The sequence below is a fragment of the Jaculus jaculus genome, chromosome 7 (genome assembly GCF_020740685.1).
Source record: "Jaculus jaculus isolate mJacJac1 chromosome 7, mJacJac1.mat.Y.cur, whole genome shotgun sequence".
NCBI classification, from domain to species: Eukaryota; Metazoa; Chordata; class Mammalia; order Rodentia; family Dipodidae; genus Jaculus; species Jaculus jaculus.
The window spans coordinates 125,774,191-125,844,193 of NC_059108.1; the positions used below are offsets into that span (position 1 = coordinate 125,774,191).

At 52.3% G+C, this 70,003-nt stretch overlaps 2 protein-coding genes and 1 pseudogene across 4 annotated transcripts; 1 reads left to right on the top strand and 2 right to left on the bottom strand.

Moving 5' to 3' along the window:
• The first annotated feature begins 455 nt into the window (after positions 1-455).
• On the top strand, positions 456-41,173 carry Asb2 (ankyrin repeat and SOCS box containing 2). Its single transcript, XM_045154766.1, has 10 exons — positions 456-685; positions 11,340-11,615; positions 20,048-20,155; positions 22,655-22,821; positions 23,548-23,703; positions 26,120-26,365; positions 29,385-29,556; positions 35,832-36,396; positions 37,937-38,090; positions 40,588-41,173. Exons 2-10 carry the CDS (start codon positions 11,410-11,412, stop codon positions 40,722-40,724), a joined length of 1,911 nt encoding a protein of 636 aa, XP_045010701.1. The 5' UTR covers positions 456-685; positions 11,340-11,409; the 3' UTR covers positions 40,725-41,173.
• A 3,115-nt stretch (positions 41,174-44,288) lies between these two features.
• Positions 44,289-46,426, bottom strand: Fam181a (family with sequence similarity 181 member A). 3 transcript variants are annotated; one of them, XM_004649314.2, is made up of 2 exons: positions 46,308-46,426; positions 44,289-45,599 (listed from the first exon to the last, which is right to left on the bottom strand). In XM_004649314.2, the coding sequence occupies exon 2, from the start codon at positions 45,514-45,516 to the stop codon at positions 44,638-44,640; it is 879 nt and encodes a 292-aa protein (XP_004649371.1). In that variant the 5' UTR covers positions 45,517-45,599; positions 46,308-46,426; the 3' UTR covers positions 44,289-44,637. The 3 variants fall into 3 exon arrangements, with proteins under 3 accessions (XP_004649371.1, XP_045011141.1, XP_045011139.1); XM_045155206.1 differs by lacking the exon at positions 46,308-46,426 and adding an exon at positions 46,129-46,199; XM_045155204.1 differs by lacking the exon at positions 46,308-46,426 and adding an exon at positions 45,944-45,947.
• A 7,940-nt stretch (positions 46,427-54,366) lies between these two features.
• LOC101600681 lies at positions 54,367-54,681 on the bottom strand (annotated as a pseudogene).
• Positions 54,682-70,003: the final 15,322 nt, after the last annotated feature.

The window sequence follows — 70,003 nt, forward strand, 5'->3', positions numbered from 1 at the left end:
AGCGCTTACTGATCTGTGCCCTGCCCTGTGGACCCCTGCCCCACCCCAAGGCATCTAGTGATGGACACCTGGTATCTCCGAATGGTAAGCTTGGCCACCTGCTCTGTGCTCAACTCTAAGCCTTGGTTTCCCCCTTCCCTTCCCTTCTCTTTCAGTTAGTCCATCCTCCTCTCTGCCTTCCCTTTTCTAGCCTTTCTTCTCAGCCTTCCCTTCTCTCTCTTTTCCAGTTCCGTGTCTCTCTGGGCTCCCTCCCTGTCTCTCTGCATCTCTCTCCTCTCTCACTCCCTCCTGGGTAGTCCTAGAAACATACCCATATATGGCCTCCATGTCAAGGATCACAAATGATGACATCACGTGAGGGCCGAAGCCCAAGATGCTCTGAAGCGAGAGCCTGTCTCCTGTGCCACCAGAGGAGTGGAAGGCGGGATCGCAGCTTCCTCAGGGCAATCTTCAAACAGGAAATCTGAGATTCACAACATCTTATAGCTTGGCTTGCCATCCCTGGTCATGTGGTGGGCCCGAAATAAACTCCCTGCTTCAAAGGAGAGCGTTGCAGAACTGCCTGGCACGGCAGCCAGCTCAGGGCCAGCACAGGAGGCAAACCCAGGGAGCATGTTCTGAATTCAGACACTGGAGAAAATCTTCTGTTACTCTGACCCGTGGCCCCTGCCGCAGAGCCACACAGGTAATGCATGCCTTTGACTTTTGTCAGGGAGACCCGACAAAGGATCACTGGGCGGGCTGGGGCTTGTGGTGTGGCGGCAGGACTCAGCAAGACTTCTTGGAGTTAAACTGCATTCGAGCCTCTCCCTTGGCTACTGTTCTCCTGAGCGCTGCAGCATGCTGGTGACTTTGAGTCTGGGGAGACAGAGAACCAGCATCCGGCATGCGCCTGTCCCTTCTTCCAGAGGACTCAGTATAACTGTGCTATGTGCTTCTAAGCATGGACACCTAAAAGGAGTGATGAATGATGTTATCATTGGCCCACAAGTGTTGGGTCAATGGCTGGGTCAGAAAGGTGACTTTTAGGTCAAGGAAATGATGGATGTTTCTGCATATACACATATGATATTGTGGGATGATGGAAACCCAGGAGCCATGGGCTCTGCCTGTCATTTCTGGAGGGTTGGAAGGTGGAATAGAATTCAAAAAGTTGCCTATGTGAGGTTTAACAAGGGGAATACAGAGATGCAAAGATAACTTTAACACACATGAGTGCATTCATAAACATGACGCATTTAGGAAAGTTGCCGCCTTTGAAGGGGCAAGAGGGGATGTCACTGGTGGGCAAGGGGTCTCCAGTTAGGGGGGCAGCTGGAACAAAGACAGTTTGGAAGAAGGGTGTGACTATTGGGCAAAGAATAATGGCAATGAGAAGTAGGGTGACATTGGGTGGGGAGGCCAAGGGGAAGATGGACCATATCTGAAAGTGGGTAGCTCAGGACAGGTGGGATGTGACTTCAGGCCACACCTTGGGAGGCCAGCGAAAGAGACAAGGATGATGAGGCCAGTGAAGGTGAGGGAGGCCAGGCAGATGATCACTACCTGCATCAGGGCAGAAGTTAAGCCCTTGTTTGGGGCAAATGAGTTTTCCTGCAAGCAAACACCCCCGCCCCCCGTTGTGAGATGGGGCTTGAGGGAGTTCAAAGAGGCTCAGGCAGATTGCAGGACCAGTTTGTAGACCCAGCTGGACCTCAGCCATCAGGGGGCCTGTTGCCACAGCACAGTGAGGCAGCCAGCAGCTGATGTCCCCATCACTTTCAAAACAGTGGGATGGGTGCCCACCATAGCCTGGGCACATAGTTCTCTTGGAGCTGGCAGCCATGCCCACTGGTATGTATCGTCCTTTCTGGAGCAAGCAGGCCAGATCTGTATTATCCTTATGGTAGCAATGGGGGCCCCGTCTTCCTCCCTGGGGAGGGGCCTGCAATGATCTTACAATAAAGCACAACACAGTTGATGCCAGCCGTGGTCCACCAAGAGCACCACGATGGGGGATTTCTCTCCCTGACCCCTATCAAGGCCACCACGACTTTGAGGTGACTGAGATTCCCATTTCCAGATTTGGAAACTGCCTTTGCCTGAGCTATGAGCAGCTATGAGATGTTGGAGTTAAGAAACAAATGCTGGCCTCCAGGTCTCAGCATTCACATTCACAGCCACAGCTATCAGCACCTTCGTGCACCTGGAAGAAATATCCCTGGCACCTTCAGGGCACCACAAGGTACTATGCACTGCTCATAGGCTAGACCCTGAAGGGAAGCACAGAAACATACCCCACTAGCCCAGAGACTTTCCTCTTCTGAGCTGCAGAGCCTCTGGCTACCTGGAGGGGGCGCTATCACCAGCGAGATTCCACCTCCAATTTTCTCTTTTCTTGGCCTCATGGTTTACAATAAATGATGCTTAGGACTATAGATGGAATATTTGAAGGGATTTGGGATTGAGAGGAATGTTTAGGGGAGGTGGAAGCAAAATAAAAGTAAGCAGATCCTGCCTGACCAGGCTGACCTGGAATTCACTATGTAGTCTCAGGGTGGCCTCGAACTCACAGTGATCCTCCTGCCTCTGCCTCCCGAGTGTGGGGATTTAAGATGTGTGCCACCATGCCAGGCCATTTTTTAAAATTTTTTTATTTATTTATTTGAGAGTGACAGACACAGAGAGAAAGACAGATAGAGGGGGAGAGAGAGAATGGGCGCGCCAGGGCTTCCAGCCTCTGCAAACGAACTCCAGACGCGTGCGCCCCCTTGTGCATCTGGCTAACGTGGGACCTGGGGAACCGAGCCTCGAACCGGGGTCCTTAGGCTTCACAGGCAAGCGCTTAACCGCTAAGCCATCTCTCCAGCCCCAGGCCATTTTTTTTTTTAAAAGGAGATATAGAAAAGTATAAAAGGGCAGAGGAAAAAGACAGGAAGAGCATATGGAACAACAACAACAAAAAGTTTAAAGACAGGAGAAGGAGAAAGAGGGACCCAGAGGGAGAGAGTGTGAAGAAAAGGCCTCGGGGGACCTGGCTTTAAAGGTTTCCAGGCAACCCTGCGTACTTGGTGGGGCTGGGAGAGGGGTCCTGCTTCTCCTGAGCCTCCCACGGAGCCCCTTTGTCCTGCCACCCACGACCACTGACTCACAGTGCCCATGGGGACGGACCAGGGTCCCGGCTGCTGCCACTGGGCTAAGGTGGTGGGGTGGGCTGGAGGGCATGCGCAGTTGGAGGCTCAGAGGTGGAGGAGCCGGCTCCGCCCACTCATCACACTCACCTCAGGCTGCTGGCACACACGGTGGAGCTGGCTGGCATTCCAAGAGCCCAGGCAGAAACTGTGTCAGGGGCCTGGAATCCTGGGTCCAGAGCTGTGTGCTGTGTGCTGTGTCTGGCCGTAGGGAGGACACGACCTGGGACACAGGCCAGTCCCTGCAGGGGCAGGAGGCAGGGGAGGGCCCCTCTACTCAGGCAGCTTGAGATGAAGGTGACCCATGGGCATGGAGGGACAACAGCTTGGGGAAGGGAAGGAGAAAGAGGAAAACCTGGCTTTGGTGTCGTTAGCAGCTGCTCCCATGCGCTGCCTCAGACTTCTGCCTTTAGATCTGTGTGGGACTGGCGCTCTGTCTTGGAACACAATATTTGCCACAAAAAAGCAGAAGATGGTTATTTTCTTCTTTCTTCCATCTCTCTTTCACCCTTTCTTACTCTGTTTTTTTTTTTTGATGGCTTCCTCAACGAACCTCCAAAATAAACTACCAAGACATGGTATTAGGGGTCCAGATTACTCAAGAGTGATTGTCCCAGGTGTGTGTCAGCAAAGAGAAGACAGGATGTTCTGCTCCAGATGGGGCCTCCATCTTCCCTTCTTTGCAATGGGCACAGGGCCTGGGGTGTGATATATGAGGGCAGAACCAACTGTGACCTGGGGCATCAAAGTGTCCTCTCTAGGCCTCAGTTTCCCCTCCACACAAAAGGAGAGGAACCCTGTGTGAATGATGTTGACTGCAGCCTGAATGAAGCCTTGAGCAGATCTCCTTGGTCACTTCCTGCAACCTCTGACCCAGAGTCAGAAGCCCCAAGGCTCTGACACCCCCAAATCAGGAGCATGACTGAGATTAGCACTGGCAGGAGTAGTTTAGGCTCATCGTGTCCAAACAGGGGGACGAAACTCCAGCTCTGGACCCCGCAGGTCTGTTAGCGCTGGTCCCTGATAAAGACCCCTGGGGCTATGACGGAGGAGGGTGAGGGATGGGGAAGGGGCACCTGGGGTCCTTACCCGAGGTGACTTGGGCTCCATCCCTCCCCTTCTTGGCCACAGTAGCAACCTGGACCCAGAGGGGTGAGGTTAGGGCCACAGAGTGAATGACCCCTTGCCACTTCCCTCGGCGTTCAGGGCCACAGGGTCTGTTGAAAAGAGGGACAGACAGATGTGCTCTCAGACCCTCTGCTCCTTACATTCTGGGGTCCCATCTACCCCATGGGAAGAGGGTACTGGGAGGGTCAAGGATCTGGACAGGATAGCAGTTGGACACAGTCAAGGACCCACAAGCACTAGCTTTGTTTGCCTATTTAGACTTTAGTGGGGCCAATTTCTCTAGTGTGTGTGTGTGTGTGTGATGTGGGTGAGCGCGCATGCCATCCTGCACGAACATGTGGGTCTCTTGTTGTTTGCTGCTGGGAAGGCCAATCTAGCTGGTCTCCAAGTTTTGGGATTCTCTACACTCCACCTGCCATCACAGGAGGCACGTTGGGATGACAGATATGTGTGTCACTGCACTTCCGACTCTTACGTGGGAGCTGGGGATCCAGATCCCAGTTGGCAGCTTGCAGAGCAAGTGCCTCTAACCATTGAGCAAACTCCTCTGCTCTGAATGAGGAGTTTAGACAGCGGGTAGAGCATCATTCAGAATGAACCTCCCTGTCTCAGGGGCCAAGGTACAACCCAAGTCAACTCCCCACTTCCTTCGATGTGAGGAGCCCAAGCAGAGGTTCTCAAGATTACCTCAGGTCCTGGGACATTTGGGAGAAATGACTAATAGATACGTAGTTGTACTTTGATATCTGCAGGGGTTGGGCTCCAGGACCCCATAGATACCAGAACCCAAGATTCTCAAATCCCTGATGGAATCTGGTATGTGCTTGCATAGCGCCTATGTCATCCCCCCAAGTGCCTTAATTCATCTCTAGATGACTTACAGCCCCGTATGTAGTCGCTACACTGTATTAGTTGGAGAATGGTGACAAGAAAAACGTCTGTACACATTCATGGCTACTTGTGCAATGTTTTCTGAATATATATATATATATATATTTATATATAATATAATATATATTATATTATGTTATATATTATATATATATATTTGAGAGAGAGAGAGAGAATGGGCACACCAATACCTCTAGCCACTGCAAACAAACTCTTAGACTCATGTGCCACCTTGTACATCTGGCATACGTGGATCCTGGAAAGTCAAACTGAGATCCTTTGGCTTTGCAGGCAAATGCCTTAACCACTAAGCCATCTCTTCAGCCTGTCTTTTCTTTTTTTATTCTCTCTCTTTTTTTTTTTTTTCTCTCTCTCTCTTTGTGGTTTTTCAAGGTAGGATCTTGCTGTAACCCAGGCTGACCTGGAATTTACTATGTAATCACAGGGTGGCCTCAAACTCATGGTGCTCCTCCTACCTCTGCCCCCTGAGTGCTGGGATTAAAGGCATGCACCACCATGCCCAGCTCTGTCTTTTCTTTTTTTAAAAAAAAAAAACATTTTATTTGTTTGAGAGAGAGAGAAAGAGAGACAGAGGGAGAGGGAGAAAATGAGCATGCCAGGGCCTCTGGCCACTGCAAACAAATTCTAGGCACATGCACTATCTTGTTCATCTGGCTTATGTGGGTACTGAAGAATCAAACCTGGGTCCTTAGGCTTAGCAGGCAAGCACCTTAACTACTGAGTGATCTCTCCAGCCTCTCAAACACCCTTGTTCCTATGTAAATGGTCACCCTGTGCAGAGTCACACCAGGACTAGGAGGAGTTGAAGTCCTCCCAAGGTCTAGAGCAGCAAGACAATGGTGGGACGGGAGGCCCCGGCACTGGATTTGGGAGAAGTGTGCAGAGTTGGCCCTGCACCAGGCTGGGTTGGGGAGAGGGTGGAGCTCTCCCTCCTGCCGGAGCTCTGGCCCCATTCCTGAGGATAGCCTAGGAGCTCACAGTCACAGCTGACGCCAGAAAGGCTTGGGGCACCTTTCATTCGGACCCTTCCTCATTTTATTTATTTATTTATTTAGGTTTTCTGAGGCAGGGTCTCACTCTAGCTCAGGCTGACCTGGTATTCACTATGTAGTCTCAGGGTGGCCTTGAACTCACGGCGATCCTCCTAACCTCTGCCTCCCGAGTGCTGGGATTAAAGGCGTGCGCCACCATGCCTGGTTATTTTGTTTTTCAATATTTATTTATTAGAGAGAGAGAGAGAGAGAGAGAGAGAGAATGGGCATGCCAGGGCCTTTAGCTGTAAACGAACTCCAGATGCATGTGCCATCTTGTGCATCTGGCTGGGTCCTGGGGAATCAAAACCAGGTCCTTTGGGTTTCACATGCAAGCACCTTAACCGCTAAGCCATGTCTCCAGCCCCCTTCCTCATTTTAAATGAAGGAGAGCCAGGAAGAAGGCAGATCCTTCAGACAGCCCCACTGAAAACTGCTAGCCAGGAGCAGGTCCCAAGACAGAAACAGGCCGAGGCTGCCTGCATATCCACTTCACAGATGGGCAGATCGAGGTCCAGGTCAAAGAAAGCTGTCTCCTCTCACACTGCCAGCAGGTGGCAGGGCAGGGCTGGAGCTGGGCAGTGGGTTGCCCCAGCCTGGTGTGTCTTTCTCTGTGCAGTAAACAGCCTGCCTTCCAAGGGACTGACGCCTTATGCTGACCCTGTTGTCCAGTGTCCTAGCCACACAGACCGTTGTGCTCCGGGCCTTGGGTTAGGCCCTGGGGTCATGACAGGAATGCCATATAGTCCTGTTCTAAAAGTTCTGGATGCCACACTGACATGGCAGGTCCATTACAGACAGGCTGTACCACAGCCGCGGAATGACCTCCTTGGCCCACGCGGTGCATCTCCCTTGTGACTATTTCAAGTCCCTGGCTAGAGAAAACTGGGTGCAGGAGGATGGCTGCAGCATGCATTCCTGCCCCTGCCCTGCCGCCTGTTCTGCTCTGTTTCCTTCTGTGACCTTCTTCCACTCTAGGCCCCGACTACACACAGCCGCCCTTCCACGGGAGCCCAAGCGTCATCTTCAAATGATGGCTTGGATTCTCACCACGGCTCTGGTCCAGCTGGGCTCCAGCTTCCTAGACCCACTTCACAGGTTGCAAACTGAGGCCCGGCTGGGAGAGCACTGTGGTGTGCTATTTCTCATCTGTGTGGCCACCGCCCCTCTTTACAGAGGCCACGTGGGAGAGGAGCTCAGGGCACCAACATGCCAACGCCAGGACCATAGGCGCCTCTGAGGGCCCAGGAAGCCTGCCTCCCTCGCGTCAAGACAGTCGTGGGCTTGGGGGGACCTGCTCTCCCTGGGAAAGGGCTGTTTCTATCCTAGGCAGCTTCCCAGGGGACCTCGGCGCTTCTGGCCTTCCTCCCAGTCTCAAGCTGGGGCGGACGGCAGCCCAGCCGTATCACCCACTCTGCTCAGAACCCCGGGCGGGTTTGCTGCTCCTGGAATGGCCAGAGGACTGGGGCTCAGATCCCAATTTTCCCCAGGTATGTCCTGCCCCTCCTGCTGCTGGGAACCTTAACTGCCTCATTTATGAAATGGGTGGAAGATATAGAAGTGTCAAGGTTCACTTCATTTCCTTCCTTCTTTCCTTCCTTCCTGTCTCTTTTTTGTTTCTTTTGAGGTAGGCTCCCACGCTAGCCCAGGCTGACCTAGAAGTCACTTTGGAGCCCCAGACTGGCTTTGAACTCTTGGTGATCCTCCTACCTCAGCCTTCCCAGGTTTTGGAATTAAAGTCATATATCACCACACCCAGTTTATTTCATTTTATTATTATTATTATTATTATTTGGTTTTGTTTTTTGGTTTTTTGAGGGTAGGGTCTCACTGTAGCCCAGGCTGACCTGGAATTCACTCTGTCGTCTCAGGATGGCCTCGAACTCTTGGCAGTCCTCCTACCTCTGCCTCCCGAGTGCTGGGATTAAAGGTGTGCACCACCACGCCCGGCTTCATTTTATTATTTTTGTAGTGCTGGGGATGGATCTCAGAGCCTTTTCAGCTCCAGACAAACATTCTCCCACCGAGCCACACCTCCCTAGAGTTGTCCTGAAAGGAACCAGGAGGAGAATGAAGACTCAATTCACCAAAGACGTTTCTTACCTGGGTGGAAGCGGGGGTGGGGGGGCTGCTTCTGAGGCAACGACCTGTAGTGCCTGACAGGTGTGAGGTCCCTGGACAGTGTCCAGCCAGGGCAGAGGCTAGGGGTATGGGACAAGCAGTAGGAGTGTCATGTCCAGGTGACCACTAGTGACTGCTCAGCCTGGGAGAGGCATGAGGTCGGAGCCCACTGCAGCCCATGCTGTGGGAGACTTCAACAGGCCCCTCTGGGCTGCAGGCTACAGGTGCCTGGACGCAGGGGCAATCCTGCCTGTTCTCGAACTTGATATAGGCGTGAATCACAGGTACATGTGACTTACATACATGTGAACCATGTGCATATATGTTCTTGTGATCCGGCTCACTTGGCTCGGTGTGGTGAGGTTTGTCCTTGCGGAAGGCAGTGGTGGTTTTCACGGCTGCGCCCACCACCCGGCGACTATGGCACTATTGTGCCATCTTCAGGAGCTGGTTCCTTCCAGCTGGGTTTATATGAGGGGGACTGCGATGAATATTTAGACCTTGTTCGTCAATGCACGCCTCTGGCCCTCTGGTAGATGCAGCTGGGAGGGAATCTTCAGGACGCAGGGCATGTGTGTGCTCAGTTTTAGCAAGTGCCAATCTACTCTCCAATGTCCTTCCAGTGATAAGAATTCCGATTACCCACGTCCTCCTCCCCAGCGCCGGCACTTCCCACTGTCTTTCTCTGAGCCAATCAGGGTCCATGGAGACAGGCGTTGCTTTGGGTGTTAATTTGAATTACCCTCAAACATTAATGAAGTTAAATGCCTTTTGGTGTCTTGGCTAGCTGCCATTTGGATGTGCTCTCTTAGAAATACCGGCCTGGTCTCCTGGGTACCAGTTGACCGGAGCCACAAGAATGCCACTCAGTCAAGCAGCCCCTGGAATAAGCACCGATCCCCGAGCTGGGCATCCGAAGGCCTGAGAACTGTCTGGGCTGCCAGCTGCAGCCCTTGCTGGGTGGGACTCCCGCTCCGCATGTGGGGCTCTTGCACGCGGGGTGGGGTTTGCCCAGGTTGGCTCAGGAACTTGGTAGGCTCCCTCAGCGGGTCCCAGTGGAAAGCCCCTTCTCACAGGACTCTTCCTTGAGTCTGCTGTGTCATGGCCTCCAACATCCACTTGGTGGAGCAAGTCACATGCGCCTCAGAGCAAGATCTGTGGGGAAAGGAGGGAAACATCTGCCTCCAAAAGGGAGTGGGTCTGAGGCCAAAGGAGAGTGCTGGAGTTTGGACTTTTTTTTGTTTTTTTAAAGGCCTCATGTGATTTTAAAGTTCACTCAGAGCTGAGAGTTGTTGACCCGTAGTCACAATGCTAGCCAGCTAGTGACCATCATGAGGCTGGGTTGATGTTATTTCATTTGTTAAAAGGGTCTCGCTCAACACACTCTTTCCTCTTGGACGTGTTCTTTTTTTTAAAGATGTATCTTTATTTATTTGTTTATTAGAGATGGAGAGAGGGAGAGAGAGAGAGAAGGAGCACACCAGGGTCTTTACCCAACCGCAAACGAACTCTAGATACACGCACCACCATGTTCATCTGGCTTACGTGGGACTTAGAGAATTGAACCTGGGTCCTTAGGCTTCACAGGCACGTGCCTTAACTGTTAAGCTCTCTCTCCAGCCCATGTTGTTTATAAGAAGGTCTCTATAACAAACATGTCACACTATTATAATGGCTGACTTTAACTAGGTGAGCAACTCTAAGTGTGAGCCTGTGTCTGATTCATGAGTGGGATTCTCAGCCCTCCCACAGCGAGGACCAGTGGCAACATGCTAGGGTGGGATGCTGCAACGACGAGAATGAAGGAATTTCCACACTGCTGCTCGGGCTCACAGGGAGAGATTCTAGCTGTCAGGATCATTGTCTACTCCCCAAAGAGCACCTGAACCACAGTGCTTTCCCAGTAATCTTTCAGTTAATGTATGCAGTCACACCTGGGGTATACAGGCTTCCTGGAATGGAAAGATTAGGGGTGAATGGGTGGATGTCTGAAGATGGTTGTGTGGGTGGATAGATAGGGTGGACAATGGAGACAGGTGATTGGTTAGGCAGGTGAGGATAGTGGTGGATGGGAAGGTAGATGGGCAGTGGTTAAGTAACTGAACTGCCAAATGGGTAGAGGATGTATGTATGTATGTATGTATGTATGGATGGATGGATGGATGGATGGATGGATGGATGGGTGGGTGGATGGATGGAGGAATGGATGGATGGATGGATGGATGGGTAGGTGGATGGAAGGAAGGAAGGATGGATGGATGGGTGGATGGAAGGATGGATGGATGGGTGGGTGGATGGATGGGCGGATGGGTGGATGGATGGGTGGATGGGTGGATGGGTGGATGGATGGGTAGGTGGTTGGATGTTTGGTCATGCAGGCAGATAGTAGATGGCTGGGAGGATGGATGGATGGATGGATGGATGGATGGATGGGTAGGTGGATGGAAGGAAGGAAGGATGGAAGGATGGGTGGATGGATGGGTGGATGGATGGAAGGATGGATGGGTGGATGGGTGGATGGATGGAAGGATGGATGAATGGATGGATGGGTAGGTGGATGGAAGGAAGGAAGGATGGAAGGATGGATGGACGGGTGGATGGAAGGATGGATGGATGAATGGGTGGATGGATGGATGGATGGGTGGATGGGTGGATGGATGGGTAGGTGGTTGGATGTTTGGTCATGCGGGCAGATAGTAGATGGCTGGGAGGATGGATGGATGATTGTGTCGGTAGATAGACAGATAGTTGAGGTGTTGAGTAAGTGATGGGTGGTTTGAAGGATAGGCGGACTGGTGAACAGATGGGTAGACGGATAACTGTGTAGAAGGATGGGTATTCAGGTGAGTCTTACGGCCAAACAAAAGTATGGGAAAGGACTACCTGCTAGAATTAAAGAAAGTACAGCCTCCCCTCTGGTAAACATGGCTGCCTTGCAGAGCACTTCGTGACCAGGCTGACGTGGGTCTCTTTGCAGGACTTTCTGATCTGCCCTTTCCTCATCCCTGCCACGTGTCTTTCCTGGAAGCCAGGGGGAGGTGGCCAAGATGGCAACAGAGATCAGCGCTCCGGGCAGACAGCGCCTCATCGGAAACGAGGAGTACAGTCTGTACAGCAGCCTCAGCGAGGAGGAGCTGGTTCACATGGCCATCGAGCAGAGCTTGGCTGACAAGCCACGGGGCCCGACCCCTGCTGACGCTACTGCATCCACTCGGGCCAATGGCCAGCCTGCCCATTTCTACCCATGGACCAGGTGAGTGGGGCAGGGGTGATGAGGAAAGTGGACGTCCAGGGATTTTTTTGGGTTGTGGATCCCACAAGCCATTCATCTCAAATCAAATCCTAACATCCTAATGTCTGGGTGTAATTTTACATCTAGACTCATTGAGTTCGGGTAATACCAGTCACCCTCCAGTTCAGAGGGGGATTGGATCCAGGATGCCATGGACTCAGTCACCCAAGTCTTTTATGTAAAATATCACCATATTTATCCTTACACACACTCTGCCATATACTTCAAATCATTTCCAGAGTAGTTATACCACCAGGTGCAATGTAAGCGCTGTGTAAATGACAACCGTAGTGTATTGTTCAGGGAATGAATTGTGACAAGACAAAAGATCTGTATGTATTCAGTATCGACGTATAGTTTTTAAATTTTTTATATGTTTTATTAATTTATTTGAGAGAGAGAGAGAAAGAGAGAATGGGCACACCAGGGCCTCCAGCTACTGCAAATGAACTCCAGATGTATGTGCCACCCTGTGCATCTGGCTTACGTGGGACCTGGACGATCAAACCAGGGTCCTTTGGCTTTGCAGGCAAATGCCTTAACTGCTAAGTCATCTTCTCCAGCCCTAGTTTTCAAATATTTAAAAATTGTATTTATTTGCAAACAGACAGGCAGAGAGACAACGGGTGGCAAACTCCAGATACATAAGCCACTTTGTGCATCTGGCTTTACACAGTCGAACCCGGGTCTCTGGGTTTTGCAGGCAAGTGCCTTAACCACTGAGCAATCTCTCCAGCCCTCAAATTTTTTTTTATATATATATATATTTTTATTTGAGAGCGACAGACACAGAGAGAAAGACAGATAGAGGGAGAGAGAGAGAATGGGCGCGCCAGGGCCTCCAGCCTCTGCAAATGAACTCCAGACGCGTGCGTCCCCTTGTGCATCTGGCTAACGTGGGACCTGGGGAACCGAGCCTCGAATCGGGGTCCTTAGGCTTCACAGGCAAGCGCTTAACCGCTAAGCCATCTCTCCAGCCCTTTTTTTATATTTTTAAATTTATTTATTTGAGAGCAACAGACAGAGAAAGAGGCAGATAGATACAGAGAGAATGGGCATGCCAGGGCCTCCAGCCACTGCAAACAAACTACAGATGCATGCACCCCCTTGTGCATCTGGTTTACGTGGGTCCTGGGGAATTGTGCCTCAAACTAAGGTCCTTAGGCTTCAGAGGCAAGCACTTAACTGCTAAGCCATTTCTCCAGCTTCCCCTCAAATATTTCTGATCAGAAGTTTGTTATACTCCATGAATGTGGAACCTATGCATACCACACACTTAGATATCCTGTGCACTCAAGAAGCCTCTAAGTAGCCTCTGTGCTCTGCAGGTGAAGAAACCGAAGCCCAGGACTGAGTAAAGAGCCCAGGGCCCCACAGTGAAGAGACTGGACCTATTTGGCTCCAATGCCCGGGCCTGGCCTTGCACCACTGGCATATGTGTGAACATGGGGGACTGTTGTTCAGAGTGAGGCGTCCATCTTGCCCTCCCCATCATCTAAGTCACTGAACTTCCTCAGAACGCCACCCAGCCCAACAGCACCCACGCCATAACCACAATCCTCAGGGGCCATTTCAATAATTAAGTCACATTAAAAAAAAAAAAACATACATGTAAACATTTACATCTTTTTTCCTCTTCCTTTCTTTTCTTTCTTTCTTTCTTTCTTTCTTTCTTTCTTTCTTTCTTTCTTTCTTTCTTTCTTTTTTTTTTTTGAGGTAGGGTTTCACTGTAGCCCAGGCTGACTTGGAATTCACTGTAGTCTGAGGGTAGCCTCAAACTCATGGGAATCCTCCTACTTCTGCCTCCCAAGTGATGGGATTAAAAGCATGTGCCACCACACCCGGCCCATTTACATCATTCTTAAAGATTTTATTTTTATTTATTTGACAGAGAAAGAGGGAGAGGAAGAGAAAGAATAGACATGCCAGGGCCTCCAGCCACTGCAAAGGAACTCCAGACACATGCACCCCCTTGTGCATCTGGCTAATGTGGGTCCTGGGGAATTGAACCTGGGTCCTTTGGCTTTGCATGTAAATGCCTTAATGTCTAAGTCATCCTAAACATTTTATTTTTGAGATAGGGTCTTGCTACATATCCTAGTCTGGCCTCAAACTCTCAGTCTTCCAGCTCTGTGTCCTGAGTGCTGGGATTATAGGCATGTGCCACCACAACCCACAATTTACAATATTTTATTTCTAAAATATAATTTTCATGTATCATCACTATGATAATACACACTTGAGGTATTTAGTTTCTTTCTGTCCCAACAAGCCATTGCAATCGTATGTATGTGTGTATGTGTTTGAAGCAGGGTCTTGCTTTAGCCCAGGCTGACCTGGAATTCACTTAGTAGTCTTAGGGTGGACTTGGACTCATGGCGATCCTCCTACTTCTGCCTCCCAAGTGCTGGGATTAAAGGCGTGCGCCACCACACCTGGCTCATTTCATGTGTTTTTTTGTCCCTAGCACCATCTCTACACAGCAGCCACACTCATAATGGTCAGTAGCCACATGTAGTCAGTGGCCACAGTACTATTGGACCTTGAGGATCTAGGGGACACCTTCTTTGCAGGTGGGAACAGGAGAGGTGATCAGCATTTATCTTCAAATGCTTTGAGGAAAGAAATATCCAAATTGTGAAAATGCTTTTGCAGCCTCAACCAATGTGTGTTGGAGGTGGATGGGAGGGAGGGGGTAGGAGTTCTAACAGATAAAGTCACGTGACAGTGGCGCATGGACCTCAAGTCTCAGTGTCTCCAGCAGCTAGCTACTCCTTTGTAACCCTGGGAACATCCTTCTGAGAAGCCTTGCTCCCTTCTCCAAGAGCACCACCCTCACCCAATAAACTTTTAATTTTATTTTTTAAATATTTTATTTATTTAATTATTTGAGAGAAAGAGAAAAAGGAAGAAGCAGGGAGAAAGAAAGAATGGGAGCCCCAGGGTTTCGAGCTCCAGACACATGCACCACCTTGTGCAGCTGGCTTACATGGGTCCTAGGAAATCGAACCAGGGTCCGTAGGCTTCACAGGCAAATGCCTTAACTGCTAAGCCATTTCCCCAGCCCCCAACAAACTTTTTGCAATGTGCTGTCACAGTCAACAGGGGTCATCCCCAATTCACATATGCTATGATTCTCTCCCAAGTGACTCTGGCCTTTGCTGGGGCTTTTCCACCATCCTCAGGGTGGCTGGGCCAAGGCTTGGGATACCCAGAGCTGTGGAGCCTTATCTTAAGGGGAGAGCAGGCATCTTCCTTGGGCAGCTGGGAGAAAGATGAAGCCTGCAGGTCCCTGAGCTGGCCCTTGAAGATGTTCCACTGGGGCCCTAGAAACCCATGCTGGGACCTGGTTCATGCCACCATGCTCAAGGAAGCACCAGTTCCTGTAATGACAGCTGAAGTCAAACCACAGGTTCCCCTTTTTCAGGCGGAGACCACAGAGAGAGATGGGGTTCCTACCTCCAGAGACAGGGCTGATGTCGGAGGCCACACATCTCTGGGTACCTGCAACCTCATTCCTAGTACTCATGGGAGGCCTGGGCCACTTAGAAAACTTACAACTGAAGGCCTTGAGCTCCAGACCTGCCCCAGGGAAAGGAGGTGACAACTACAGTGAACCATGCACATTTGTCCTGGGCTGGAGGGAAGTGAAACCACATGTCCATGGTCAGGCAGTTCTCACTTACGATCTGTCCCACGAGACCACCTTGGTCACCTTCTGGGTCAGACTCCGTCACTTAAAGCGCTGTGTCATCTCTGCGCCCTCTAACAGATGAGGAAAGGCCAGCGGTGGGATAAGCACAGAGAACGGGGTTGCAGGGACCTGCGCGGGCTGATGTGTGCACAGGTGTGGTGGTTCAAATCAAGCTACCCACATTCCACTGTGCACGTAGCCCATGCCAGGTCTATCCTGGCATCTGGCTGCACCCTCTCCAGGCTTTCAGTCTGAGGAGGGCGAAGGTCAAGGGTGCATGCGGACCCAGCAGGGTGAGCAAGGTCTCTGGCTGGGTTTCAGAGGGAAGCAGATAGGACCCAGCAGGGCCTCTTCTGGGACATGACCTGCAGTCCCTCCTCACCAGGAGAGGCAGGTTCCTCTCCCCCTTGATAACTCAGCCCGGTTCACTTTGCTGGGAACTCCCCTGCCCTGGCCTAGGGGAAGTGGGGCCTCTGGCCTTGGTCTCTAAGAGCACGAAAGCTCTTTGGCTTCTTATCTAGCCCAAGACTCATCACTCTTGGACTGGAGCTGCCACCCTGGCTGGCCCCCAAGCCAAGTTCATGCACCCCAGTTTCCATGTTCCTAGAATTAGCCCTCTTGCTTGGATCTCAGCCCCTCCCTGCGGCTCTGTGGTTGCGTGCCCCTGCCGTGCACCTGTGGCCTCTGACCATCTTGAGAATCTGCTTTTCCATCTGCAGGCCCACATCCTGGCACCAGGCTTGGCACAGAGCCAGAGCTGGAACGTCTTGGTTGAATGGGATTCACTGGGTCAGTTTCCCCGTCTACACACAACAGGACCGGGGCAGCCCTGGCTCCACCGCAGGGAATGAACGTTTGCCCTTCACGATGGAGATGGGTCACCTCCACCATGTTATTCCTCCCCTGTCAGCCTCACCTCCCTGCTTGCCTAATCTAGGTTAGCTCTAGGTTCAGCAGGAGACTCTGTCTCAAAGAATAAGGTATAGAGTGAGCGAGGAAGACAGTGTTGACTTCTGGCCTCCATTCTCCCGTGCACGTACACGCCATGCACGTGCGCCACACCCACAAACGTGCTTGCCATTGTCACTTTTCAGACACTAGTCCTGGTTTTTGGTGAACATGGCAGGTTTTTTTTTTTTTACTGATGGGCATCACTTTGCTCGAACATTCTGATAATTGTAAATGATTAGAGGCCACATGGACCAAGGATGCTCAGGGCTTTGTGGAAAACCTAGGCTTGTTGGAGACAGAAGGGGGCTGACACAGGCTGCCTTCCGGCCAGCAGGGAGAGTGGAAAAAATGTGTCAAGGGGCTGGGTGAGCTGGGCTGTGTGCACCCCTTCTCTGGAAAGGGGCCCTTGGATGTTTCATACCAAGGTTTTCCAGCTGCACCTGCAGTGAGGAATCTTGTCTACTCCCCCTCCTCTTTGCAAATAAGGAGACTGAGGGGCTGGAGAGATGGCTTAGAGGTTCAAGCACTTGCCTGTGAAGGCCTAAGGACCCAGGTTCAATTCCCCAGTACCCATGTAAGCCAGATGCACAAGGTGGCGCATGCATCTGGAGTTTGCAGTGGCTGGAGGCCCTGGTATGCCCATTCTCTCTGTGTGTAATGAATAAATAAAAATTAAAAAAAAAATAAGGAAACTGAGACATGAGGAAGCACAGAGCTGTTAGTGTAGAGCCAGGAAGGATGAAAGGGCAGGAAGAGGCTAACCTTTAGAGGAAGAGGAGGGGCATCTGGAGCTGCTCATCGGCTCCATGTGACCCTGGGCAGCGTCCGCCCTTTCGGGCCTCAGCTTGTCCTTCTGTGAAAGGCAGTGATGCTGGTGCCGATATGGAGGGACAGTGACCAAGGACAGATGATGGGCGCAGGCAAGTAGTTTCTGCACAGCCTGAGGGTGTCTGTAGAAGGCAGGGGGTGAGTGGAAGACAGGGAAGGGAGGGTGAGTGATCCCGAGGAGGAGGATGGAGGTAGTCATTGCTTGAACCAAAGCCCTCGGTGTGCACCCTGTCTTCTCTCTGCCCACTTGCTCCTCAGCACCGTGGTCTGGCTTTGTTGAGGGGTCCGCTGCGTCAGAGGCTCTGTGGCTTATGCTAGAAGAGGGGAGTCCTTCTAAGGGTCCCCATTACAACATCCACATCCCCCAGGGTGAGAGCCGCAGAAGTGGTCCCTCTCCTGGAGTATCCAGACCGCAAGCTGGCATCTGATGCCGCAGGCAGGGTGGCAGGGCTGACCTGTCAGGAGACAGGCGTGGGCCAAGTCTCTCGTTTTTGCTGCAGTCCCAGCCAAGCCGGGCACGGAGGGTGACGTATCTCCTTCAGACATTGCAGTGGGAGGGGGACTGAGGCTCAGCCAGGTGAAGTCGGAACAGAGCAGGGCCGGGAGACAGATCAGAGAGGAAAAAGTTTAGCGCAGCTGCGTGAAGAGCCGAGTTCAAACCCCAGCGCTCGTGCACAAGCAGGTGTGGCAATGCGTTCCCTTAATCTCAGCACGGGGGAGAGCGACAGGAGGATCCCTAGGGCTCGCTGCCCAGCTAGTCTAGGTTAGCTCGAGGTTCAGCCACAGACTCTGCCTCAGAGAATAAGGTGTTGGGCTGGAGAGATGGCTTAGCGGTTAAGCGCTTGCCTGTGAAGCCTAAGGACCCCGGTTCGAGGCTCGGTTCCCCAGGTCCCACGTTAGCCAGATGCACAAGGGGGCGCACGCGTCTGGAGTTCGTTTGCAGTGGCTGGAGGCCCTGGCGCGCCCATTATTATCTCTGCCTCTTTCTGTCACTCTCAAATAAATAAATAAAAATGACCAACAACAAAAAATTTAAAAAAAAAATAGAATAAGGTGTAGAGTGGCCGAGAAAGACACCCAATGTTAACTCCTGGCCTCTATTCTCACATGCATGCACACACCATGTATGTGGACCCGCACCCACAAATGTCCTCACACACATACAGACATACACACCCGTACATACAAACACACACACACACACACACCACACAGGTATATATGTAAAAGAATGACCAAGTCACTGGTTGACTCCAGTGGAGCCCCTCTAACCTGGAACTCTGCTAATGTGTTAGCTTTCCATGGCTGAGACAAATACCTGAGAGAAACCAGCTTACAAGAGGAAAGACGGAGCTGGGCGTGGTGGCGCACGTCTTTAATGCCAGTACTTGGGAGGCAGAGGTAGGAGGATCACCGTGAGTTCAAGGCCACCCTGAGACTACAGAGTGAATTCCAGGTCAGCCTGAGCAAGAGACCCTACCTTGATAAGCAAAACAAAACAAACAAACAAACAAAAACAGAGGAAAGAGAAGATATAGTCTGACTCACGGTTTCAGAGGTTTGAGTTTGTCTGGCCAGCTCCTTTGCTCTGGGCCTGAAGCAAGGCCCCCCCTCTGGGCCTGTTCCAAGGGGTCATGCAGAAGTATAGCAGCAGTTTGTTCAAGACCTCTCAGCTGACGTAAGTGAGACTTACCCAGCCCCAAGATCACCACCAAGCTCCCAGGCCAACTGGGGGGGGGGGTGCCGGGAGGAGGGTAGGACCACCCCCTTCAGGATGATGGGTACTACAGACGCTCCTCAAGACACTATGGTGGTGGCAATATGTGACAGACGAGGCTGCTCCTCTCATGTCAGCCAGAAAAGGGGGAGGGGAAGGGAGAGAAGAAAGAGAGAGAGAGAGAGAGAGAGAGAGACAAATAAATAAATAAGAAGAAAGAGGAGGGAATGTCTTTCACTGAAGTCCTGGCCCCTAAGTTTCCATCACCTCCCAACAATGCCATTCAATTGTGACTCCATCTATGGGTCAATCCTCAGATGAGGTCACAGTCCTCATGATCTAGCCACCTCCTCCAAGCCTCACCCCTGAACACGACTGACTGTCCTGGGGACCAATCTTTAGCACATGAGCACTGGAGGGACATTCCGGGTTCACACCATGACAAGGAAGCAGTGCACACTGTTTGCTGTTCAGGCTTCCGCAGCCCTGGAGGCAGGGGCTGCTCTCGTACCACCTTACGGGGGGCGGTGGAGAAACTAAGGAAACAGAGAAGATGAACCTTCCCCCAGTTACACAGCTAAGTAGCACCTGGCTTTGAGTTCATGTCTGCCTCCAAACCTTGTCCCAACAACCTTCCTTACGTGCCATTCGGCTGTAACCTCTGGACTGACAGGTGGTGACCTGGGTTACAGTCCCCCATAAGGAGCTGGCAAGGTAGGGTGAGGGGCACACACATGGCTTGGCCCCTCACTGTGGCTCTCCTAGCCCCGTGTTTGCCTATGAATCCCTCATCCAGCCCCACTGGGACGCCACTGGCCTTTCATCCTGAGACCTGCCATCCGACTACTTCTCACATCCTCCCGGGTGAAGAATGTCACCTTGCTTCATATCTGTGTCCTTGTGGTTGGCTGAGGAGGGGGGCGGCGGGGGTGGGGGTGAGGTTAACCTCATTGTTGTCTTATATGGTCATTTAAACCTCCCAGGGCTTCCTCCAAGGGCCAAAAATAATCCGGAGACACAGCAGCTGTGTCCAGCACACAGAGAGGACCCAGCCATCTGCTTTGGTTCAGAGCCCTGGGTCGGTCTGTCAGTCAGCCTCTCTCTCCCAGCTCACCCTCCATCCTCTCTCCTGACTCCAGCCATGACCCGCTTCTCCTATGGGGAGTACTTTTCCCTCTTTCACTCGGGATCTGCACCCTCCAGGTCCTCTGCGCCTCCAGAGAGCCCGCCAGCCCACGCCCCCCCTCTGGGCCTGTTCCAAGGGGTCATGCAGAAGTATAGCAGCAGTTTGTTCAAGACCTCTCAGCTGACGTAAGTGAGCCTTACCAGCCCCAAGATCACCACCAAGCTCCCAGGCCAACTGGGGGGGGGGGGTGCCGGGAGAAGGGTAGGACCACCCCCTCCAGGATGATGGGTACTACAGACGCTCCTCAAGCAAACCCCCTTCCAGCTGTGCTCTCTAGATCCCATGGTCCTGCTAAGCTGGGACCAGCGGCCACAGACTGAGGTCCCCCAGGAGCGGCAACCAGGCCGTGCTTGAGACTAACCCTTCAGACACCCCCAGGTTGAGACCTGTGTGCCGAGGGAGGCCCCTGGGGCTCTGAATCTAGACCTCCCCCCCCCCCCGCACTGCAGGAGGTAGACAAGAGATGTTCTGAGAACCCCAGAGGCCCAGAGGAGCTGAGTGGGATCCGAGGGGTTGGCCACACCTTCTGTTTGTCCCCGTTTCTTGTTCCCTGAGTGCCACCTGCAGGGGTCCATTTGAGCGCATCCAGCGCCCGTGCGAGCAAATGGTTTTAGTGTTGCTGTCTTTGTTTAAGTGGCCGGTGCCAACGCCCAGAGCTGCAGGAAGGGGTCTGTGCCTGGGTATTGGCCTATTGGGGTCTTTTCGAGGTGGCGTCTTCCCCCTTGCTCTGCACTCCAGAGTGACTCTAGAAGCAGCTAAGAGCGAAAGAGGACCCTGTGGCTGGCACCCCATTTCCACGTTGCAGAGAGAGGAAGAGGCATGGGCCAGCACTCTGCTTCTCCGTCCCAGCCTCTCCAAGCCCGGTGGCCGCCCCATCTTTGGGGCTACGGGCGTTGAGAGTCTGGAGAGAGAAACCCAGTTCTTTTTCTCAGCACAGCTTTCCCCTCCTGCGTCCAAAGAAGGATCCGACTGCCACCTTGAGACTCTCTTCTCTCCAGGGCAGGATTGGAGGGGCCAAAGTGACCTCAGGGTCACATCAGGCATGCTGTTTCCCAGTGGCCTGATGCTCCCAGCTGCTTCTCCTCCCTCAGGGTGGGAGCTCTGTCTGATCTCATAGGGAAGCCTCAGTGTGGGGTGCTGGGAGCTCCAGGGTCCTGCACCACAGCTGGAGAGAGCCACGCTGGGCAGCAGGTCTGAGAACAAGCAAGCGTTCCGTGACACACACGCAGCAGGCGCCCTCCTCACCACAAGCACAAAACCAGCCAGTCCCCCCTCTTCTGCTTCAGTGATGTCCGCATACCCTATGGCCATGATGGCGTTGATGGGTCTTTGGGACTAGTCAGTCCCCTCGGCCTTACTCTTTGCTCTGGAGCTATTAATAACCCGGAGGCAAGAAGGCAGGGGGAAGTGCCCCAGGCTGGAGGAAGCAGCTGGGAGGGTACAGAGACTGGTTCTGGAGACCCTCAGAAGCCTGCTAACACCCAACACCAGGGGGCCTGGGGCACCAGGCATTTCTCTAGCTAGAATGGGGTTGTTTCTGTAGAACCCTTCCCAGAAATGGTCTCCACTGACTGCAAAGATGGGGGAGTTCAGTAATGAAAGGAGGAAAGAATGGATGAGGAACTAAAGTGATTTTAGTGAGCCAAGGCAAGAAGCCCTGCATACTAGCCCTGAAATACTTTAAAAAATTTTTTGTTTATTTTTATTTTTATTTATTTATTATTTTTTTTCTGTTTTATTTATTTATTTGAGAGGGTAAGGCAGAGAGAGAATGAGGCTGATAGAGAGAGTGAGAATGGGCGTGCCAGGGCCTCCAGCCACTGCAAACGAACTCCAGACATGTGCGCCCCCTTGTGCATCTGACTAACGTGGGTCCTGGGGAGTCGAGCCCCAAACCGGGGTCCTTAGGCATCACAGGCAAGCGCTTAACCGATAAGCCATCTCTCCAGCCCTTTTTTGTTCATTTATTTATTTGACAGCGACAGACAGAGAGAAAGAGGGACAGAAAGAGAGAGAGAGAGAGAGAGAATATGTGTGCCAGGGCTTCCAGCCACTGCAAATGAATTTCAGACACGTGCACCCCCTTGTGCATCTGGCTTACTTGGGTCCTGGGGAAACAAGCCTTGAACCAGGGTCCTTAGGCTTCACAGGCAAGCACTTAACCACTAAGCCATCTCTCCAGCCCTGAAATAGTTGTTTTATTGAGAGAGAATTGGTGCACCAGGGCCTCCAGGCACTGCAGTCGAACTCCAGACACCCTTGTGTGCATTGTGACTTTGCACATGCATCACCTTGTGCATCTGACTCACATGGGATCTGGGGAATGGAACATGGCTCCTTAAGCAAGCTACTTAACTGCTAAGGCATCTCTCCAGCCCTGAAATCTTTTTTTTTTTTTAAAGTTTAAACAGTGAAGGCTTCATGTTTGCAAATTCTTCAAGTATTGATATTGGTGTTTTCAGTAGCTGGGAGCGGGGGTAAGAGACAGAATGAACAGATGAGGGGGAGGTTGGGAAGATGAGTGAGCGGGCAGTGGCTCTGATCATCAGCAGGCTTTTGAGATTCAGGCCACCTGACCTTGCCTGTTCCTGCCGCTGATAATTGAGCTGCTCTTGGTCTCACAGGACCACGGACCCTGTGCTGAAAGCCATCAAGGAAGGCAACGAAGAAGCCTTGAAGGGCATGATCAAGGACGGGAAGAACCTGGCAGAGCCCAACAAGGAGGGCTGGCTGCCATTGCACGAGGCTGCCTACTATGGCCAGCTGGGCTGCCTGAAGGTCCTGCAGCGAGGTGAGGGGCGGCTTTGGAGGACCAGCAGGGGGAGAGGGGGTCTCCATCTTGGTGAGGAGGGTAGGCCAGGTTATCAGCCCCCCACTATGTTGGGGGGGTTGGTGTGTGGCTGGTTTCCACTCCCTACGGGCCTTCCAGATGGCAGAGCCCTATTCCTAGAAAAAGAAGAAGGGAGAGCTGACTTTTGGGACCACCACTGCCAACTTGTTCCAGAATGTTCCAAGGGTTGTTGATTTGGTGTGGAAAAAAAAAAAGCCACAGCTGTGCCTGTATTCTGCCAAGATTGTACCCACCAGCTGTGGGACCCTAGGCAAGTGATGCTTTGTCTCTGCCCCAGCTTGCTGAGCAAGATATGGATTGGTTATAACTACCTGCAGGCAGTTGTCACCACTGCCATCGAGTGGCCCCGTCTCCAAAAGCACGCTGGGAGAAGCAGCTGCATGAGAAGTGGCTTTCCCAGTAGGAGCTGGAGGACAGGGAAGGTCAGGTGTGTTCGGACTGGGGGCTCAACCAGGAATTCCCAGAGGAGGGGACATCTGAGCCATACTTCTCTAACTGGGAGTATGAAAGAAACCTAGGAAAGGAGGGCCAGGTGAAGGCCGTTGATGGTTGGTAGATTTCAGAAGATGCCATCCCATGTCTGTCCTTGAAAGTGGGAGGAATTCAGACCACATCTGTGTTGGGAGGGTGGGTCTCTTCCTTCGTGACTCTCCTGGTCTCCCCCAGCCTATCCAGGGGCCATTGACCAGCGCACACTACAGGAAGAGACAGCGCTGTATCTGGCTACCTGCAGGGAACATTTGGACTGTCTGCTGTCTCTGCTCCAGGCCGGGGCAGAGCCTGACATCTCCAACAAGAACAGAGAGACACCTCTCTACAAAGGTGAGTTCTTGGGGTAGGTTTCTCTGGGGGACTCAGAAGACCTGAAGGTTGCTCGTGTGAGTGCGTGGCTCCCCCAGGGGGTCCCACTCTGCTGTATAATCTGCCTGCCACCCGAGCCTTCCATTCCTGCGTGTGAACATGTTTCCCAAGCATGACTAATATCCAGTGCATTCAGTGCTTTGTGGGCAGGCCAGCATGCTTGAGGGGCACCGAGGGCTCAAGGATGAAAAGATGCAGCCCATGCGTGTGGGTCTTCCCGGGCGCAGGCAACCTCTCTGACCACAGCTATGCAGAGGTCAGCAAAAGGCTTGGGGAGGGAGGGCGGGGGAGGAGCATCCTGTGGGTGGCTGGCTGCCTGGGCTGAACAGGAACAGGGCAAGTTTACTGGCTAGTCAAGCTGAAGAAACAGCCTGGGCAAAAGCCAAAATCCCTGTTGACCTGTTTATTACTCACCTGAGGACACCTGCTGGCTGCCCTGTGGGGCCCAGGGTCAGTGAATAATTATATAGCTGTAACTATTGTGTGCTTATTTTTTAATTAATTAATTAATTGTTTTTGAGGTAGGGTCTCACTCCAGTCCAGGCTCACCTGGAATTTACTCTGTAGTCTCAGGCTGGCCTTGAACTCACAGAGATCCTCCTACCTCTGTCTCGCCAGTGCTGGGATTAAAGGAGTGCAACACCACACTTGGTGTTGAGTGCCTATTATATGCCAGGCACAGAGCTGTTCTCTCTCTTTTTCTTTTTAGAGAAAGAGAAAGAGAGAGAGTGATAATTGGTGTGCCAGGACCTCAGCCACTGTTCTGGAACTCCAGACAGAGGCTCGCACCACCTAGTAAGCATGTGCAACGTTGCACTTGCCTCCCCTTTGTGTGTCTGGTTGGCATTAGATCTGGACAGAGATCAAATATGGTTCCTTAGGCTTCGCAGGCAAGCGCCTTAACCTCTAAGCCATCGTCTAGCACTCCTGTTTTACAAGTAGCAAGGGCACAGACAGACAATCAAGTTGCCAAGGCTCTCACCACCAGCCAGACTGTGGCTCGAGAAGCTGGAGTTGGGTTACCTTGCTCTAAACTCCTACATCCAGAGAGCCTCGCTTTGTCTTGACTCCTTTCACCTTCCAGCCAGCTCCCGCAGAAATAGCAAGGTGTGTGAGCTTTGTACGTTACAAAGACCCGACTTCCATGTGGCTGGTATATGACACACGTAGTGTCCTAGGAGAAGTGAGTGGACTTGAGGAGCAGGTACCTAAGTCTTCTAGGGCTCCTGCCGATTTGGAGGGTGCCATAGCTGTCCCAAAGCACCCACTGTGCCAAAGACAGACTAAGGACATGTGCCAAGTCCTAGCCAGTGAAGTTTGTCCCTGGTCCCACCAAGTACAAAGCCTCAAGCTAGGAAGAGCTGTATTCAGAAGATAGAGTCGACTAGAGTTCAGTGAGCAACCTTTGGGGATTTGAACGGCAATATATACTGCCCACTCCTCACCTACAAAGAGTCTTTCGGTCTCAGTGATGTAGCACTGAGTATTAAGAAGGCAGGGGTGCTCTAGAACGTGCCAGGGGGCAGAGATTCCGGGTGTGACTGTGATGTTACTGGCTCTATGCCTCACCCTCCTCATCAGCAAAAGTGGGTATTAGCACAGCTTGCTTCTCTCCTCTCTCTTTTCTTTTCTGCACGTGTAGTATGTGTGGTGTGCAGGTGTGTACGCAGCTGCACACGAACTGTACACATGCCCGTGGTGGCCAGAATCACTTACCCGTGTATTTCCTCGAAATGGAGTGCCTCGATTAACCCGCGGCCGACATTTTCAATCAGAATGGCTGACCGGCAAGCACCGGCCCTCCTGTTCCCCACAGGGCTGGAGTCGCAGGCACGCCTGGCCACTCCCTCAGCTATGTACGTGGGTGCTAGGGAATCAAACTCAGGGTGAATCAGGCTCTGTTGCAAGCACTCCTATCTGTTAAGCCATCTCCCCAGCCCTAACCTGACACTCTTACAGGTAGTTGGCAGGGTTAAACTAGTTAGTCATGTCAAGTGCCATGTATGCCACGTGCTATTGCCAATACCAGCATCACTCGCAGTCAGATATCCTAGGCTCAGTGCAGGAACTGGAATTACTTTTTTATTCGAGGTAGGGGCTCACTCTTGCCCAGGCTGACCTGGAATTCACGATGTAGTCTAAGGCTGGCCTCAAACTCACAGCGGTCCTCCTACCTCTGCCACCTGAGTGCTGGGATTAAAGGCGTGCACCACCACGGCCCTGCCGGGGAGAGCAGACTAGAATTTGAACAGGGGCCATCTGTTGAACAAAGGGGTTGAGGACGAGCGGATGAGAGAATGGGCAAGCAGGTGAGCGAAGCCTTGGCGGCCAGGTCTCTGGGGCCTGGTTGCTGACTGTCTGCTTCTTCTCGGCCCAGCCTGCGAGCGCAAGAACGCTGAGGCGGTGAGGATCCTGGTGCAGCACCACGCGGACACCAACCACCGCTGTAACCGTGGCTGGACGGCGCTGCACGAGTCTGTCTCACGCAATGACCTGGAGGTCATGGAGATCCTGGTGGGTGGTGGGGCCAAGGTGGAGGCCAAGAACGCCTATGGAATTACGCCCTTGTTCGTGGCAGCCCAAAGTGGGCAGATGGAGGCCCTGAGGTTCCTGGCCAAGCACGGTGAGTGGTCATGAGTCTCCCCCAGGGGCATGGCTGGCAAGGACCTCAGATGTCCATTGGAAGGGAAGGAAGTGTAGGTGTCATCCTGTGGGCATGCCTCTGACCCAGGGCCCTGTAGGGATGTCTTGAGAAGGATTCCAAGGTTGTGTCTAGGCTCAATGGAGTGGAGCCACTATCAGGTTTGACTAGGAATATTATTGGCTATACACAAGCAGCATTACTTCCTCCCAACGTCCTCGTTTTACAAATGAGGAATCTGAGGCCTAGAAAGAGGAAATGACTTATCTATAGTCACGTAGCAAAACTAGTTGTAGAACCAGCTAGGTTCTTGGATTCCTGACACCCCAGCCACTTCTGGGTCACACTTCAGGGTCTGCTCTTTTTACCACACCACACTTCATGGTCAGAAGAGACCTCAGAAGACATTCAGATCACCTCATCATTTTCCAGGTGATGAAAGAGAGGACCAGGGTGGGAAATAATTTGTCCAAAGTCACAGAACAAGTGGATGGTACAGCTGGGATCTAAGCCCAGGTCTTTGCTTTTGAAAAACCTTAATGGAAGATACTAAAACAATGTTCCCTATGTTATGAGGTCCCAGTTACCGAAGCCCCGGAGACCATGGCTTAAAGAGGGTTGCTTTCAAGGCTGGGGAGATTGCTGTGCGAGCATGAGAACCAGCGTTTAGACCACTCAGCACCCACATAAAAAGCTGGGTGGAGCACACCTTTAATCCCAGCACCAGGAGGCAGAGGCAGGAGGATCACAGTGAGTTCGAGGCCACCCTGAGATGACATAGTGAAATCCAGGTCAGCGTGGGCTAGACACCCACTTCAAAAAAACAAAACAAAACAAAAAGCTGGGTGGGCGTGGCAGCCTTAGTGCTGGGGAGGCAGAGATGAGGGTTCCTCTGGACAAGATGACTAACAGGCTTAGCTGAATTGGGGAGCTCTGGGTTCAACCCAGAAACCCCACCAAAGAGTGATCAAAGAAGATGTCCAAAATCAACTTCTGTCCTTCATATACGCTCACACATATGTGCCCACATGCATACACTCATATATACATACCACATACACATAAGCCAAAAAAAAAAATGTGTTGTATTCTGATCGGCCCCTAGCTCCCCTTTGATTTCTTTTCCCTCCCCATAACAGGGAGCCCCTCGGGAGGACTAAAGAGGCAGGTGGTTGTGTAAACCTTAGGGCTGCACCAGGGTGGTTTCATGAAGACCTGCTGTGTTGCAGGCGCTCCACTAAGCATGCCCCCAGATCCGATCACTAGACTGTGAGTCAGGCGCTGTACTCACCCAATTTCATACTCAGGGAAACTGAGGCTCAGAGAGGTTAAATGACTGCTCCCTGCCATAGTTTGGATTATGAACTATGTCCACCTGACCCCAAAGTACACACATCTCACATTCCATCAGAGGACCTCAGCCCAGGAGCGTGACCCTGGGCCTCTGTCCAGACAAGCGGTACGTCCTCAGCACGTGCCTGGTCTGGTGGGAAAACAGACCGAGACAGTTTCCTGCAGCCAGGGACAAATCTGGAGCGATCGGTGTGAGAACAAAGGGTCCGTGCTGGGTCATGGAGCCCGGACCAGTGGGTTGGGCAAAGGGCAGGAGATTCATGGGTGAGAGTGAGCCCCTGCCAGCTCCCAACAGCTAGCTATTCGGTCTCCTGCAGATACGAAGGCACGTGGGGTGGGGGCTCCTCTCTCTCTGGGAGGGCCGAGGCTGATTTCTATCCAAATATTTTCCTTGTGTAAGCAGGTGGCTTTGCTGGCTGGGCTAAGCCTTCCAGGGATCCTGACCCTGAGGCCTAGTGCTGTGTGCAAGCCGCCTCTCAGCTCGTCCCTCCTCCGCAGGGGGCTGGGGTTGGGGCAGGACCAGCCTCTGCCTGAGGCTTCATCCCACAGCCGGGGGGCCTCAGAGTGCCACACCTTAGTTAGAGGTTTCCTTACATCATCTTATTTGCACCTGTAGTAACTCTGAAAGGGAAGGGGCTATGATTCCTGAGCAAATGGGTAAATTGAGGCTTCTAAAGTCTACTGGAGGCCTCAGAGCTTTGGAATCCCTGAAACAGAAACTCCAGCTGCTATTCATTGGTACGTAAGACTTACCTGTGCTCTTTCCAGCAGGCCAGAAGGGTATCCCACTACTGTTACAATAAAGTTACTAGCGAGGCTGAGGCAGGCAGAAGGCTCCAAGAGACGAGCTGTGCTTTACGCACGCCTTGGTTTTTGGAGCGCCGAGGCCTGGTGACCCCTCACTTTGCAGAGAAGTCCTGTGCGTGTGGCGGCTCTCTCCCTCTCCCCCAGAAGATTCGGAAGGTCTAGGAGTCTGAGCAGAAGGCAGGCTGTGACTAGGCGCCTGCCCCTCCTGTCACTGTGGCTCAATGATTTCTTTGGAGGAAGTCATTTCTCTCGTTTCTGGATGAGAAAAAACAAAACAAAACACACACAAAAAAACAAATCCAATTAGTAAAATCTTTGGGATTTTACTTTGAGGAGCTCTGTGCTCAGCGAAAGCCAGGAGGCTGCTCTGGGTGGGGGTGAGAGGAAAGCAGAGCCCTCTTACAAAGTGATGACCCCCGTCTCTACCTTCATACCACCTACCACGGTTGGTTCCCTGCCCTCAGACTGCCTGGGTTCAAACTGGGGTCCACATTGAAGAGCAGCATGATCTGGTGTTGGTGGCTGGCGTTCTCTGCATAGTACCCTTGTCTGGGACAAGGAGCTAATTGCACGATGGATCTCCTAGGGTTCCGGAGCGGGTTCAGAAAAGAGAGAAAGACAGAGATGGATGGACACAGGCACAGCTTGGTGCCAGGAGATGCCAGTATCATTGCATGTGGCCACTCCCATTTGGGCTGGCAGCCCTGGGTCTTGAAGTTGCCTGAAGAAGCCAGGGCTGGTCCAGGGCAACTGCTTCCTTCCTAAGTGATGCCCAGCACACAGTAGGTCCTACATCACAGTAGACCACCAATCACTCGTGCCTCTGCTGCTTCCTTCCTAGGTGCCGACATCAACACACAGGCCAGTGACAGTGCCTCTGCCCTCTACGAGGCCTGCAAGAACGAGCACGAGGAGGTGGTGGAGTTCCTGTTGTCGCAGGGCGCTGACGCCAACAAGGCCAACAAGGATGGCCTGCTCCCGCTGCACGTGGCCTCCAAGAAGGGCAACTACAGGTGGGTCCAGGTGTGCCCGTTACCAGACCTTTCTTGGCACAGCTGGAGAGGACAAGAGGTGGCGCCTGTTTGGGGCTGTGCCGAGGGGCAGGAAGAAGAGAAGTGGTCTGAATGGAGGGCGCCTTCCCTGTTGAAGGAGAAGACCCTAGCTGTGACCAGCATGGGAGGAAGAGTGCATGCTTACATAGGCACTCTCACCACAGTACTCTCTCCACGGCTTTACATGGCAACTTGTTTAATCCTCCCAGCAACTCATTGGGCACTGGGGGGAGGGGGAGTTGGTGCCAAGGTCTCTTCTTTTCCGATGGGGAAACCAAGACAGAGAGGTTGGGTAACTAGCCCAGGGTGATGATACCGCTCGTAGGTGACACGACTCCACCTACTTCAAGTGGCCCAACTACAGGCCTCCAACTCAGGGAAGAGAGCAGTGTGAACTCATTTGGGGATTTGTGATTATTTGGAGGGGGATGCAGAGATAACCCTCTGGGCAACTAGCTGGCATGCCAGGAACACTATGGCAATGCCAATGGTCCCCATACTAATGGCTAATAGTCACTGGCACTTACTGTGGGCTGGTTGCTTAGATGGGAAGAGCTCAATTTTTCTAGGAGAAATCTGCAAGGGCGAGGGCTGCTCTCGTGCGTTCATGGTATGCGTGCATAGGTACACATACAGGCATGTACACGCACGTACATGCACACACGTATACGCACAAATTCATGACGCTCTCAGAGCTAACTTCCGTTGAGGTTCCAGTGGAGAGAGGCAGTTACAGGCTGGAGCAGGGGGTTCTACCGGCTCACACTCATGAAAATCCAGTGTACACACCCTCCCCGCACCACGTTCACTGGTCTCTCCACGGTGGTGTAAATCAGTAGGAGTAGACAGAAGTTGGCTTGCTGCTCCCTATGTCCCCACCACCTCACTCCCTAAAGAGCTAGTCATGAATCGTTGAGTAGCCATGCTGTTGGGGGTGGGGAGTGAGAATTCCCAGCATGTGGAACCCCTTGAGGACAGACACAGCCTGGGTTATTTCTGAAATGTGGCTTTCTTTTTTTTTTTTAATTAATTAATTAATTTATTTATTTGAGAGCGACAGACACAGAGAGAAAGACAGATAGAGGAAGAGAGAGAATGGGCGCGCGAGGGCTTCCAGCCTCTGCAAACGAACTCCAGACGCGTGCGCCCCCTTGTGCATCTGGCTAACGTGGGACCTGGGGAACCGAGCCTCAAACCGGGGTCCTTAGGCTTCACAGGCAAGCGCTTAACTGCTAAGCCATCTCTCCAGCCCTGAAATGTGGCTTTCTTAATGTGACCTCACTTCTGAGCTGTGGGAAGCAGGTCCACCTTGATCCCTCTTTTGCCAGACAGAAAGTTGAGGCCTTCTCTTTTAGGAGCTTCATGGTCCCCAAATCAGGACTTAAATCCAAGGAGTCAGGCATGTCCCACTGGACCAGTGGTATCCCAAGTTTTAGCCCTTTGCAACTTTTCTTCTCATTTTAGAACATTCCCATTGCCGTGTGTGTGTGTGTGTAAAACTTTAAGTGAATTTATTTTAAAAGGAAACATTAATCACACTGTCATAGTGTGAAGATAACTTACAATTAATTTTTTCTTAATTTTCCACCTAAAACCCATCTCATGTGCCTGGATGACAAGCTTTGGGGACCCCCTACTCTTCCAGGCAGGGAGAAGAGAGAGAATGGCAAATACTATTTGTCATTGTCACTAAGAACTGGGGGTGGGGGATAGCAACATCACAGAGAAAGAAGTCAAGGTCCCTGGAGGCCACAGCACCTATTAGAGCTTCAGGCCATTTGCACCCAAGGGCTGCCCAGTGAAGGGTTAAAGCCAGGCTCCCAGCAGCCTTTGCCACCTGGCTGGTCCACTGTTCCTCACTCACATTCTGGGCATGTGGCATTAGAGGTCCTCCCCATGCTGGCCTCCCATTGGCTGCTCAGAGATTTGATGTGACATTCCTTACACATTCCACATTCAGTCACTGGCCAAAACACTCCACCAGAACACTGCCTGGGCAGTGCCAGGAGCACACGGCGGTTTTCTAGATGTGCCTGCTCCCACATGGGGGAGGCATCAGGGCATAGATGAGAGAGGAGCTCTGACTTAGTCAACTCCAAGCAGTATGTTTTGCTGTTTCTCATTTCCAGTTTGACACAGAGACTTGATGAAACTCCACAGATAGATTTCTAAAGAACTGTGTGACTTAGATAGAAGCGCATGCTCTGAAGGCAGCCTCAAAAGAAGGGGTTCCCAAATTTAGCTGAACAACCTGTCACCCAGGCCCACTGTCAGAGATGCTCATGGAACTGGGCACCAGGGTTTCTAAATGCTGCTCGGGTGAACTCTAGAAACTCAATGCCTCTTTCTTGGCCCATAGAAAATGCAGAATTGCATTGTAGGTCTGATGTCTAATCTGCCTTATTTTAAAATATTCTTTGCTATACACACACACACATGCACGGGCTCCAGGCTGAGGTGGTTCAGCAGTGTTGGTAGTAGATCTGTCTCTGGACAGCCAGTTCCTATGTGAGAGTCAAGCTCTCCGTAGCATTTACAGAGAATGTTGGCAAAGGTCAGACCACTATGACCTGGTGACCTAGAACTCCTCTGGATTTAATGCAGCCAAGGCAGGGCCTTCCACCACACCAACAGCCACTGTTTTTTGTTTTCATCACCTAGTGCATGTGGATCAGACTAAGGTGTAAGATCTCAGTTTAGCCTCAAAAGCAGCCTTGGTATGAGACGATAAGGTCGTTTTGCAATCTTTCTGAATTAATCTCCCCTTGCTGGGATCGGGGTATGAAGAATGAGATAAAGTACTTGGCTTGTGGGCACATTTTTGGATTAAACATCAGCCTTGAGAGAGAGAGGGAGAGTCAATATCAAGCGATGATGCCCAGCGCTCAGCACATAGTACCCAGGAAACACACTAATCATGACCCTGAGGGCAAAGTGTTCCCGGCATCAGGGGATCTCAATAGAGCGTCTGTAGGCTTCATGGCATCGCTATGACTCTGGTTTAGTGTCCTCTGTAACAGGTGGGGCTCAGAGGGGTTAAGAGGCATGTGCAGGATGGCCCAGCATAGAGACAAAGCTAGTCACCAGGTCCAGCTGATTCTGAGCCCTCAGCTTCCTCACTTCCTGTGCTGAACACAGCGTACCTGAGTCCAAAGCCCTCACCTATCCGCTGCTCCTGGCCAGATTCAGGCAAAAGGCCGTATCCTTGATGGGGGCTGGGGTCCCAGAGCAGTGACTGTAGGACTCTGTTACTGAGGGAGTCTGGGCTGTGGTTTCAAGTTAGACACGGCCAGTAACCCACCACGCCTGCTCAGCAGCTGCCGGGGGGCGGAGGTTCACTGAACTGGGTCTGCTCAGCTTTTAAGACCTGAGTGCAAAGCTAGGAGGTGCAGCCCCTCCCGCACCGGGCCTCCCAGACATCTGGGGATCTGTGTACCACGGTCGCCTTTGTTCTTTTCCATTGGCATGCTTGAGCAGCAGCTTGCTAACATCAGGCAGGAACCTGCCTCTGGGAGAGGTCGGGTAACCTCAGTGTGCTTCGTGGAGTCACCTCCTTGCTCCCTGCCCCCTCTGGCTCACAGAAGGGCCTGGGAGAGAGGTATTTATGTTGCACAGGGGGCTACCCTCATTGTTGGACATGAAAGGCCTGGTCCACGATATCAAGACACCTCCGTCCTGCCCTGACTTGCTGTCCATCTCTGTCCAGCCTTGCACACCTCCCTACCCCAAGCCTAAGCCTCCACTTCACCCTTCATACAAGGTACGCCAGTCTCAGACCATCAGCATTACACACGTACTTGCCCTGGCAAAGTGCTAGAGAAGCAGCGATCTAATGACTCACTGTGTTGCTGACTAGATAATTCTGGGAGCTCAAGGCGGTCATGGTCAAGTTCCCACATCACATTTCTGCCGCTTTCTCTTGGCTGGGCAGGAAGACCAGCTGTGGCTTCGAGAGATCTCAGTCCTGCCGGCCCACAGCCTAGCCAGCCTTGCCCCTGCGCCTTTCTGTCCCTGAGCTCGTCATAGTGTTCCCCAGCAGTTGTTGGCCATGGCGGTGGTCCAGAGGGACCCCAGCCATGCCTTTGACCAGCAACTCTGCAGAGGAGGTCAGGCCTCCCGAGCCTGCACAAATAGAAATTAGGAGGCAATTAGCCCCCCTGGGTGTGTGAATTTCCTTTTGAGGTTTCAGAGGCAGATTTTTAGCCAAATACAGCATCATTAACAACAATAATGCTGTCCTCAGAGATCCCAGCAGGAGGTTGCTGGCATCCGAGTTCCAGGAAGCCAGAGGGAATGGGAATGCCAGGAGGCAAGAGGCATGGGAACCAGCCTAGCTTGGTGGCACCTGCTTCCCTCACCACGGCCACCTCCCCGTGAGGCTGCGGGGTCACCTGTCAGCAAGGATTGGATGGATTAGGGTTTGGAATCACACTGCTGGTAGGAGCTTGCTCTTGTAGGCAGCAGGGGTCTAGGGGAAGCGAGCCAAGACAAGGGGTCCTGGGGTCGAGCCCCTAGAGCGGTGCTATGACCTCTGATTCGTCACTGTGGCTTTCTGAGCCACATCTGTTAAAAAGACAGACTGCTTTGGACAGCCCACAGAGTTGCGCTGAGGGTAAAATGGGGCAGGCATGTTAACACACTGTGAAGATTGCAAAACCCCATGACATATCAGCTGTCACCTCAATTGCTACACCAGAAGTAGGAGAATAGTTAAGAGCATCACTCAAAGGAACAGACAGCCTGGGTTCAAATCTCAGCTCTATTACCTCTTGGCTGTGTATTCTTGGTGAAGTCACATACCCTCTCTGGACTTCTTATCTGTAAAATGAGGATTATACAGAGACCACCTCAAGGGCTCCTGGGAGGACGCATGCAGATTAACACAGGCAGAGTGCAGAGATCAATGTGGAAGCCAACACAGGCAGAAGTCTGGGCTGTGGGAGTTGGCAGCAGCCAGCCAAGCTCTTCATGTTAGTGGTGGGCAGAGGGGCTGGGAGAAACTGGGGTCCGCTTTCAGGGGAAAAGTACTGAGCCTCACAGAAGAGGGAAGAAAGGACTTTATGAGTACAGCAGGCTAACAGGCCTGTGGCAAGAGTGGTTGAGGCCCCAGAAATCGGGAGTCACCATCAGGGACCATGGCAGCGAGATAGGGAGGAAGGACAGCTCAACCCCAACACTGGAGGAGGGTCCATATCTTGATTTACCTGTCTTGACAGTCTGACCCAAGTAGGTTCCTTAACCTCTGTAGGCCTTGATTTTTCTCATCTGCAGAATGGGAGCCTTGAGACATGTTTGATGCATTCTTGTTAAAAGGATGCCCAAGTTCTTGTGCTTCCTTCCCCAGGCAGGGCAGGATCCGGCTCCAAACTTCACCCTGCGCTCTACTGGCACCTGCAGGGGGTAGATTGGTCAGTCATTCACTGGGTCACCTTCCCCAGATTACTGAGCTGCGTGGGAGCAGCACCCTTAGGCTTGAAAAAGTCTGTAAGACATTCTTTATTTTTTTTAAATACTTTTTTATTTTTTTATCTATTTATTTGAGCCAGAGAGCACGTGCGATAGAGGCAGGGAGAGAGAGAGAAAGAATGGATGTTCCAGAGCTTTCAGCTGCTGCAAACAAACTCCAGACAAATGCGCCACCTTGTGACACTGGCTTATGTGGGTCCTGGGGAATCAAACCTGGGTCCTTTGGCTTTACAGGCAAGAGCCTTAACCACTAAGCCATCTCTCCAGCCCTGTAAGAGATTTCTTGAAGCCATAGGCATCTATTTTTTTTTAATTTTTAAAATTTATTTATTTTAGAGAGGCAGAAAGAGGCAGTTAGAAAAAGAAAAGGCGTGCCGGGGCCTCCAGCTACTACAAATGCACCAGCATGTGAATCCGGCTTCCGTGGGTGCGGGTGAATCGAACCTGGGTCCTTAGGCTTCAAAGGCAAACGCTTTAACCCGCTGAAGCCATCTCTCCAGCCCCACAGTCCATCTCGACTGAGGTTTGGAAGAACTCGGACTTTGGAGGTCAGGGGTCCTCATCACCACTCCTTTCTGGCCGTGCGACTTTTAGGAAGGTTAAGACGTCCCGAGCCTCAGTTTCCTTATCTGTCAAGCGTGGGCAGCCGGCAGAGTCTTCCCCCGTCCCCAGGTGGTGATCTTGAGCAAGACTGGCCGCTCGGGGCACCTGCCACTTTCCCCCCCCCCTCCCCGGCCCCTTGACCCACGCGTGTCCCTCGGTCCCCGCAGGATCGTGCAGATGCTGCTGCCGGTGACGAGCCGCACGCGCGTGCGCCGCAGCGGCATCAGCCCGCTGCACCTGGCGGCCGAGCGCAACCACGACGCCGTGCTGGAGGCGCTGCTGGCGGCGCGCTTCGACGTGAACGCGCCGCTGGCGCCCGAGCGCGCGCGCCTCTACGAGGACCGCCGCAGCTCGGCGCTCTACTTCGCCGTGGTCAACAACAACGTGTACGCCACCGAGCTGCTGCTGCTGGCCGGCGCCGACCCCAACCGCGACGTCATCAGCCCCCTGCTCGTGGCCATCCGCCACGGCTGCCTGCGCACCATGCAGCTGCTGCTCGACCACGGCGCCGACATCGACGCCTACGTCGCCACGCACCCCACCGCCTTCCCGGCCACCATCATGTTCGCCATGAAGTGCCTGTCCCTGCTCAAGTTCCTCATGGACCTCGGCTGCGACGGCGAGCCCTGCTTCTCGTGCCTGTACGGCAACGGCCCGCACCCGCCCGCGCCGCCGCGCTCCGGCCGCTTCCACGACGAGCCCGCCGACGGCAAGGCGCCGTGCGCGGTGCAGGTGCGCGCGGGCGCGGCGGAAGTGGCGAGGGGCGAGCCGGGGGTGGGCGGGCGAGCCGGGGGTGGGCGGGCGAGCCGGGGGTGGGCGGGCGAGCCGGGGGTGGGCGGGCGAGCCGGGGGTGGGCGGGCGAGCCGGGGGTGGGCGGGCGAGCCGGGGGTGGGCGGGCGAGCCGGGGGTGGGCGGGCGAGCCGGGGGTGGGCGGGCGAGCCGGGGGTGGGGGCCCATGAAGGAGCTTCGGAGGCCGTGCGCGGCAGAGGTTTGCGCGCGGTGCAGGCACCGGCGAGAGCGTGACCGAAGTGATTAGCGCGCTCTGGAGGTGGGAAGCAGCCCTGGTTAGCTAGCTCCTTCAGAAGCAGCGGGCTCATGCCTATAAGGAAATGCTTATTGAACAGATTTAACAAGCCGGGCATGGCGCACGCCTTTAGTCCCAGCACTAGGGAGGCAGAGGTAGGAAGAGCGCCGTGAGTTCGAGGCTTCCCTGACATTGAATTCTAGGTCAGCCTGGGCTAGAGTGGAACTCCACAAATCATTTTATACACACACACACACACACACACGAATTTGAGAGAGTGCCAAGTCCTCCTTCCACTGCAAATGAACTCCAGATGCATACACCACTTTGCACATCTGGCTTTACATGGGAACTGGGGAATTGAACCTGGGCCACCAGGCTTTGCAAGCAAGTGCCTTTAACCCCTGAGCCACCTCCCCAACCGTCATGCTTATTTTGATCTGCTGCTGTGTTGGTGAGTTTAAAGAATGCACAGTAGAGCAGGAGATTGTGGGGGGGGGGGGTCTCTGCAAAACCGAGGGACTCAGCACCTTTGACAGAAGTACCCCTGTGGTGTTGAATCAGTAAGATCTGAATGGTGACGTCAGAACAGGCTTCTGTCAAGTCCGCAGAGGTTTCAGAAGCCAGTGATTCAGACGCAGGACCTGTCCATGGTGGTGTTTGAAAGTGAGTGCTTAGCTGTTGCAGCATACTGGCCTGACTGGAATCCCGGCTGCTTGGGAGACTGAGGCAGGTGGACAGCAAGTTCAAGGCCTGCCTGAGCTGCAGAGTGAATGGAAGACTAATTTGGGCAACTTAGTGAAAATACTGTCTCAAAATAAAGAGTTAAAATAAGAGCTAGGGATCGGCTTAGTGCCAGAGCACTTTCACAGTGTGCACAAGGGCCTAGTCCACCCCCCAACACCATGATAAAAAGTCATTTCTCAAAATGAAAACGAAGCCTTGTGTTGGAGGTCACTATCATCACTATCGGCCAGCATGTATGGGCTGCCTGCTGGGTGCAAAGACATCTGTGTTTCTAGTACCAGGATTCTTTTTTAAAAACCTCTTAGAGTGGACGTTGAATATCCATTTCATAGACCAGGAAGTGGAGATTTTGGACCAGCCCAAGTTGTCCATCTTGTGCAGTGGCCTATTTTGAGGGGCTGGGTTTGTAGCAAGGAAGCTAGCCAGGTGTGACCAGTATCTTTCTTGGACGTGTGCCCTACTTCTCTGGCCTCACCTATAGGGTGGCTCATTCCTTTTCAGTTCTGTGAGTTCCTGTCTGCCCCAGAGGTGAGCCGCTGGGCAGGGCCCATCATCGATGTCCTCCTGGACTACGTGGGCAACGTGCAGCTGTGTTCACGGCTGAAGGAGCACATCGACAGCTATGAGGACTGGGCAGTCATCAAGGAGAAGGCAGGTAGGCCTGTTGTTGCTACACATCTCCCCCCCCCACCCCCACCCCCGCCGCCTGACCAACACGCGCACACACACAGACCCAGGCCCCAGGGAATGTGGCTGATACAAATAGCCTATGCCAGGCTCTGCTGCTCTGCCTGCTGCAGCGTGTTAGCACCGCCTGGGTTGATCAGTGAGGACATCAAGCCTCAGAGAGATTCTGTCACCTGGGTCAAAGTCACATAGTAAGATAGTAGCAGAACATGGTTACAACCCAGACCTGACAGCCCGTAGTTCCTACTCTAAATCTATGTGAAATAGTTCTGGTGCTCTGAGGGACTTGTCAGGTTTGTTGTCCACATGTTGGGGCTCCTGTGAGGTAGTGTGGCTGGTAGAGGAGAAGGTGGTCACCATCTAGGGCATCCCCAGCTGGGGAGTACCCAAAGGGCAGCTTCTGACTCTGCCATCTGGGGCAGGCCCAAGAGTGCACTCCCACCTGATTCGAGGTGTGCCAGGGTCATTTTTTTTTAATTTTTTATTTATTTATTTGAGAGCGACAGACACAGAGAGAAAGACAGATAGAGGGAGAGAGAGAGAATGGGCGCGCCAGGGCCTCCAGCCTCTGCAAACGAACTCCAGACACGTGCGCCCCCTTGTGCATCTGGCTAACGTGGGACCTGGGGAACCGGGCCTCGAACCGAGGTTCTTAGGCTTCACAGGCAAGCGCTTAGCCGCTAAGCCATTTCTCCAGCCCCAGGGTCATTTTTCACAGACCACTTTGGAGCAGCCCCGAGCTCTGAGCCAGGCTTTACAGAGACAGGCAGGACGGTGGCAGGCAGGGCCCTTCCCACCTGAACGGAGGAGGGGGAAGGCTTGTGTTCCAACCCCTTCTAGCAAGCCAGGTGGAGCAGCCTGGGTAACTCGGGCCCAGGAGGCCAGAGCCTCATTATAGCCACCTGGCCAGGTGAGACAGCAGGACAGTCAGGCTGGACGCTGCAGTGCTAGCAATGGGCATGTGCCAGGAGGGTTCCTGACACCCCAGGAACTTGCTTGGGTTCTGAGGGGTACCAACCTGTCTCTGATTAAGTGTCTGTCAGCAGTTAATATGCAGAGACTGGCATGTAGCATGTTATTACCATGTCACTGTCTCCTGTAGATCCCCAATTCTGCCTCTCCCAGTTTCTCCTGCTCTTGCCCTCCTCCTTTGAGCCCTACCCTACTGCACAGCCAGCCACTAGCTGTACAGAAAAGACTCAGTGGATGTCTCTGGGGAAGTTAGTGGTAGCAGCGGGTAGAGGGTAGCCACTTGCCACTCACTCAGGCACAGCTTGGAATAAACAATTAACCTTCATGGAACCATTAACTGTCTGCTGTCACCATGATCCTTGGCCACTAGAGGGTGGGATGGTCCATGTGTAGACAGGAACACCACCAGCTCTGTCTCTTGCTCCTGCCATCCCTAGAGAAGAGTCATCTTTCACAACTAGATCCCATCCTGGGGACTGAGACCCTCAGTAAATGTTTTCGAGCAAGTGGAGCACCCAGTTCTGACAGTACCTGTCTTGGCTCCTTTCAAGCCATCGCCCATCTGCACATTCTCCTGCCTGTGCGCTGGGTGTGCTGAACTTGACGTCATTACTCTGGGAGAAGCAGACTGTGGCTCTGGCATGTGGCATAAAGAATCGTTCATGGCACCATGTCTTATGCTCCCAGTTCGCTTGGCTTCTCTTTTCACAAAAAAATGTCCTTGCTTTCCCAGAAGGAAGCTCTGGGCGTGGAGGGGTCAGGATGGCTCATGGACGCCCCTCTGAGAGTGCTGTGGCCACTCAGCCCTCTTGTCATCTTCCCTACTTGGAATGCCCTTACCTCCTTCCTTGCCCTGGAACATTCCTGCCTGCCCCTGAGGACCTCTCTCAGATGCTGCCCTCTGGTGTGGATCCTTCTCCACAGCACCCAAGGTGTCTGTGGTCGAGCGTGTGCTTATTAAAATAATGACAAGCCCAAGTTTGGCAAATATCTTCCCCATGCCCCAATAAATTACCACTACCAGCTTGGTCCCTGCTCCTGCCTCTCCCCACCTCCACTCCCTTGCCAGGCAAATGCTTGCTTGCATACAAGCATAAGGCACTCCATGAGCATCTGGAGGCGTCAGGGTGGGGCCCCAGGGACCTCCTCTATCCTCTTAAGTTCCAGCAGAAGTCCAGAGCTGGGTTCAATGAATGGCATCACCTGAGAGATCAGAGTCCAGCCTCCTTGGGGAAGCTGTGTTTGGGGGTCTGGAGTGTGTGTGAGACAAGGAGATGCGTGAATCTCAGGAGCATCCTGGCCAGGGTCAGAGTCTCACCAAGGAAGTGACATGGCACCTACTCTGGCCACCTGGGTGGTGCAGACCCATTCCTGCTGTAGGTGGGAAGCCATTTGGCCAGTCCCTGCTTTGGGGAGCTTTTGGGGTTACTCTCTGGGACCCAGCCATGCTGTAGATTGAGGTCGCAGTCTATACTGTTTGCTCCTTTTTCTAGAACCTCCTAGACCTCTGGCTCACCTCTGCCGGCTGCGGGTTCGGAAAGCCATTGGGAAATACCGGATAAAACTCCTGGACACGTTGCCACTCCCAGGCAGGCTGATCAGATACCTGAAATATGAGAACGCTCAGTAATGGCCTTGAGGAGGAGGAAGAGGAGGAGCGGCCTCAGACTATTTGTATGACGTCTCAGGATGGTGATGTCCACATCCAAGGGCATCTTGTGACAGAACGAGCCTGCGGGTGCCGGGTTTCAGCAACAGAGCTTTGCCCAGAGTAAGAGCTCAGTGAATCCGGTAGAGCTGCTTATTTCAAACTGTTGAATGGATTCCAGGTCAGCTCTACCCTTGGGCAGGCTAAAGACCTTGGTACTGGGGCCAGGGCAGAGCTTGAGTTGGCCTGGGAAAGGCAGTCCCGTGGGGACGCTGGCCCCTATCTGGACTGCATTGGGGAAACAAGGATGACTTTGCTGTGTCACCCTTCCGCTGGACTTTGAACTTTCTCCTCAAAGTCGAGGCACACATCCAGGAAGGAGACCCTTGATCCAGAGGGCTTCCCTGGGCACAATAAATATTGCACACAGACGTCCTGCCCTGTCAAGTCCCTCTCTCCGGTTTTCCCTAGACCAGAGAATCTAAGCTCTGCCCCTGGCAGTAATGGGGTCTTGGCAGGGGGTGGTGACAGGGCATGCAGATCTCTGAATGTGCCACTTTTTTTGGCGGGGGTGGGGGTTCTCAAAGACACAAGTGGGTATTTCCTTCATGGACCAGGAGAGGCCCAGTCAATCACCATGGCAACAAGAACTGCATCACTAGTGGAGTTCCATGCCCACAAGTCAACCCTCTCCCCCCGACATCTGGGGTGATCTTACACACTTCCCCGCCCTCCTGCCCAACCCTGATTTTCTAAGAATGTTGAGATAGTAAGGAAAACAGTCCATCTCGGGGCTGGCCAGGGTCAACCTCAGAGGCGTAAGACCTGAGAGTATCTGAAGCCCCGGCCTCTGTGGGTCAGGCCACACAGGAGCAGGTCTCTCTCCACGGAGGTGCGCCACCGTCACAGCGCTTGCTCTGGGGCCTGCAGCTGAGGCCCAGCACTTGATGTTTGCGCAGGACTGACTCCGTGCTCTTCTGAAAGCTGCTCCCGCACGGCCAGTCCTCGAATCCGGGAGGGTCTTCAGCAAGACCAAGGGCAGCTTCTGGACTTTGGAAAGTCAGCAGCTGGATAGGCGGAGGAGCCCTGGCTTCAGGCCAGCTCTGTCATGGGTATGCCCGTCTGGGGCCTCAGCTCCCTCACCTGTACAGTGGGGTGGAACGATGCCTGGGAGCCTTGCTGGCACTGATATTCTGGATGTTCACAGAATCAGTAGTTCTCTGTGTCCCTGTGAAGGGAGCAAGTCTTTCTGGCTCAGAGGGGCCTTAGCTGTGTCCTGCCCATACCCTTAAGATCCTCGGGGGGAGAGAGACCCCCCCCCCAGGAGGGGAAAGAACTTGCCTGAGGACACACAGCGAGTCCTTTCAGAGGTGTGGGGGACTCTTCAACTTTGTGATTGGCTGAGGTCCCATGATGCCTTGCTGGTGAAAGCCCAGAAGGAGGTGCATTCTGTCTCCTGGGGAATGCTCAGCCCCTCAGGTACAGGCGATGGTGCTAAGTATGGCTCGGCTCAGGGACTCTGAATGAAAGAGGCTTTTGTTGGCATTGCACCAGAAAACCCTGGATGACTGTCGATTAAAAGCAATTGGAAAGGAGGCAAGGGTGAGCTGAGGCATCGGCTCACTGGTCTGTCAGCTGACTGGGATGCATGCAGGCTGGTGGGCTACAGCACTGAATAGAACCCCTTACAACGTAGAGTGAAATCAGGCAGCGGCCATACATCTTCCTACTTAGGACCCCAGGCGCTGGACAGAATGAATGCTGGTTCTGAAAAAGGGGGCCCTGGAGGAAAAGAGGTACAAAGGTGGTGGGGCTTGGCCCCTGCATGCAGTATGGTTACCAGCCATCTGGTGTCAAGCTCCGTGGCTTGGGTGGCATCAGTACTACGAAGGATGTGGATGTGTGTACGTCCACACTGTGGGTCATAGAACTGGTCAGCCCCTTCCAGGGGTCTTGTTTAGCCTTGACTTTTATACATCCCTGCCCTCATCTCCACAACTCTGCATCTAAGCATCGTCTGAAGCCTGCCCCACCTTGCTGGTACCGTGGCTGGTTTGTTTTTCTAACCTGCTCTGTCCGACCTGGGTTAGGCAGCCTGGTATGAGGGCTGCGCGGCTGCAGATGCAGTGTGCCAGGCATTTATCCAGTCGACAATCCATGGAACAGACCTGGGCCTGATCACATTTTTTTTTTTTTTAATGAGATTTCAGCACAGACATGTAGCTTGCCTAAGAGCATGGGCCAGATGCAAGCTTTGAACCCCTTTGCCCCACACTACTTAGTAAGGCGCACCACAGCGGATTCAGAGAGCCTGTGTGGCGATGCAGAGGGCAGACAAGGACACACACCTGGCTCCAGGTCCCTCGCCGTCTCTATGACCAGCGCTTAGGCTGAGAACCTGCGTCTTCCCACGTACTAGATTTCAAGCTTCCGGGACTCTGAGTGCTTCTGAAGCAGATCGTCAGACAGAAACCGTCAGGATGCTGCCCGCTTCCCTGTGGCAAGGTGCCCCTGCAGCAGACTCTGGTAGAGTCCTAGGGGAAAACCAGGCTGAGGCACACGAGCCCTGTGCGGCTTCTAGTCCCGAAGGCTGCATTAGCTAAGGACCAACTCGGACATGGTCAGGCTGTGAGGGAGAAAGCCCGGTGCGGCAAAGGTCCATCTGTACACCTGATCAGGTCTCCCATGCTGCAGGTGAAGAGACCGAGGCTGCAGGAGAGAGACCTGCCTGCTGATTAGGGCGCAGAGTCTCGCCCCTGCCCTGCCGGGCGAGGCTGTGAGGCCTGTGGTTTGAACAACTGCACAGCCTGGCACCCTCAGGCTTTGTTGACCGTGGAGTCATGACCATGATTCCAGAGCATGCTGGGCCAGGGAGCAGGTGGTGGCCCCTCCAGTGGCTTTGCCCCCTGGGCACTATCAGAACAAAACCTGCTCAACTGCCCCCCCCCCCATGCTGTCACAGGCAGAGAAGCCTGTTGACAGGTGCCTGGAATGTAACTTTGACTGAGGGCAATCAGCAGGGAAACCAGGGTGCTGCTCTGGGGTTTCAGGATTTGGTTTTATTTTGTTTTGGTCTGCTGTGGACATTGAACCAATGATTATGCTTAAAAGAGTCTGTTTTGGTCAAATCAACTCTTTGTGGTCACAAGAAACTGAAATCCTATTTTGCTCAATTTTTTCTGCTAACCAGGGTTGGGCACAGCTGCCTTGGTACAACATAGGCTCTCCGGCCAGAACTGTAGTTCTGCCTGACATGAGCCCAGAGCAGTGTGGACCATCCAGGACTCAAGCCTCACCTGTCCATCTTCTGACGTTTGGACAAGAGGGTCCTTTACCCCCTCCGTTCCTCCCTCATTCGCTCCCCACCTCCCTCCTATGCACTGAGCTGTGGCTTCTAGCATTCGTCCGCAGACACCCTCCGTGTCCTCCTTCAGCCTGGGCATAGCTCTCAGCTTGGGACCTTTCACTTCATGACACCCAAGAGGTGGAAACTGAAAAAGAAACGTCTTTATTATTTTAACGTCAATATTTACAGAAAACCAAAGGAACAAGAGGGATGAGCTTCCTCAGTGGGAGGCAGCAAACAGGTGTAAAGCTGGTTTGTAGGGTGGCTGCTGGGCCAGGGTCCCGCTGTTTGTGGGCTCCATAGGGTCGGGGTTAGGGGGGGTTAAACTGCTGGGCTCCAGACTACTTGTGGAGAGGTCAGATGTGTCCAGCCTCACAGGCTACAATGGTGCCTGCCAGAGAAGCCCCCGCCCCACACACACACAAAGGGAAGGAGCATTGGGAATGCCCAAGAGACCACGTCACAGCCCAGTCTTCTCCTCACAAGGAGAGCTCATCAGGGCTCCCCATCCTACAGGCTGGAGGAGGGGCCAAGACCTTCCCAGCCCAGCTAGAGGTAACCAAAGACATTGAAGATGGGTGGAGGCATGGCCGGCTTGGTGGGGATGGGCTTCAAAACCACTGGTCTGTACACTTTTGGCCCAGAGCTATCCACATCCTTGCAGAAGTGGGCCAGCTCCCCTGGCAAAGTGGGGCTTGTCCTCCACAGACCTAGATTGGGCATTGGGCCTTGAGGCAGGGCCCCTGGGGGACAGGGGAAGATGGGCTGTCCGTGGTACTGGAAAGGGCAGCAGCTCCAAGCATCAAGGCAACCCACCAGGGAGACCCCAGGCATCCTGAGTGGCTCCTTGTCAGCCAATGCCCTTGGGGACATGGGCACTGGGGCAGTATCGGGTCCCAGGGACTCCAGACCCTTGCAATTTTTTTTACTTTCGTAAGGAGGTGTTTCCCTGGAGCTGAAGCCCACCTCCAGCCCCATGGGGTAGCTGTGGGTGGGCCTGGGCTCTTCCCAGAAGGAAGCAGGCAGCTGTCTTTTCCTCATGGGCACCTGGCCAGGCCTAGCAGCCTCCGGGCTTGGCCCCCGGAGGCTGTGCTCCATAGACAGGCACTCCTCTCTGAATGGGCCTCCCAGGGCCTGCTCCTTGCAACCTCCAGCCCGGTCGAGGCTGGAATCAGGGCCCAGATGAAGAGGCAGCCTTGTGGGCCGGTCCTCAGGACCCCTCTGCAGATGGGGCTCCGCCACCCTGCCTGGCAGGCCCCTCGGCAGCCGGGGGCACCTCTGGGAGAAGCGTTTCAGCTGCTTCTGCAGGTACTTGCGGTGGTCCACAGAGCGGCGGCAGGGCGCCGACTTGTCCAGGGCCGCCTTGATGTCGCTGGAAGCCAGGTTCACAAAGCTCAGCAGGGTCTTCACGTCACTGTCGGCTGCCATCACCAGGGGGCCACTGCACAGGGCTTTCCATGAAGAGCACAGGCTCTGCTGGGGGCTGGCTTCGGGGAGGGCGCTCAGAAGACCTGGGCGACAGGACAGACAGTTGGAATCTCTCCAGAGCAGCCAAACCCGGGCCCTCCCCAAGGCCACCTAACCTGAGGGCCAAAAGCATTCCTGCTCCAACACTTTTGGGTCCTAAACAGATCTCTGGGTAGTGAGGCACCTAAGTCACCAAGCATTTCCTGAGCATCGGAGGCGGGACAGATGCTAACAGCGTCATTTAGCCTTCTGGGGTCTACTTCTCTCTTGTTGCAGCCTAAGAGGCTCAGAGAAGTCCGGCAACTTGCTCAAGGCTACCCAGCCACAAGTGGCATTGCCGGGGCCACATTCCCAGCTGGCTGCCTTTCCCACCTACTGCACAGCCAACCTGCGTGACGAGCCAGCCAACTTTGTATCTGCAGAAGCAACCGCTGCACTTTGAAGACGCCAAACGCCTTCCTTCCTCCTAGTGACCTCCCCCTCCCCGCCCCCCGCCCCCTCCGCGGTCCCCACGCTCCACCCCCAACTCTCACGCAGGACCGGGAGGACCCCTGTCTAGCACGTAATCGAGACCTGCCTTGTGGGCCCTTCTCAGGCTGCTGGCCGCGGGGACTCCCCGTTAGAAGCATCTGCAGCGATTTCATGCCTCCTGGGCCACCACCCACAGCACTGCGCCCCTCCCCCAGGCCCCGGCGGCCCATGCCGTGGCCCCCACCCAGCCAGGCCCAGCCGCTGGGCCTCCACACACTGACCGAAGGTGCGAGCCGGGCCCGCCGACGTGGCCCGGCAGGGCAGGCAGGTTCCCCGCCGCAGACCTGGGCAGGCCCGGCGAGCCAGCCGCGAGCTCCGTGCAGGGCGAAGAGAGCGTTTGTGCAACCCTCGAGTGGGCTGAATGGAGGACAAGTCCGGAGCTGGGGGGCCCTCAGGCCAATCAGGAGCGCCTCTCCAGATACAAAGCATCCCAATCAGGCGGCGGCGCCCCGGTCCCACATTCTTTGCCGTCACAAATTGTCACCATGGGGACCATCACAAAAAAGACAGCTCCCAAATGCAATCATTTCCCGGTAAATTTCTACCCTTCAGCCCCGCTCTCCCTGGCCTCCACGCCCCTCCTCCCCTTGACCTCGGTACCCTGGTTTCTCAAGGGGGTGGTGTGTGTGTGTGTGTGTGTGTGTGTGTGTGTGTGTGTGTTTAAAACGTATGGATGGAGGAGGGCTGGGTACAGTGCAGATAGGGTAGCAAGCCTCCCCCAAATACTCAGGGCCTACAGCTGCCATGCTCCAGTGCAGACAGACAATCGGACGGTAAGCCGGGGCGGGCTGCTTCCCCTGCCCTTGAGTGGTGAGTGGGTGCGTTCTCTCCGTCTCTGCCCTCCTGTCTCTCTCAGCCCACCACCCTCCCGGCAGGATCCCCCCAGGTGGGGCGCTGAGAAGCCTGCCGTTCAGGTCAGGGGGAGCGGTGCCCTGACGGGGAGGAAAGGTAGCCTAGAAGGGCTGGCTAAGGGGACACGGGATATCCATGGGAAGGGAGCCGGAGCGCTCTGGAATCTTGTCTTTATGTTTGCTTCCTCAATTGAGCTGCACAAAGCCTGAATTGCCCATTCAGCGCGGCCGGACAAAAGGGTGGCGTTGCACGGTCCCCTTGCATTTGTAGTCAAACAGTTAGGGACTTAAATCGAGTCGTCATGATGGAGAAAGAGGGGGACAAAGCCCATAGAATTGCCATCAGCAAACATTTTCCTGTGTCATATTAGCCAGTCTCCATGGCTCCCCCTGGCCTGGGGACAATGGCACAAGTTTGCACACTTGGCTACTGTCACCGTGCCAACGCCGGCAGGGCTGCAAGCAGGGCCACTCACTTGGAGCAGGCAAGGAGTCTGGGCTACGTTGGTCCTGCCCACCAACTGCCCAGATGGAAGGTGAGGAGTGGCTGTGGTATGGAAGGGGAGCCTCCTGCGAAGCGCCTGAGGGCAAGGCCTCCTCTCCTCTCCCCTTCTTTGTGCTGCCTCATCCTGCTGTCCTCCTGTTTCACACCTTCATAAGACAACTTGAGTGCCAGGCTTTCCTCCAAGGCCTTCCTACCAGGTCGAGAAGAGAAGAAGGGATTGGCACCCTCACAAAGAAATGGCACCAAGAGACAGCTGCTGTGGGCACCAGACACCTGAGCACGGCTGCCTGAGAACTCCCTTCCCGAGAAGTCAGCCCGGTGCTCAGGAGCTGCAATGCCGACCTCACAGCCAGTGGGGTGCTCTCCGCATCCTCCGCCTTGCTGTGGGACTAGGGCAGGGCCACGCGCAGCTGGACTTCAGCCCCTGAGATTGGTGGCCATTGCGGCTTAGCCCAGTTCTCTCATCTGCGGCACCTCCGGTTTAAGGCACAGGGATTTGGTGTGTATCGGGGTGCTTCTCCGGAGTGCTAGGATTACAGCCGTCCACCACCACATCCAGTGTATGTGGTGGGGCTGGAAATGGAACCCAGGGCACCCCAGCCCCTTACCCAAAGCCTCAGTCTTCTTTGAGGCCCAGCGCAAATATCTCTTCCCACAGGACATCTCCCATCAACGCCTACTGTTATACATGACACCCAGCCCACCTAGCATCCTCACCCACCCTGGCAGGTTCAGGCGGCCACGATCCGTTCGGCTCCAAATCACTAGGCACACTGCCCAGTGATGCTCTGGAGGTTAGACTGCTGCCTGCTTCTCTTGGGTTCCTCACTGCCTGCCCAGAGGCAGTGTGTGTCAGCAGCATTCCCACACCCACACCCGGCGCCTGCTTAGCTTCTGCTCCCCCGCTCTGCTGGGAGACTGCCTGCCTTCTCATGTCATGTGTCACATGGGCCATCTGCACCCTGCTTGTGCCACTGTGGGTCCCATGCCCTGGGCAAGGCTTTTTCCTTCCAGGGACATTCTTCAGCCACTCTGCCCAGGCCTCAGCTTCTTGCAAGATTGTATCATACTTGCCCTTCCATCCTCTCTCCTCCTTGTAACACTGCCATTTCCGCTGTCAGATAGGTGGGTTTCATGGGAGTCAAGTCTCAGAAGGGCTTCCTAGGCTGTGGTGTAGCTCAGGGGTGGATTGCTTGCCTAGCATGTAGGATGTTCAAGCCCCAGCAACACCCCAAACAGTCTTCATAGCTCTTCCCATGGGCTGTCTTGCCACCAATGTCTTGAAGGAAGGAAGAAAGGAAGAAAGGAAAATGCAATGAAGAGAACCGAGACTTGCTCTGGGTGCTTTCCTGCACCGTGTTCAATGTCCCCTCTACCTAGCTCTGGTAGCTTTGAGATTGTCCTCTTTTACAAATGAGGAAAGGGATCCAGTTGCTTTCCCAGGCCTCTTGGCTAACAGCTGACAGGATTTGAACTTGAACTTGGGCTTACAGCACCATGTAGCCTCCTTGAGCTCCTGTCGAGTGCCAGCTGCCGCCCAAGCGCACTTGGCTTTGAGAGCCTCAGGAACAGACTTCTGCACACGGCCTGGGTTCTGCTCTCCCCATCCCAAGGTGGGAAGGTGGCTCTCAACTTCCGGCTCAGCTGAGCAGGGGCACAGCTTTGGGCTTGGGAGAGGTCAGAGGACGCAGCAAGGGTGAGGCACAGTGATCTGGGAGCCTGGTGATGACCTGCCTTGACCAGGACCCTCCCAAGGTCCTTCAGACCCCTGGGGCTGCCCCTCATGGTGCAGGGTGAGGCACTCACAAAGATGGTAGGAATAAGACTTGCCTCTCGTTCTGACAGTTACTTCCTGATTTACAGTGACGGATGCACCTAGAGACAGCTGCCAATCTCTGGTCCCAGGGCCCCACCCAGCCAACTCTATCCCCTTGGCCTTTGAGACAGGGCCTGGCGAGCCCAGGCTGGTCTCAAACTCACCAAGTAGCCAAGGTTGACCCTGAACTCTTGATTCTCCTGCCTCTGCCTCCTGAGGGTTAGGATTACGGCCATGCACCACCACACCCTGTGTATGTGGTGTTGGGGTTGGAATCCAGGGCCTCACATGGGCTAGGCAAGTGCACTGCCAACTGAGCTGCCCCTCCCACCCACAGCCTTCTTTGAGGTCCAGTGCAAATACCCCTTCCTACAGGACATCTCCCATCAACTCCCGCTGCTACACGTGACACTTCACCCACCGTTTCCCACCCCTTTTCACGGAGTTAAAGATAAGCCTAACCTCCTCGGCTCAACCCAGAAGGACCTTTGTAATCTCACCCCTGCTAGGGCCAGGTGTAGAGAACTTCATTCGATTCACAGAACACCACTCAACTTAGTGCCTGGGAACGTGGCTTCCTGTCTTATTTATCACTTGCCGCCCAGCTCTATCAGCTGAGCACCGTGACAGGAGGGAGCTTGGCTCTGTAGGCTTGTCCTTGCATCTCCAGGGGCTAGAATGGCTGAGACAAAGCCGGAGGAACATTTCCAACTGCACTCTGGCCTCAGAGCAGGAGGTCCAAGGAGCTCAGCCAAGGACAGGTGAGCTGACTGGCGCAGAGCTAACGCCGTGTAGAAAGCTGAGCCAGAATTGTTCTCTCCCGCACCCTGCCGCTGCTGCCGACAGCCCAGCCCAGGACCCTCATCTCGGCAGTGGGATTCTCTTCATCCAAGTGTGGCAGGGGATAGGTGGCCAGTCATTTGTTCTTCCACGTGCTACGATTACTGCTCAAAGAAGAACCCAATGGAGCCAGGAATCACCCCCATGGGCAGTGAATGACAGATCACCGCTGGCAGCCAAACCCAGCCCTCAGTTGTGACATCCCAAGATGCTATACCACAACAGCTATCAATCAGGGCTGGGGCCCAACTCCCCCCTTCCCCCAGGGGTTCTGCTAGCCGAGTATCTCAGGCACATAGTGGCCACCTCAGCCCTGGAGAACGAGTGAGGCCAACCACCTTGGCTAGGGAAGCATGCAGAGACCACACAGGGCACAGCGGCCAGCCAGTGTCTCCGTGGGCAAGGGACATAGGCATCACACGATGACTTATGTAATATCTTACATAAGTCCAGCCTGCGGCAGGCTGTCAACCACGATCAGAGCTGACACAGAAATGGGAGGCACCGGGCAGAAGTAAGTGCCTCTGGCTGCTGGGGTGAGCACTTCCAGCCCAGTGTGGTTGCACTCACAGAGCAGCCAGGACATTGGGGGGCGGGGGGAGCAGACCTCTTGATAGATACATCCTGGTGCCATCCGTCCCTGCAGTAGCAGAGGCAAGCCCCTGTGTGATAGGTCCCACTGTTACTACATTAACCGCTGGCTTTGAAAACGACACCATCCAACTCTGCTTCTTCCCGACTGTGTGACCTTGGGCCAATCACCCTGTCTGGCTGTCACTCCCCCGCTGAACACAGTTACAGACTCAGAGATGCATAGTATCAGTCAGTGTAATGTAGGACCCCCAAACTTAGCATGGGATTTGAATTCTCCTAACACAAATAATCAGTGAGGCAGGCAAGCCTAAGGAGTAGTTTAGCTTGAGCAGTAAACACCCCTTCTCCTAAACAATGCACCCAGCAACCTGTTGCGAAGCTGTTGCCCCCACCTGTACCAACCTGCAGGACACCTCCTCCACACAATGAACTCGTTCCCTTCTCCGTGACCATTCCTCCTGATCAGTGCCTATCCAAATATGTTCTTAGATCCGGGATCAGAATGGCAAGAGGCCATGAAGCTTGAGCCGGTTTGGAGGGCAAAATAAAATTAAGGCAAACTGTGTCTTCTACATGAACTCTTAGGGAGAGGTGCCTATGTGTGCTATTATGCCTATCCATAGCTGGGCACACATGTTTAAAATCAGATGCATCAGGCTAGAGAGATGGCTTAGCGGTTAAAGCATTTGCCTGTGAAGCCAAAGGACCTAGGTTCAATTCTCCAGGACTCATGTAAGCCAGATGCACAAGATAGCACAACTGTCTGGAGTTCATTTACAGTGGCTGAAGGTCCTGGCATGTCCATTCTCTCTCTCTCTCTAAAATAAAATTAAATTTAAAAACCAAGTGCATCATGGGAAAGTTCATATTATCCAAGCCCGTCAAACTACATCCCTAGCAACCAATCCATCCTCCCCTAAAAATCCTATAAAGGGAATCCCAGGCCACTTCCTGGGGCCCTTGGGTACTCTCCGCTCACCCTTTGACAGCATGTTCAAACCTTTAGCATCACAAAGTTTCCTGCCCAGTCACTACTCATCTGCGCTCTCCTCAATTCTTTGAGTAAGTTGCCAAGAACCTGAGAATGCCCAGAGAAAGAGACTGGTAATGTCAGGGACAATCCAACACCTCAGCATCGGTGACTGCATTGGTGCTTCTCAGTACGGCTGGGGTGGGAATGGGAGAGGGGTAGGCTGAGGAGGTCAGAGCTACAAAGTCCTACGACAGGAGGCTCAGGTGAGATGGCTCGAGAGGTCTCCCTGACATAAGAGTTCTAGGAAGGTGGTTTCAGGAAAATGAGCGCAGGGCAGATCTGCACATCGCTCTGCTAGTCAGGTGACCATCATCAGATGCTGGCTGTGGCACTCCTGGAGGTGCTGCTGTGGCCATGAGAACGCTCCCCACCGCTGAATTTGCTGGACGCTTTCGTCATGAAGGGGGGCTGTGGATTCTGAAAATGACCTTTGTGCATCGACTGATGTCACACACCCTCAGCTGTTTAAGGTAGAGTGGGGTGCCATCACCTCACCACAGTGCATCTCTTGAGTGTTTTCTTGCACCCCACAGTGAGACTCTGCCTCCCCTCTCCCAGTCTCCTTAGCCTCCTTTCTACTTCCTGTCACTCTGTACTTGACTAGAGACCTCACATAAGTGGAATTATGCCACATTTGTCCTTTTGTGCCTGGCTCACCTCACCTAGCATCACATCTTCAAAGCTCATCCACGTGGTAACACATGAAATAATTGCCTGTCTTTTAAAGGCTGATTTAGAACCCATGTATGCCACGTGAGTTGATGGACAGAGGGACTGCTTCCTTCTGTGAACCTTTAAAAGGCCAAAAGTTTAGACAATCTGAAGAGAAACCAGAGTATTTGTCAGCCTTTAAAAAATAGTTATTGTTCTACTCTAGTTGTCTATGTTCTTTTATTTTTAATCTAACTTTTGTTTATTCATTTATTTATTTGAGGGCGACAGACAGAGAAAGAGAGAGAGAGAGAGAGAGAATGGGCGCTCCAGGGCCTCCAGCCACTGCAGACGAACTCCAGATGCATGCGCCCCCTTGTGCATCTGGCTAACGTGGGACCGAGCCTTGAACTAAGGTCCACTTAACCACTAAGCCATTTCTCCAGCCCTGGTTGTCTGTTTTCTACTGGATGAGTTTTACCAGTTTGTGAGCTTCTAGGAATTGACCCATTTGTTTTTATTTAAATATTTTATTTATTTATTAGAGAAAGAGAAGAAGAATGAGAATGGGTGCATTAAGGCCTCCAGCCATTGCAAAAGAACTGCAGACACATGGGCTACTTTGTGAGCCGGGCTTTACATGGGTACTGGAAATTCAACCCTGAGCAAGCAAGTACCTTTAATCCCCGACCGTTTCTCCAGCTGCTAATCCATCTCTTCTGAGTGGCTGCTTTTATGTTCCTAGAGATGACGGTGACGTTCCCTTGTGTTACTATCTGCCAGATCTGTAGTGAGAACTCTTGCTGATGTGTTAACCTACATCCTCTCTTCTTGTCAGACTTGCTGGAAGGTTGTTAATATTTTATGGATTGTTTCAAATAACCAGCTTTTTTTTTTCATTGATTTTTTTTTCCAACTATTTTTCTGTTTTCCATTTCATTGCTTGCTGGTTACACCTTTGTTACACCCTTTCTTCCTCTGGTTTGGGATTTATTTTGCTTTTCTTTCTTGGCTTCTTGGGAGAGATGCTTCCAGGACTGACTAAGGCCGTTCTTGCCTTTTGGTGAGAGACTCTAAAGCTACAGGATTTCCTCGGGGGCTTCTCTCACTCTCTGCTGCACGGTCTTCATTTGGCTCCGGAGATAGAATACTTTTTTTAAGTTTTGCTTTTTTCTTAGGTAGGGTCTCACTCTAGCCCAGGCTGACCTGGAATTCACTATGTAGTCTCAGGGTGGTCTAGAACTCACAGTGATCCTCCTACCTCTGCCTCCCAAGTTCTGGGATTAAAGGTGTGCGCCACCATGCCTGGTGAAATTTTTATTATTATTTTTCCTAGGTAGGGTCTCACTCTAGCCCAGGCTGACCTGGAATTCACCATGGAGTCTCAGGGTGGCCTTGAACTCACAGCAGTTCTCCAACCTCTGCCTCCCAAGTGCTGGGATTAAAGCCGTGTGCCACCACGCCCAACTTTTTTTTTTTTTTTAATGAAAGATTTATTTTCAGAAAGAAGAGGAGGAAGAAGTAAGGCAGAAAAGCTCCCAAGCTGGGAAACTGGGAGGGGATCTAAGCAAATTGCCCTAGGTATGTGTTTCTAGTCTCTTTGGGGCACCTGGATTATTCAGAAGCACGTCCCTTTGTCTCTAAGTGTTTGGAGGCTTGTGAGCTATCCTTTTGTTGTCCACTTCTACTCTGATTAAATTATGGGCAGAGAATTTGAACTTTTTTGGCTTACTGAGGTTGTTTGCTTATTTGTTTATTTGAGAGATGTTCCATGGACCTTTGCAAAGAACGTACATTGTGTTCCTGGGTCCATTAGACCCAGTTGTCATGGTATTTGGTTCTTCCCCATCTTTCCATGTCTTCTTCTTAAATTAATTTGTGTGTGTGCACACGTGCCTGAGTGCCAGGCTTCTTGCCTCTGTGCAGATTAACACCAGAAACTTGTACCACTTTTTTTCCCCTCAGTTACATATGTTTAATAGGTAGTTCACTAATAATCCCAGAAATCCTTCTCTTCACCAGATGTTTGATCCCCCTGCAAAATTCTGGGTCGCTGAGCTTGAACATTGGAGCTTTACCCCATCAATACTATGCTTTTCCTGTTGAACTGCATTCTGAAGTTCTTGTGAAGAGAATTGAACCCGACCCATACCTCTGTGAAAGCCAGTTGCTCTGTCAAAAGGTACACAGCATTTTTGTACGTGGCCAAACTGAGCAAAGTGCTCTCTCAGCTTCTGACAAAAGCAATGGGCCAACCACCACGCGAACGCACTGCCACAGCGGCCTTCACTGCCGAGGTGGCCATGTTTAGCGTGCAGGACCTTCCACAAACTTGTACCACTTTTTTTTTTTTAAGTACTGGATATGTTTATTTATTTGTTTATTTTTAAATTTTTTTGTTGTTCATTTTTTATTTATTTGAGAGCGACAGACATAGGGAGAAAGACAGATAGAGGGAGAGAGAGAGAATGGGTGCACCAGGGCTTCCAGCCACTACAAACGAACTCCAGACGTGTGCACTCCCTTGTGCATCTGGCTAACGTGGGACCTGGGGAACCGAGCCTCGAACCGGGGTCCTTAGGCTTCACAGGCAAGCGCTTAACCGCTCAGCCATCTCTCCAGCCCTTGTACCACTTTTTACATCTGGCTCACGTGAGCAGCTTGGGAATTGAACCCAGGCAGGCAGGTTTAGCAAGCAAGTGCCTTTAAACAGCTGAGCCATTTTTCTAGTCCCTTCTTCGAGGTTTTCCTTTTCTTTTTCAGTTTTTTTCAAGGTAGGGTCTTCCTCTAGCTCAGGCTGACCTGGAATTCACTATGTACTCCCAGGGTGGCCTTGAACTCACAACGATCCTCCTACCCGTGCCTCCCAAAGGCTGGGATTAAAGGCGTGTACCACCATGCCCGGCCAGGTTTTCTGTCTTTTAACTCGGTCAGTTGCGGAGAAGGGATGTCAAAGTCCCCAGTTGTAATTGTAGGTTTTTCCATTCCTGTCTTTGCTCTTCCTTCATGTCTGCCACTCAGGGGCTGAGCACGGGGAAGACTGTACCACCATATGAAAATTTGAGTGGTACCCCCCAGAAAGCAGAGATGGGGAGGAGCTTTGAGCCAGGCCCTCTCGGGGTGGAAAGGAGCCACTCCTCCTTAGCTGTATGGCCTTGCGCAGACCACCACATCCCACTGAGCAGTTTCTGCCACTGTGGAAAGGGGACAAAAGCCATGCAATGCCAGCTTCTGTGTCCTACCAGACAGACCCCTGAGCATTCATGCTTGCATGCAATGACATTTTAAACAGCCGTAAATAAAAATGAAAATTTCAGGAACATTGGTGGAACTGGGAAATACTAAGTGAAGTAGCACACGCTCAGAAAGACAAACATCACATGTTTCTCTCATGTGTGAACCCTAGCTTCTAATTACTGCACAGGTGTACTTATGTGGACGAGTGTGTAGAGGCTGACAAGCTAGAAAGGAGCCCAAGAGACAGGGTGAAAAGGAGACTTTAGCGAAGGGGGTAGTATAATGAGGGGCTTGAAAACGGGAAGGAGAATGCTGCAGGAAAAGGGGTACAAGTGGGGGTAAGCAGGGAGACGCGAGACGAGCATGAGGGAAAGAGGACTGACAAAAAGGGTGTGCGCAGCCCCGTGAGATCGCAAAAGCCTTTAATCCCAGCACTCGGGAGGCAGGGGTAGGAGGTTTGCCGGGAGTTCGAGGCCATCCTGAGACTACCTAGTAAATTCCAGGTCTGCCTGGGCTAGAGTGAGACCCTACCTCGAAAAACAAGAATGAATTAAAAAAATAAAATAAAAGCAGGTAAGCAAATGTCCCGAGGAATCACGCCACTCTGTGGGCTTATTTAAGGAGGGGCAGAGGGGCGGAGGGGGAGCACGCGGGACTCTCCTGGAGGGTTGGCATCGTACCATGGTTCAGGTTCAGAGCACTTAATGAGCACACCACAACGTGCGGGACACACTTTGAGGAGCGGGAGATGGGGGGGAGACAGAGATGACTGTGACCCTTTGCTGGCGGCCTCCTAAGTAGTTAACAGGCTCTCCTTCCGTGCTCTGTGTATGTGACCCCTGTGGACCTCACATGTGGCGTCGCAGTAATCCCTGTTCTACAGATGAGGGCACTGAGGATGGAGCACGTGCCTTGTCCAAGAACGAGAGAGAGAGAGAGGCTGGCCTCCAGCCCAAACCAACTGTGATGGTTCATGATTCATGATTTCAGGGAAGGAGCTGAGTCTCAGATTCCTTACCCTTACATTGGAGGAATCAAGAGTCCCTAAAGCCACCCTGGGCCTATGCCCCTGTGAAGAGGGGCTGGTGTGAAAACAACACGGTAGTGTGGCTTGGTGCCCCCATGAGGCGTCCCCACTGCTCCCTGGCCTCACATTCCTGCCACTGCCCTGTACCTCTCCCCCATCCCACCATGTCCCCTTCACCTCGACTGAACCCTCAGGTGTCCTTCCGATGGAGCGACTCTTCGTTCCAGCCAGGGCCCTGGCCACGAGTGAGAAGTCAGTTTAATCTCAACTGCCAACTCGGAGTTGATTGGTGATGGCTTGCCAGGGCCTTGTGGAAAGATTCCGAGGCCCCACTTGACTCCATGTTTGGAATGCTCTGATCGGCTAGTGATGTCTGTCCTATAGGTAGGTGGAGAAGAGGCTCACTGGGGGCCAATGTCACCTGGGCCAGGGTAAAAATCACAGCATGCCAAGCTTGGTGTCCCAATCCTTGTTATTTTAATCAAGCACACCTTGGAGAAGTGTAGTGACTTATCCAAGTACATACTCTTTCAATCAAAATTCAGGGCTCCTACCTCTCAGGCCAGAGTTCATCAGTTCAACTCAACAGGATTTTTCCTCCCCTTGAGATGGAGTCTCACTCTGTACCCCAGATTTGCCTGGAACACATGATCCTCCTGCCTCACTTTCCCAAGGATTGGGATTATTGGGATTACAGGCATGTACTGTTGCATTTATTAACAAGCTTCAACAGCAGGTCAGGAGGTAACACAGTAAGATGCCTTATGTGTCTAACATTTTTTCTTTATTCTCACAACACCCTCAGTGATAGATCTTAATATTTTCCCCCATGTGACAGAAGAGGAAACTGAGGCTGGAGGAGTTAAACAGCTAGTGAAAGAGCCAAATTTTAAACTCACACCAGTCTGACTCCAGATCTTGGGATTTTTCTGGCACACAGCATTGTTTCAGAGACGAGGTGTGTCACGTGAGAGCAGTCACAGCCTGAGAGGAGCCCTTGTGACAGAGGGTGTCAGGCACAGTAAGAAGTTGAGGCAGTGAGGTTAGTGGCAGACAGAGGGGAGGCCACGGCAGGTATAGCGAGAGGTAAGTTAGAAGGAAATGCAAAATCTGTATCTTTTCATGCATAAATGGGCGGGTCCTGATTGAATGTATAGATGCATAAACAGAATGGAACAGGAAGTAAAATGATTGTTGGCTCAGGCGCTCTAGGAGCTCCAAAGCCAGTAACAGAACAATCTGTCAGCATGAAGTGCATTTTCTCTAGCGCCTGACTGTCACACCTGGGCACTTCTGCCTCTCAGCTTCGTGTGACAAACTCATGCCCTTGCACCAGAGGAGCCCTTGCATCCTGGCAATGGGGTTTTCAAGGAGAACTGGGATGGGGACAGGTAGCCACCACAGCAAGTGGTCTACGCACCTGCCTCCAATGGGAGTGAGCTTACTTTCTCTAGAGGCACTCAGACAGGACCTGGACTGACACTTGGCGGGAGACAGCAGCCTATGTTCCAGCACATAGTGCAGTGGGAGAAGTCAGCTGAGGTGACCCTTAACTCTGAATTCGTTCTCAAGGTCAAGGATCTTGCAATGCTTTAGCAGTGACCTTCTCATTGCTGGGACAAAACACCTGGCCAGAGCGGCTTATGACAGAAAAGATGATTTTTTTTTTCCAGCTCATGATCTTGGGGGTGGGGAGAGGTGCATCATGGCAGGGAACAGCATGATAGGCAGCTGGGTATCACATCTTGTCACATCAGCTGGGAGGAAGCAGCAAGGGGGAGCGAGCTAACTCTGGCAAGGGAGGTGGGGTTATAAAAGCCCGTTCCCCAGTGACACGCCTCCTCCAACAAGGCTCTACCTCCCAAAGACTCCAGCAGCTGGGAATTAAGTAGGGGACTTAATCACAACCACTGGAGGCTACAGGCGACATTTTGCATTCCAATCATCGCACTAAGTCAAGGAAAGAACCAGGCTTACTCTTTACTGCCTCATATAGCTTGCCTTCCCAGCCAGCCCCTCTCTTCTAGGGAGAGTTGCCTGCCTTCTTCCTGCAGCTCTAACCACACATTCCTCGACCACAGCCCCTTCCACATATGTGCACGTTGTTAAGTAGATCCCAAATCTTTTGATCTTCTTGCTTTTGGGAGGGGGTGTCCAAGTCCCTCACCTTGGTCTGAATTTAGTGACTCTCTTCTAATGAATGAGTGACTGTGTGATGGAGGTTGGGGGGATGGATGGGTAGGCAGTTGGACAGACATGTCTGTTGTGGACGAATGGATAGAATGTTGGATAGATAGATGGAAAAGCAGATGGTTATGCAGATGGAATGATGGGTGGATAGATAGATGGATGGGTGGGTGGATCGATAAATTTTTGAAAACTTCTGAGCTTCCCAGAGGCAACAAATTTGGAGTGGCAGGTTCAAGGTTAATAACATCTGATCATACTTCTGTTGAGCATGTGTTCAGTCCTGCCCTCCTTATGCTCCTTGGTGGGTGATTGGTCCAGGGAACTCTGTTTTGGTGGATAATTGAGTGGTGTCCAGAATTCACTTTTTTTTGTCCGTGGGGTTGCTCTACACCTGCATGTCTTGACAACTAACTGGAATCCCTGTCTTGTCTACCTATTAAGCCCATCTAATATGCTACTATCTGCAGTATGTCTTTCCCCCAGCATACCCTTTGGTCCACAGGCAGTTAAATGGAATGTACCTCCAGGGCCATGGGATATACCACAGGATAGGAGAGAAAGGGCTTTAGAGGCCTAGTCCTGCCCCTTACCAGCTATGGCCGGGGGCAAGCCACAGCCTCTCTAAGACTCAGGTCTTCCTGTGTCAGGCTGTGCCCTTCTGCCTGCCCTGTCCTTGAGGGAGCTAAGAAAATGCACTCAGAGGACTCACCCCAGGCTGGTAGCAGTCAGTTCTGCCATCTGTGTGAGCCGTTCATCTCATCCTGCCCACTTACTCATCAAATGAGGCTAAGAGTCGCACTGGCCTGCTCAGAGATACTTAGAAAGTTTCTGCCGTCATCAAGCACTTGGATCTGGAGTCAGACCAGTGCTCTCCCCAAGCCCCTTTCTGAACCCGCTTTCTCCATTCATGGCTATGTGAGGACAGTATAGGATACCCTTCTGCTATCTCAAAAAAAGCCATGAGAGGGTGCCCATGGAATCTCCTAGGGTCTCCGTGCCACTGGGTAAGAAGATTTTTCTATCCACCTGCTCATGTTCAGATTCTGCCAGGCCAGCGACTCCTTATTGCCCCTTACCAGACCACTGGCAAGAGTCCTGTCATTCTCCTTCCTTACCTCCACTCTCTACCCCCGGGTTATTTTTTCTCCTTTCCTTGAGCAGAGCTGGGATGCACAGGAACCCCATAATGCTTTGCCAAGCAGGTGGTTTCCACTTGCCGGCACTCTTCCTTACTTCACTGCAGGATTCCAGGGGTGCCCCCTAGCATCCACTCCCACCCCACCCATCTATTTCAGAAATATCTGCTCTGTGAGAAGTAACTGGGCCAGGAAGATGGAGGTGCAGGGTAAAAAGAAGCTATGGGTCCACCAGACAGACATAGCTTCCACATTCACAGGACAGCAAGGTGTGGACATGATTGTAGCATAAATGACCAGCCAGTAATACCAGCTACTCAGAAGGCTGAGGCAAAAGGATAGAAAGTTCGAGATCTGTCTGGGAACTTCATGAGACCCTTTCTCAAAATAAGTAAGAGGAGCTGGGCATGGTGGTGCATGCCTTTAATCCCAGCACTTGGGAGGCAGAGTAGGAGGATCTCCATGAGTTCAAGGCCACCCTGAGACTACAGAGTGAATTCCAGGTCAGCCTGGGCTAGAGTGAAACCCTACCTCAAAAAAAAAAAAAAAGAGGGCTAGGGTAATTTGGTAGTAGGAAGCTTGCCTCACATGCATGAGGTCTGAGGTTCATTCCACAGAACATCAAAAATAAAACAAAGGCTGGATAGATGGCTTAGCTTAGTGGTCAAAGTGCTTGCCTGTGAAGCCTAAGAACCCATGTTTGACTCTCCAGATCCCCCGTAAACCAGACACACAAAGGTGAGGCAAGCACCTTGTCACATGTGCCCACTAGGTGGCGTGAGCATCTACAGTGGCTGAGGCCTTGGTGCACCAATTCTCTCCCTCTCTTGTCTCTCTCTTTCTAAAATAAAAAATTAAAAAGAAAACACTAACAGGACTTATTTCAGTGTACCATTTGGAAGCAGGTAGAAGGGCCAAAGGTAGGAGCCTCAGGGACTGTTCTGGAAACTCCTGCTTTTGAGTCCTAAGCAATACAAAACAATTAGCCAGGCAAGTGGGGTTTATAAGTTCCTAAGAGGCTGTGAGGGGAGACCCATGTCTATGGGACAGGGGTACTTCTGGGAGAGGTACCTTGTTTTTGGACACAAGGCCTCATCTATAAGTAGGAATGACAAAACCCGCCCTGCCTCCCTCACTGAGTGAAAGGCTGTACCAGCAACAGAAGCAGGAGCAGGTGGGGAACTCTGAGCCGCCATGCCACATGAGGGTACATTTAAAAAATTTTTATTTATTTATTTATTTGAGAGAGGAGGAGACAGAGGAAGAGGTGGATACATTTTAATGACGGCATTTTCATCTTCCCAAGGAATCCGTTGGCTTTCGCCGGGTCCTGTGGGCCTTCAGTCAACACACCCTAACACCCATGATCCATCTCCCGACCTCCTCACGAGTGCACCCAAGTTCCAATGTCCCCGAAGACTCCTCTGCTCTCCACTTGGTGATGAGCTTTCCAAGGCCTCCCACCTCTCCCTGGTTTGGTTTTACTGCCAGTCATTTGGAGCCTTTCTGCACATCCTATTAGAACAAAACAGGAAGTCAGACAAGGAAGAAAGACACTGCATTAAAAGCCACCATGAAGGCTGTGAGTGGTGGTCACGCTCCTGGAATCCCAGAATTCAGGAGACCCAGTTAAGAGTTATCAGGAGTTCTAGGCCAGCCTGGGCTATATAGTGAGATCCTGATGAGTCTGGGCTATGAGACTTTGTCTCAATAAATAAATAAATAAGGATAAATCTTGCAGTTAGTGTAGTAATGCTGGGGTTGAAGACACGTTGTGGTCTCTGAAGAAAATGATTTAAATCCAAAAGTACCAATGATAGTAGGCCTCAAGATGGGTTGTTTCATATAAAAATGGTAGGGCTGTATGTCAGTATGACTCCATGTTTGAAGAAAGAAAAGGAGGGAAGGAGAAATGCAAGGGGGAATAAAGTAAAAAGGGGTACTTGGTAAATCCGGGAGAAAATGCACCTCAATACAGAATAGAATGCAGGTATCTGAGAGGGTATAGGGAAATCAATGGAGAAGGATTTCATATTATATCATTTACTTTTCTCATTGCTGTTGAGAAATCCCTAACAAGAAGCAAACTCAAGGGAGGAAGGGTTTATTTTGACTCACAGTCGGGGATACAGTCCACCATGGAGGGCAGGCAGGGCAGCCAGCAGCTTCTCGGGGGCAGGAGTGTGTGGCCGGGACTCGCCACCTCCTCAAATCTCGGCAGAATAGGAAGTAGGCAGCAGACAGGAAGTGGGGCCAGGCTATGAAAGCTCCAGGTCCGCCCCGCTTTCTCTAACAATGCCCCACCTCCGAAAGGTTCTACAACCTTTCAACATACCGCTGACCACTGGCTGGAGACCAGGACATTTCATACTCAGACTACGCTTTAGTTTTTTTTTTTAAATTTATTTATTTTCCCACTTTTGGCATTTTCCTACAAATACACACATATGTACATATATATTATTTTAAAAATATTTTTATTTGCTTATGAGGAAGGAAGAAAGAAAGAAAGAAAGAAAGAAAGAAAGAAAGAAAGAAAGAAAGAAACAGAATGGGTGCACCAGGGCTTCTAGCCATTGCAAATGAACTCCAGGCATATGAGCCACCACATGCATCTTGCTTATGTGGGTTCTGGGGAATCAAACCTGGGTGCTTAAGCTTAGAAACCGAGTTCCTGAGGCATCGCAGGCAAGTGGCTTACCTGCTAAGCCGTCTACCTCTCCAGCCCTATGTGTAGTATTTGGAAATTACTGTCCCACCAGTTCTCCTCTCATAGCCCCCTCCCATTAACACCTTTCTCCATTAATCCCTGTCTTACTTTCATTCCTTTTTCTCTTGAGTTAAATTAAGCTTTTACACCGAGTTTTGTTTCAAGGGCACGTGTCTGGGCATCGGGCTTTCGGGTCCAGCTCAGAACAGCCCTGCAGGATCTCTTACAGGGGTCTGCACTCGAATCGTTCCTTTCCCAGTGTTTCCTGCACAAGGCCTCACCCATACACACCCTTCCCGGCGCCTCCGCCTCGGATACATAGGAGGACACAGAAACCCCCTCCTCGCCCACAGGAGTCTTTTGCAGATGCAGATGATCAGATGAGGGCTTGCCTGCAGTGTGGCAGTACCTGTGATGGATGCGCTCAGGACTCTGAGGGCAGGAAGCAGATGGGGCTTCCTGGAGGAAGCAGTACTTGCGAAGTCAACGGGGATCAGGGTGTAGTAGACGCACCAGCGGGAAGAGAGGGCAAGATTTTGGAGGATGGTTCCGGGACTGGCTTGAGGGATCACGAAGGGGGATGGAGGACAATGGGGCAAGAGAAGGGGAGGGACAGGACAGAGATTAGGTTCATTCTTGGCTTTTCAGCTCTCAACAGCTCTCTAGGGTGGCCAGACCCAGCCAGTGGCCAGCAGAGGGCACTGTGACCTCTTCTAAGCCAGGCGCGCCAGCCTGCAGGCAAAGGCATTGGTTAAGGGGCTTCAGGACACCACAGTGGGAAAACCCATTCTCTTAGACCCAAGCTGGGGACTGGGACACAGAAGTCAGGGTAAGGACATTGCTCCTGTGAGAGCATGAAGAACAGAGTACGAGAAGGTCTCAGCCCCAAGCCACCAGTCGGTCCCCACAGGATCTCTCCAAGTCCTGACTAGAGAGGACACAATATCCCGAGAGGATACTTATGGCTGGACCAGAGTCAGCTTGAGCTTTGGTCCAGTGAGGACACATCAGAGCCCAGGAAGTTTCTTCCATAGCAGCCCTAGCAAGGTGACCATCCTTCCTTTTTAAAAAGAATTGTGTTTTTTGTTTGTTTTTGGTTTTTATATTTATTTATAAGACAGAGAGAGGCAGATAGAAAGAATGGGCACGCCAGGGCTCCAGCCACTGCTAATGAATTCTAGCATGTGCCACCTTGTGCATCTGGCTTACTTGGGTCCTGGGTCATTGAACCTGGGTCATTAGGCTTCTCAGTCAAGCACCTTAACCACTAAGCCATCTCGCCAGCCCAACAATTCTTTCTTATGCTGCCTCCACCTGACTCCTGGAGCTGCACAGGAGAACTGTTGAGCCATTTAGGGAATCTTGGGACAGCAGTATATTTTAAATATTTCAGGCAGCACCCGGATACCCAAGGATCGGGGACAAGGAGGCTGTGCTGGCAAAATGCTCCTCTGTAGAGCAGGTGTCTGGACATGTGGGTACCACAGAGATCATAATGAATATCTTCCACAGCCATGAGCCACTGAAGGGCATTCTTCCTGCCCCCTTGGTTCACAGATAGGAAACAGTGGCACAGAGGTGGGGGGGCCTGAACCAGGACCACCCAGCTGGGTGGGATTGGGGTCTTCATCATGGTGACTTTGCACATGTGAGCTTGGCTTAGAGTTCAACTGACTGTGAAGGTCACACATTGAGTCTGGTTCTCGGGAGGTACTCAATGGCTCTGGCTAGCTTTTATTATTTATTTGTTTATTTATTTATTTTAGGTAGGGTCTCACTCTATTCCAGGCTGACCTGGAATTCACTATGCAGCCCCAAGTTGGCCTCGAACTCAGGGTGATCCTCCTACCTCAGCTTCCCCAGTGCTGGGATTAAAGACGTGTGCCAAGCCAGGTGTGGTGGCGCTCGCCTTTAATCCCAGCACTCGGGAGGCAGAGGTAGGAGGATCGCCATTAGTTCAAGGCCACCCTGAGAATGCAGAGTGAATTCCAGGTCAGCCTGGACTACAGTAAGACCCTACCTCAAAAAAAAAAACAAAACAAAACAAAAAAAAAAAAAAACCAGGGCTGGAGGGATGGCTTAGCTGTTAAGGCGCTTGTCTGCAAAGCCAAAGGACCCAGGTTCCACCCCTCCCCCAGGACCCATGTAAGCCAGATGCACAAGGTGGTGCATGCATCTGGAATTCATTTGCAGTAGCTAGAGGCCCTGGTGTGCCCGTTCTCTCCCTCCCTCCCTGTCTGTCTCTCTCTTTCTCTCTCCCTATTTCTCTGCCAAATAAATAAAAATAAAATGTTTAAAAAACCCCAAAAACAAACAAATAAAGACATGTGTCACCATACCTGATTAGTTACTGGCTAGTTTTTATAGCAGCTCAAACTCAGTGCCTACTGTATTCAGTTGACTGAATATGCCAGGGGCATAGGATGAATGGTGTGAATGTCACCTGGTCAATCCTGGGGCCAAATGGATCTACCAAGTGGGGTGTTTTGTGGGTGCTGGTTATCCCAGGGTGGTCCCTGATGGGAGGTATGACCCATTATACGAACCCAGTCCCAAGCAGCCGAGGTTTGTCTTACCTGCCTCCTAGCCCAGCCCACGCAGGATTTCAAGTTCAAGGGTAGGGAAGGGGCCTGGGCCACTTTCCAAGAAGAGAAATGAAGCTGGACCTGTGAGGTGACTGGATGGTGGGATCTAAGGAATGGGGCTGCTGGGACTGGACCCATGAGAGACCAAAGGAAGTCCCTGGGGGAGGGCACAGGCCCCAGCAAGGCTGAAGGAGTGGAGACTGGCAAGACAGCTGGGCCCTCCGTTCTCTCCCAAGTTCTGCTGCCTGTGAGCAGCCTGGCCTGGCCATTGGTCCTTTTCACGTGGCCCCAGCACAATGTGTGTGGAACCCAGCAGTTGCTGGCCTATCTGGACAGACACTGACCCTGAACTCTGAGCCTGTCCCAGGCATGGACTGAAAGGGATATCGAGCATCTCAGGGTCTACCTGTGGAAGACGAAGGAAATGGGCTCCTTGGGTGGCCACCTCCTTCGTTAGACCCCGCCCATCAACCTCCTGCTGCCCATCTTCCAGGAGGATACGTGCCCAGAGCCAGGCCCACAGGGCTGCGGGTGAACACTCCCAGCCCCATGCTGCTCAGCCTCCCAAACAGATGTCATGTCACCTGTGAGCCGGGCCACTTCACTGAGGCTGCAGGGCATGTCTGTCCTATGCCATGAGTCAGAGCATCCGGGTCGTTTTGATCTTTTTGGGTGGGCCCAAATTTGGTCACTGACCCCAGCAGGGAGAATATGGCATGAGCAGAAACACATGGTAGGTGGATGGCCCGGGGCCACTTCTGGAAAGGTCATTCTGGACCCACCTGGAATAAAGGATGAGTCCTAGATGCATCCCCAACTCTGGACCTCTGGCAGCCCCTTTCCCCCCACTTCCCTGCCAACAAGAGCCTCACACACACAGGCCCTCTGTCAGCTTCACCCCAATGAGATGTCCAACAACAGGCCAGGGCAGGAAGTTCCACTCTGTTCTCTGCCCAGGCCACCCAGCTCCTTCCCCGCAAGCCGCCTCTGCTTCCAGCTCCTGAGGGCAGCTTCCACCCTATGCAGCTCCAAGGAATGAGTGGAGCCTCACTAAGGGACAGGCTCCCAGCTGCTGTCTCTGACTGGCAGCTCCTGCTCCAAGCCAAGCTGTGTCTCCGAAGTAGATGCCCCAAGCACTTTAACTGCCCACAGGAAGGGGCTGCTGGTTAGGACTCGGGCCCCATTGAATTTTAACTACTGTGACAGTACTTCTTAACATTACTAACCTCTGGGAATGAGTCATCCTTTTTCCTTGAATGGTTCACAGCAGGTTGAAAGTGATTGGCCTCCTAAGACTGAACTTTTCAGGAATCTTTTCCATTGTGTGTTATAGAAACGGTCCCAGGCTGGCTTAGGAAAATGGAGAAGTCAGTTCAAGGAAGCTGACAGGTCCCACTTCGAGTTAGCTGCAGGTGTGGCTGGTTTCAGGATTCAGTGTCATCAGGGCTAGTTTGCTCCGCAGCTCTCTCAAATGTCATCCCTCTGCAGGTTGTAGTCCCAAGATTAACTGGAAGCAGTATGGACCACATTCCCAGGAGTCTAAGCAGAAACTCCTGTGGGTTAGTTAGGCCAGGCAAGCTGCAATGACTAGACTGTATACACACACACACACACACACACACACACACACACACACACACATACACATATGTCCCTAGGGCTCATGACTACCCCTGTTTTAAGTTTTCAGTATCAGGGTGTATTCCCTCCTTGGAGCGGGCCTCTAGTCCAATTAGAGGGCAGTTGGTTTCCACCATGACAGATATGCCACTATTGTACCCGTTGGCTCATTTGGCCTGGCTAGCAAGATATAAGGCTTGCAGTGTCCACTGTTGAGTACCTTCACTGGTGATTCCTCTCTCTCTCTCACGTTGAACTGCATGCAGAATGGCTTCTTCCAACATTCTGCCAGCTAGCTGGTCTACATGGAGGAGGTTGTCAGCTCAGTTCCAGCAGGATTTCTCAGTGGCCTTGCAGCCCAAGTATGTGGAGTCTTCAGCAATAGGGTCTTATCATCTATTCCTGGTGGGAAACCAAGGGTCTCAGCAATGGCCTGTAATGTTTTGCTTATCAAACTTATCAAACTGCCTAGTAAACACATCTCTTAATGTTCATACCTATATATTGTTATATATAATATATATATTATATATAATTAATATATATATATATAATATATACCTATATATTAATGCTACTCACTTTTGGTAGAGAATCTTCTCTTTTCAGATAGAAGTGACCTTGGGTTGACTCAGAAGGCATCATGGTGCTGGGAAGAAGTGACAGGAATGCTCAGTACTGCAATATCTCTATCACACCTTCCAAGGCTCAGGGTCTATTGTGGAAGAGGCGGCAGAGAGAATGTAAGCCAAAGGAAGGGTAGGACTCCTTACAACATGCTCCCCCCAACACAAAATGGCCTGGATATCCATGACCTCACAGTACCTGACACTACCTACACAAGACCATCATAATGAGAGGAAAAGATTATGACATCAAAATAAAAGAGAGACTGGTTGAGAGGGGGAGGGGATATGATGGAGAATGGAGTTTCAAAGGGGAAAGTGGGGGGAAGGAGGGTATTACCATGGAATACTTTTTATAATCATGGAAGTTAATAAAAATTTGAAAAGAAAAAAATAAAAGAAGGCTTCAGTGGTTAGTCCACTGGGCTACAGACCCTCCCTGAGCCACCCTAAGCTTGGCTGTCTTCCCGGCAAGAAGAGAGAATAGATTTCGGTGATCAGCTCTGTACAATGCCATTGGCCCTATTGGGTCCCATGACTATCATCCAACAAGCCTGTGGTGTGTCAGTTAGGTTTTGTATTCATTTGGGAACTTGTCATGATAAAGCCACAAACTGGTGGCTTTAAATAATCCAAACTCACTCTAGTCCATCTCTGGAGACCAGGAGTCATTTACAGGTGGTCAGCAAGCTCTGGAGGGCACTCCCCTGACTTCTCCTGGCTTCCTATGGTGGCCAAAAGTCCCCAGCATGCCTTGAATTGTGGCACAGGGTTCCTGGGTTCCCTCTATGTCCCTGTCCCCAAGCCCCCTTCTCCTCTTTCTTAGTAAAGATTTAGTGCACACCTGAATATGTTGTGATCTCATCTCAAACTAACTACAGCTACAAAGACTCTAGTTCCAATTAAGATCACTAAGAGTTAGGATTTGGACCTATTTTTGTGGGGCCATGATCCACCTCACACACAAGCCATCCAGTTCTCTCACTTCCAAATGCCCTCTCTCCATCATCCTGGAGCATGTGTGCCAAGTTGGCAGTACACCCTTGCTAGACGCCCCCAAGGCCGCCATAGGGAACTGCTGTGATTCCCAGAGGGGAGTCCAGGGGATGTACCTGATTCTTAGTGGTGAGCACCCTGCCCCAAAGGGGTGTAAGCCAATCCCACTTTGATAGTGGCTAAATTGAAATAATTTGATGCACATTTATTTTAAAAAATTTACAGGACTGGAGGGATGGGTCAGCAGTTAAGGTGCTTGCCTGCAAAGCCTAACAACCTAGGTTCAGTTCCCCAGTACCCATGTAAAGCCAGATGCACAAAGTGGCATGTATCGGGAGTTCATTTGTAGTGGCTAGTGGCCCTGGTGCACCCATTCTCCCTCTGTTTCTCTCTCTGCTTATAAATTAATTTTTTTTATTTGTTTGGGTTTTTGTTGTTGTTGTTGTTGTTTTTCGAGGTAGGGTTTTACTCTAGCTCAGGTTAACCTGGAATTTACTGTGTAATCTCAGGGTGGCCTCGAACTCATGGAGATCCTCCTACCTCTGCCTCCTGAGTGCTGGGATTAAAGGCGTGTGCCACCACGCCTGGCATTATAAATAATTTTTAAAAAAATGTTTATTGAGAGCTGAAGAGGTGGCTTAGCAGTCAAGGTGCTTGCCTACAAAACCAAAGGACCTCGGTTTGATTCCCTGGGACCCACGTGAGCCAGATGCACAAGGTGGCACATGCGTTTGGAGTTCATTTGCAGCAAACTGGGGGCACTGGTGCACCCATTCTCTCCATCTCTCCCTCCTTCTCTCTCTCTCTCTCAAATAAATAAAAATTAAATTAAAAAATATTTATTGAGCCACAGCCAGGCTATGTTCTAAGAATAGAGTCAGGATCACAGCCCTGGGGTGTTGGGGTGGGGGGGAAGAACAGCCAACTGCCTCTCATGGAGATGAGCATAGCAACGGACTAGAAGCGGCTCAGAAGGGGTCTGGCCAGCAGCACTGTCAGGTGGACATGTTCGTGGCTCAGGGTCAGCAGCAAAGGCCCGGGGAGAAGACAAGCCGAGAGGAAGGAGCCCATGAGGAGGCAAAGACTGAAGGGGAGCAGGGAGCTGCTGTGAAGGGGGCTGAGGACATGGTTGGGGCGGCATAGAGATGGGAGAGGAAGGGAGGATGGGTGGGAAGGCTAAGGAAGGAGGGCTTGATGGGAACAGAGTTAAATTCATTTTGAAAGAACCAAGTGAGTTGAAGATGGTCTGTAAACCACACACAGGACGATGGTGTGCGTTTTCTGTGAAATCATCATTGCCTGATTACTTGAGATGGAGTCTCTCTCTGAGCTCAGATGGGGTGTGTGTTTACTTTTTAAAAAATTTATTGGTCAGCAGACTGTAGGGATTCTCCACTCTCCTTCCCCTCCCCCTCACACACACGACCCAGGTTACAGATGTGTATGACCATGCCCAGCTGTTTATGCGGCGATTGGGGTCTCAAACTCAGGTCTCAGGCC

Bases quoted from the DNA above. Each gene is read 5' to 3' on its own strand.
- Asb2 (XM_045154766.1), top strand. From the start codon at position 11,410: ATGGCAACAGAGATCAGCGCTCCGGGCAGACAGCGCCTCATCGGAAAC. The intron at 26,366-29,384 runs GTGAGTGGTCAT...CTTCCTTCCTAG, and splicing joins GAGGTTCCTGGCCAAGCACG to GTGCCGACATCAACACACAG. The intron at 38,091-40,587 runs GTAGGCCTGTTG...TCCTTTTTCTAG, and splicing joins AGTCATCAAGGAGAAGGCAG to AACCTCCTAGACCTCTGGCT.
- Fam181a (XM_004649314.2), bottom strand. From the start codon at position 45,516: ATGGCAGCCGACAGTGACGTGAAGACCCTGCTGAGCTTTGTGAACCTG.